Source organism: Dermacentor silvarum, chromosome 5, assembly GCF_013339745.2.
Source record: "Dermacentor silvarum isolate Dsil-2018 chromosome 5, BIME_Dsil_1.4, whole genome shotgun sequence".
Classification (NCBI taxonomy): domain Eukaryota; kingdom Metazoa; phylum Arthropoda; class Arachnida; order Ixodida; family Ixodidae; genus Dermacentor; species Dermacentor silvarum.
This window is the reverse complement of record NC_051158.1, coordinates 128,007,422-128,079,510: the sequence shown is the minus strand read 5'-3', so window position 1 is coordinate 128,079,510 and position 72,089 is coordinate 128,007,422. Positions and strand designations below refer to the sequence as shown.

The following is a 72,089-nucleotide window of genomic DNA, read 5'->3' as shown; positions in this document are numbered from 1 at the left end:
GAAAGTACGCCCAACTCTTTCGAGGCTATTAACACCCAGCTCGCAAACGTCACCCTTCTTGTTCACCCAACACCTGATGCTCCGCTCTGTCTCATGACCGACACGTCAGATGTCGCAGTTGGAGCCGCATTACAACAGTGCGTTGACGCATCGCGGCAACCGCTAGCTTTCCCATCACGCAAGCTCTCCTCCACCGAGGAGGAACGCTGCGAGCGCGGAGCGAGCGCACGCGCCTCACATCGGTTCCGGCAATTTCCCTCTGGTTTACCGAAAATTCGAAGGGACCCCATGACATTTTGCATCTACTTGACGGACAACATCACCCGGTGCCTGAAGATACCGCTCTGGACCAGGTGCACCAGTTTTTGGGCATTTTAGACCCATTTTTGGCTTCGCCACTTCACCCAACTGGCCCTAACACCCCGGAGTCGGTCTCCATCGTTCTCCGCGGCCGCCCTGGCGGCCTCTGCTTGGCGCGGGTACGATCCCGAGATGGTGACATGGTCAGAAATCGTCCCAGAAGCCCAGTCTTCGCTTGAAACTTCCCCTCCGAAGGAGGGGATAGTGGATGAAGGCCTTTTTTTTCATTGGTGGCACTTCGTAAACGCCACCAACGCCCGAACACCTCGGCGGTCAACGGACTCTCCATGAGTGCCGGTGTTTCTGTGCCTCCGAATACTGCAAGGTCCAACTCTCAGCTCTCGCAAGCAGCGGTATCGAAGAAATGGTGGCCCACCGCTATGCCTCGACTCCGCAAAGATTTCACGATCGTCATCAAGCCCAGAGTGACGATCTCCCTGAAGACGGCCCTGCAGAACGGTGAGCTTGGTGCTTTGCTCTTTGCCTATGTAAATCCAGCTTTGGCGGACATTCTTAGTGTCTGGCCCATCTGGGACCAGAATATCGTCATTGCCACCACTAAAGACGTCAATGCGACGAACACGCTCGCTCGTGAATTTACACTCAATGCTTCCAAAGGCCCCATACCGGTGGGCGGACACGCCAAAGTCAACGGTGAAGTCTGCAGGGGGACTATTATGGTCTATGAGCAGGCAACTTCTACCACCCTGAAATATAAGGTCCAGTGGCGCGGAGGAGAGGTAGCCTTCATCCGCAAGCTGGGGAAGTCGACGATTGCCCTGCTCACCTTCGCGGGACACAGAGTACAGCGTTACGTGCACTATAACAGTGACGACTGTTCGTCACTGTAACGTCACTGTTGATGTTACCAAAGTCACCAAGTGAAAGTCAACGGTGTAGTCTGTAGGGGCATTATTATGGTTCATGAGCAGGACACTTCTACCACCCTGAAATCTAAGTTCCAGTGGCGCGGAGGATAGATAGCCTTCATCCGCAAGCTGGGGAAGTCGACGATTGCCCTGCTTACCTTCACCTTCGCGGGACACCTCCGCGCTACGTACACTATAACAGTGACGACTGTTCGTCACTGTTACATCACTGTTGATGTCACCACAGTCACCACCTGACGACAGTGGTGACTCTGGTGCACGAATATCAAATATAAGCGGACTATTCCCCTGTGTTGCCGATGTGGCTCCATCGGTCACCGTCCGGACTTATGCCCGAATCCTCAAGACAGTCGCTGTGGACACTGCAGCGAAACAGCCATAGTCTTCGAAGATGGCAACATGGCGCCCCACGAGTGCACTCCTTCCTGCATCGTGCGCGGTGACGGTCATGTTACGGGCTCGCAAGGCTGCAAAGCCAAATTCCGACGGCTGCAACAACCGGGCAATCCGACCGGTCAACGAGCCCAACCTCGGACTGTAATGCCCTCGGGTCCTGTCACCACTCCAAAAGCTCCCACGCCTAGCAACAAGATAACGAAAGGCACAAACGGACCAGTGCAACCAGCGGGCACCTTGCCTGGACGTGCCCCCAAGTCTCCTCGGTCAACTAACCCGACAGCGTCACGGGATCCAGATGGGGATTTCCCGGCTCTCCAGGGCCCTCCGTGTGGCGCACCAAAGAATACGTCTCAGCCCAAGGTAGGCAGCCGAGACGGGCCTCCTCCTCCCCCCCGCACCCCCGTACCTTATCCCCCAGCAAAGCTTCATCCTCATCCACCCCTTAATTCTGACGTGACGGACCTCTGCCGCGAGCTCGAGACTCTCCAGACACAAAATGCTGAACTTCACGCCAAAATTCACGCGCTAGAAACGGCTCGGTCCTCCCCGCCCTCTGCCCAGGCAGCTTCGGAACCGATGCAAGTGGTGCCTCTAGCTCTGACGTGCGTTCCACCGCCCTCAAAAACGCCCTTGCCAAGTTGACGACTCAAATATCAAATTTTGGCCAAATCCAAGACAGCCTTCTCAAGGCAGTCACAGCCACGGTTACGGCCGCCGTGACGGCCAACATTAAGACATCGCTAGAGTCAAGCTCCCGGCTTCTACGCCGAATGGGACCCCTCAAAGACGCGACCCGCCCATAAAAATTGACCCGACCCATCGATCTAACCGAACTCTCGGAGGAGTTCCGAGAGTTCCCGCTGCAGGTGACCGAACCTGGGCCGGCTCTTCAAGGCAATCTCCCTTCAAATCAACATGGCTGCGTCCCCTCCCAACCAACCCCCTAGAGGGCGGTGCCCCCTGCAAAGGCAGCAAGCTATCTCACTTATACAGTGGAATTGTCGGGGTTTCAAAGAGAGGACGAAACGCGCCCACGTAAGGGCAATCTTCCAGATTGTCAATCATAAGATAGACAATCTGGAATACCCCGCCGCAGTGCTTGCGCTGCAAGAAACCTGGACTGTGGTTAAGCTATCGGGCTTTAACGCTTTTCAGCGAGACCCGTCCACCTGTCTCATAGTCTATAAAGGCTACACAGCGCAGGAGGTTTATCTCGACCTAAATTTGGAATATTCGTACGTGATGGTCTCTGTCCTTCCCCTGCGGCGAACAGATAGCCTCGTACACATACTTAATATATACAGCCCCCCTAAACTAAAAAACGCCACTTTTTCTAACACCTTTAGCGCAGCACTAAGGATCGCGGGTCGCAATCCCCTGATGATAGTCGGCGATTTTAACGCACCCTGTCCCATGTGGGGCTATCGCAAAGAAGAGCCGCGTGGTCGTAAGTTGGCGGGACTTATATGTACGCTGGACATCACTCTTCTAACGGACCCGGTCCATCCAACACGTGTAGGGAATTCCGTCACTCGGGACACCTGTCCCGACCCCACCCTCACGAAACACACTCGACACGCAGACTGGATCAACACTGAGGCCACCCTCGGTAGCGACCACTGCATACTGAACACTGTTATTTACACTCGAACCTTACAGCGCGCCCTTGCACAAGCGAAAGTTCCCGACTGGAATGCTTTCCGCCAGGCCCTGCCCGTACCTTCTCTCTTGGAACAAGACTACTCTACTTGGGCACACGGACTCGTGCAAACATTCCGTTCACACGAAAAGCAGATACAGCTTACCGAACGTGCACCGGACGTGGATAAACACCTGATACACCTCTGGGAAGCTCGCCACAGCCTAACCAAATGATGGCGGCGGCAGAAACACAATCGTAAACTTCGCGCTCGCTTCTCTGACCTTACTCAGCAAGCAGCCGGGAAGGCTGCCCAGCTCGCCGACATTAACTGGGCGGATAGATGTGACAGCGCAGCAAGACAGATGTCGAGCCGCAACACTTGGCGGCTTTTCAGGAGTCTCATAGACCGTAGACAAACACGATCAGAAACCCAGAAACATCTCACTCGCGCACTACACAACTTTCAAGGGAACACGGAGCAGCTAGCAAACGCTTTGTGCTCGCAATGCCTCAATCAGGCTCCATACCGGCGACGGAGGGTTTATTCGTGTGCAGTCCGCGATAATCCGAAATGAATCAGCCTTTCCAGCTTCACGACTTTCGCGCGGCTATCGCACAAATGCGCCGAGGGACGGCGACTGGGAGGGATACACACTAAGAAAAAAAAAAGAGTATCCCTTACTCCTTTCGCGGAGTCTGGGCTCGCCACATTTATGACACACTTTGGGGGAGACACCCGAACACTCTTTTGCCAGAGAGTCCAAAGACTATCTGTGATGTATACAAGGTTGGTAACTTAATTCCTCACGCGATAGTCATATACACTCTTTTCTAGTAGTCTCCTGGACCCTTTCAAGAGGGCTGCAAGACTACTGCTGAGGGAGTCTTGATGTTTCTCGATGAGTCAGACGACTGAAGATAAAGGGTCACATGACTACTGTTGAGGGAGTCTGTTGACTATTTTAGATGAGTCAGATGAGTCAAGATAAAGGGTCACATGACCACTGCTGAAGGAGTCAGGTAACTATTCTTGATGAGTCTCATGACTCCATTAGTGTGTGTCGCGTTACGCATGGTGCAGGACTCTTGCAAAATAACTAAATAAGTAAAATAACTAATCCAGTTAAGTCATTCGACTCGTGGCTGGCAGTGTCGAGCCGCTTTTCAAAATGAGTCAAAAACTTTTGCTGACAGTGCAAAGTTACTATTATGAAAAAACAACATAGAGAAATAACGAATCCATAGCTAATCTGCTAAGAAGCATGTGGCAGGTTAGCAACAAAAAGCGAATATTTCACCACTTTGTTATTGTCTTCTGGAAGTGTCAAGTGTATCAGTCAGCAGCGAATCGCCATGTACACAAGAAAGTTCTCTTTACTGGAATGAACTGGAATCAATGGCCAACCAAGCAAAAGTTTTAAAGAAACACCCAATATGCATCTTGCAGCTCCATGTGTATGACATACATGCATGTGTATGACATGCAACTCCAAGCCATAATGACACCCCAAAATCATATGTCACTCCTGAAGAAGTTCAATTCACCCCAACACAAGTAATAAAGTTATATGTCAATAGCTTCTTAAGCTAAACCAATCTGACATCAATGCGTGGAGTCTGGTTATGCGTCATTTCCAAGAGGCCTGGCTCGAGTGTGTGGCACAGCTTGGTTAAAATTTCTCGGCAACCTGAAAAACAGACGCCCAAATCTATAAACACCCAAACATTCTTCACCATAGGACAAATCTGAGGCTTACCATCTACAAATAGCAGATAATGAAAGCAGACACAGGTCACCAGACTGAAGGTAAATAAATGTGCAAAAAGTATAAACACATGTGAGGAACTACTTATAGGATGGAATGCTTGTCATTTTGTCTTGTGTGGGTCAATAATTGCACCATAACGTAATGTCAAGTGTACATTACTTGGCCCTCCGTATGCCCAATTTCTGTATCAAGGCATGCCAACTGTCCCAACCTGGCGCTTGACCATTTGGGATTTCCTTTTGAAAAATTGGGGGCCCTTCAATATAAGACTAATGATCATTTCATGAAATATTTCTAGGTGAAACATTTTTTACTGGCGTAAGTTCTATGTGAGTTTTGTGCTAAGGCACCAAAAGGCATAGCCAAGATACCAGTTGCTTTAATATGAGAGCAGAACAAATTTTTCTGAGGAGAATAATGAGATCTTACACCTAAAATTATATTCGTTGAGCATTGGCCATGGTTCAGCTTTTTATGGGGCGTTAAAAATGGGCGAAATGGCTCATTTTTATTTTCAGAGAAATGGCTTCAAGCAAAAGCTGTAAACTAATGTGACCCAAGTGCTCGGGACATGTACTGTGTACAAAAAATAGTTTCAGAAGTATATATCTCATGCAGAAGTGCACAAAGATGAGGATGAACTTGCAGAACACTCAGTTTTTGCGTATTTTTATCAGCACGTTTAACAATGAGGCGGTCCCAGTAAAAATATGCCAAATATAACATATGAGAGCACACTGTATTGCTTGCAAATTGGTAAAGCTCTATCAACATAGTTTTTGTGTTAAGCAAGAAAAAAATGTATAACTGGTCTCCACTAGTATCAAATGTGCATCGTGGTTCGTCTACTCCACAGAGCCTTTTGGTGGCAAAACAAATTGTGTGCACTTGAGCATTGCTGCACCAATAGTGGTGCGTCTAAACTACTTGCAAGTTAATTCATTGCCGAGTGGCTACAAGCTGCTTTAGTCAAGAGGACGGTGCTGGATTACCTGTATTTACCTGCATCTTGCAGTCTGCCATCGGCCTGCTTTGCATCATCACTAAGGCTGCCAACTCTCTAGTGGACGCAGTCGGGACAGGGTGATGGCAGAAGGCAGGAGCAGGAGCCGGCAAGTTGTACCTGCAACAAATTTGCACAAATGTTCGAAGTTCTACCATGTCGTAATTTACAAAAATGCTGCAGTTGTCTGTGTGACATAGTTACCAATACAAATAAAGGTAAACACTTAGGTCCTATAACACAACTAGAACCCCGACAAAACGAAGCAGCTGTCATGTATATAAAAATGCCAGCAAAGACAAAAAAGAGTGTGCAACCCGAACCTGTGCTCACGCCATGAAGTGATGTGCCTGTCAACTGCAAGCCTGCCATATTGAAATGTCATTGTATATTTTTCGTAACAGACGTATAGTTCAACGTCTGTTGACATAAGTAATCATCAAGGTACTTGAATTAATGTATGTTTATGGTCATTAATGCAATAAAGTGCAAGCTGCGAATGAAGTTGGTCAACCGGGTAGTGAAGAATAACAATGTGCTTCTCAAAATCTTATTCTTTTTTTTTGTCTGTGTCTTGGCTGTAGCATTAGAATACAGGAAAACTTTCACATTCTTGACATTTAACCCTGCTATTTTTTTCCCATAATGCATAATACTTCAGCAAGAGCAATAAGGGTTCCTTTTAACGGTAAATAGTGGTAGAACAAGGAATGTCACTGGAGCCAACGCGTCGACAAGAGGACTTGTCTCCTCGAAACATTGGGTCCAGCAAGGCTCCTTGTTCAATGACTCATCATTTGAAGTCTCCGTCTTCCTGTATGTGTACATGTCCTTCCAATGTTGTGTTTAAAAAATGTATTAACAGAAAATTAGTAAACGTACCTGACGAGAAATTTGGGCTTGTTGGTAGATAACGACAGAGTAACTGCGGAACATTGAGACACCGACAAAGGAGGCTTGTGTGTCTTGTCTCCTCAAGCCATGTCTCATTCTTGAGCGATTACTGTATCTCTATGTCAACATATTAACGTTTGCACAATAATACTAAAATGGATAAGGCAGGAATGAGAATAAAAATTTACAACAAATAGCATCACACTGCTAAGGAGAAATGCTAAAGTTCCTGCTGCGATGTCTGACTCATAACGTGCTGGATAAGATGGCTACTTCCTGTGGCTGTTGCCGCTTCTTCAATACCTAAAATAAAATACATTTCAAAATTACAAAAATATGCAGGAAAAAGCAGCAGAGTAGGAGATAGCAAAACATTGTTTCTACAAGAAAGTAAGCTAATCTGATGCATGAAAGACAAAATTTTTAAAATCAATTTAGTAGCATAATACACCACACCTTATTATATTTCATTCAACGCTGTCAGAGTTTCTTGGTACAAGAAAAAAATGTAGTTCTGCGTGGAAGCAGTAAAATAATGCCCAGAATTCCACTTTTACAGCGTTTAAGCCAACTACAGCTGTATTTACTTGGTAAATACAGTGGCCTAGTGGTAGAACGCCCGCCTCGGCTGCGGGAGGCTGTGGGTTCGATTCCCACCGCCGCCGGGCACCCACTGGTTCAAAAGGGTACAAGCGTACCCCGGCCTGGCGTTCGGCTTCCTTCAGGGGTGATACGCTTGGGAAAGGAGCCTGCGCCCTGAATTCCCGTCGAAACCAACGTGAGCACGGAAAAAAAGTGGTGTCTGGGCCGCTCCCATGGCGGTCATTTCCCATGTGGCGCCCCAAGCACCTATTGAGGTGAGGGCACCTTCGGGTGGAGGTCAAACACCCCTTTCCAAGCGTTCAGGTCCCATAATGGCCGAGCACCAGGCCGGGAGCGCGCTTGTACCCATTTTACCGGTAGGTACCCGGCGGCAGCACTTGCCTCCCACAGACGCGGCGGATGCTCGTCTACAAGGCGGTCTGTGGTTGGACAAGAGGCGCCCAGAGACAACAGCTGAAATCTCTATTGGGCCCTCTTTCGAGATGTGGACCCCCACGACAGCCGAGCACCAGGCCAGGGGACATCTCTACCCATTAGAAAAACCAGTGGGTTCCCGGCGGCACCGGGATTCGAACTCGGTACCTCCCCCGCATACGAGGCGGATGCTCTACCGCTAGGTCATCGCTGCGGAAAGAGGAAGGGGCAGAGGATAAAGAAGCGTCGGTGACGAATGCAGAAACGGCACACTCATCGATAGAAGCAATGTGGCCTAGAGTCATGCCGCCTGGGATGAGCTGCGTGCACCAGCTAAAGTTCAGTATGGGTAGAGACGTCTGATTAACTGCAACCCTAATAAGGGTGTGCGGAAGAGCGCTGTTTTCGGCAAATAAGACGTCAACGATCGGGGTCAAGATGGAATCGCCATCGGGAATGGGCGAACACGACCGCAAAATCACATATATAACGGCTTGAGGAGGTAGATGAACGTAATCCACTGAGCACAAGCGCGGTTGGCGTGTAGTAGGGTCATGGTAGCGCGGTAGGTCTAGCTGAAACAAGCCGGTTCCACAGTCAATAACGGCAGAATGGGCAGACAGAAAATCCATACCGAGGATGAGGTCATGGGAGCATTTCTCGAGCAAAGCAAGTAGTACGCTTGTGGATCGGTCAGCAACACTTATTCGAGCGGAGCACATCCCTAACGGGAAACATTCCGCCATCGGCGACACGAATGAGCGGTACTGTGGGTGGTGTTAGGACCTTCTTAAAGCGGTGACGAAGCTCCGAATTCATCACTGAAATCTGAGCCCCAGTGTCAACTAGAGCGACATGTGCGTCATCCAGTTTAACGTGTATCAGGTTTCGTCTGGTCTGAAGTGTGGTCAGAGGATTGGGCAGGCGGATCACCGATGCAGCATCACCTCTGGGAGCTGCATCGTCTAGTTTTCCGAGGGAGTCGTTCAATCGGCGACGTATGGCGGCGGAATAGGGGCGAGCGAGATGATTGGGGACGCGACAACGGCGAACGGGACTGGTGACCACGTGGGGATGCCGAACGACGATACGGCATGGGGGTAGCGTCTTCAGCGGTTGTTTGGGGATGCTCGTGGTAGGGCTGAAATCGGCCATGATCCATGTCGGGGTGACGGTTGTTTCCATAGGCGGCCTGATACCAATACCACCGGCTGTTACAATGGTGGGCCACGTGTCCAATACGACGGCAGTTAAAGCAAATGGGACGGTCATCAGCAGTCCTCCATTTGGCTTGGTTGCGAGTACGGAAAGGCGGCTTTTGACCTTGGGTGTGCGAAAGTGAGGGACGGCGGTCGATCGGCTGCGAAGGAGCTGGGGCGCACACAGAGTCCAGGCCAGCATTGGAGAGCTCCTGATGAACGATAGCTTCGACTAGTGGCACCATCTGGGAGCTATGATCACAAGTACGGCCGCACGTAGAAGCAGGAGACGCCGCGTCAAGTTCACGTCGGATGAACTTTTCACCTGTTCCACGGTGAGCGGCGCCGACGGCTCAGGTACGTCTTGGCAGGACCATGTTGCTGCCGTGTTCGGAAGTCGAGCAAAATTATTGGCAATGCGTAGACTTTTGGTGGCCTCAAAGCGCTTGCACTCTTGGATGATGGCATCGAAGGTGTCGCAGTCTTTGCACATTATCAGGTTGAAGGCATCATCTGCTATGCCCTTTAACAAATGGCCTACTTCCTCAGACTCCGTCATGGCGTCGTCGGCTTTGCGGGAAAGGGCAAGCACATCCTGTATATAAGTCAGGTATGACTCTGTCACTGTCTGCGCACGAGATGCCAGCTCCTTCTTTGCTGCTGCCTTTCTACCTGTGCCCCGCAGGGTCGTCTGCGCAAGCAGACGTTTGGTGTGTTGCGACACCACGTACCCGAGCACATGAGGGTCAGACCCTCCCGCGTGTAATAGTGCGCGGCTTAGCCGTGTCCGGGGAAAAGGGGATCCTGGGAGTTGAGCCGAAGCCGGGTGTTCTTTATGGCCCCTCGGCAGAGGCAACACACTCCTTTGGCCTCTCATTCCCGTAGACGGCACCCCCGGACTGACCCACCCGGGGGAAATCGGTGGTCGCCTTTTCCTATCCCCCTCTCCAACATTTTGCTTTCCTGTCTCCTTTCTTTTACTATCCTATCATCTCCTCTCTTCTGTAACTTCTACATTTTCGTAGGTGGCTTGGGTTAACCTTGTGTATGGGCCCTCTCTTGAGTATATTATATTGGATTATAGCAGCAATGCACGGCTGGCGTCTGCAGCCTCACACGTTAAGTGTTGCAGCGTCCCCTAGTTGGGCTCCGTGGTGGGTGGCCGCCATTGCCGCCGAAATAAACGAAAATAACATGGGAACGCCTGCATTTCCCCGTTTACTTGATCGTCACCCTCACAAGAGGGGACGCACCGAAGAACTAATAAGCCTATTCAAACCGAGAGAAATCTTTCACCGTTTCCAAGTTGTTCACAGCGAAAAAACAGAAAAACCAGCTAGAACCGTATCACTTTTTCTAGTCGCAAAAGGCCTGACTGAAGCCCTTGGCCCTGGTTATAAGGTTACCAAAATGGCGAGCGGGGACCTCGTCCTTGAGATCCGCGATAAAGAACAGCAGAGTAAAATAAACAAGCTTGTGGCATTTGGCGACGTGCCTGCTACCGTTTCACCGCATCGGTCTATGAACACAGCACGTGGAGTAGTGTCTGATGCATTTCTCATCGACTTGTCCGAAACCGAACTATTGGAAGGCTGGAAAGAACAAAATGTAACAAACGTACAGCGCATCATTATCAGAAGAGACAATAAAGAAATTCCCACAAAACACATCATCCTGTCCTTTGCAACTTGCGATCTGCGACAAACCATAGAAACCGGATACACAAAGATAGCTGTCAGGCCATACATACCTAATCCCCGAAGATGTTTCCAATGTCAACGATTTGGCCACGGCTCGCAGAGCTGCCGCGGTAGACTCACATGTGCGAAATGTGGAGTGCAAGGTCATGCCTCAGACAACTGTGAAGCGACACCTCACTGTGTAAACAGTGATGGTGAGCATCCAGCTTACTCCCGGTCTTGTCCGAACTGGAAAGAAGAAAAATAAATTATCACTCTCAAAGTCCGTGAAAACATATCGTTTAAGGAAGCACGCAAAATGTGCTCACCATTCCACACGACCACTTACGCTGATGCGGCGCGTCAAGGGGCAGCGTCGCAGCGCCTATTGCCACCTGCCCAGCCCGCGCGCAGTGAGCTGTCGCTTGTGGCTCCTGCCCCCAGGGTGGAAGTAGCGAAGTCTACTCCACCCAACCAGCAAACAGGCCCGGTTACCCTAGGGTTGCCGGCACCACAACAGCCCTCGGTAGCAGCCTGCGCTACGCGTAGCGCACCCGCAAGCCCGCCAGCAGCTCCCACGGTGGGTGCAGTCAAGGCTGCCTCACCCTCACGGGCCCCTGCTGGCGCTGGCAACAGCCGGCGCAGCTCAGGCCCAAAGGCAGCCCCATCGACCTCCGGGCTGATGGGCGCAAATGTCTCGTCCTTCGCGGCGAGACTTTCTCGTGAAACTTCTCGCTCGCAAGAGCGCGTGTCTGGCGCCTCACAAGAGGCAATGGACACCACACCCATTCTGACGGCGCACCAAGCGCCTAAGGAGTGGCAAGGTTCGCTCGACCGCTTCAGAAAGGACAAATCCCGCGTTACAGGGCCTGGAAAGAGCTCTGTAATCTAAGGCAACACTTCCTTTTTTAGTACACACAGCACCCATTTACTTTCAGTATGGATACACAAATCATACAATGGAACATCAGAGGCCTTCTTAGGAACCTCGATGATGTACAAGAACTTCTCCACGAACACAATCCAAAAGTGCTGTGTGTACACGAAACTCACTTAAAATCGGAACATGCGAACTGTCTCCGACAGTATGTTACGTTTCGTAAAGACCGCGATGATGCTCTTGCATCCTCAGGCGGTGTTGCCGTTATAATTCACAAAAGCATAGCGTGTCAACGTGTAAAGCTGCAAACGCCACTTGAAGCAGTGGCCGTTCGACTTGTTCTCCTAAACAAACTCGTCACCATTTGCTCGCTTTACATACCCCTACATTACCACTTACACAAACATGAATTTCAGTCCTTTATAGATGAATTGCCAGAACCTTATCTTGTTCTTGGCGATTTTAATGCACACAGCAGTCTGTGGGGCGACTCTCGTATCGATGCGCGAGGTCGTCATGTTGATCAATTTCTTTTCTCCTCTGGTGCGTGTCTGCTAAACAGAAAAGACCCTACATATTATTGTCTTGCAAACAAAACTTTTTCTTCTATAGATCTCAGCATAGCTTCTCCATCCTTATTACCTGAACTTGAATGGGAAGTTATAAAAAACCCTTACGGGAGCGACCATTTCCCAATAGCGCTGAGAGCAACAAGACAATACGAATCTCCACCACACGCTCCCCGGTGGAAGGTCGACGCAGCGGACTGGAAGAAATTCCAAACACTTACCAGTACGATCTCGTGGACTGACATGTCTTCGCTCGGAATTGATGGTGCCGTCGAGTATTTCTCTAACTTTATGATTGATGCAGCTTCTAAGTGCATCCCCTAAACAAGTGGTCTTTCTAGCAAACGCCGCGTTCCGTGGTGGAATGAGCAATGCTGGAACGCGCGTAGGCAGCAGAACAAAGCATGGAGGCAGCTACGCGATTCTCCTACTGCTGAAAACCTTGTCAATTTCAAGAAAACCTAGTCCCAAGGAAGGAGAACACGCAGACAAGCCAGGAGAGACAGCTGGCAAATATTCTTATCAAGTATCAACTCATACACGGATGAAGCCAAGGTTTGGAACAGGGTAAATAGAATAAGAGGACGACAAACACATCCGCCTCCTCTGATACACATGCAGGGAGACAGCCTGGAGGACCAAGCGAACCACCTGGGTGCACATTTTGAACATGTGTCCAGTTCATCGCACTATTCTCCAGCATTTACAAGATACAGAGCAGCAATAGAAAAACAAAAACTAAACCGAAAGGGCACTGGGAACAAGCCATACAACCTAGCTTTCTCGCTAGGAGAGCTGCATGCATCACTCACCTGTTGCAACCAATCTGCCCCAGGCTCTGACAGCATACTATACGCGATGTTGAAAAACCTGTCCTCTGAAACGAAGAAAACCCTTCTTTGTCTGTATAATGCTATATGGACATCCGGCGAGATCCCCTCTGCCTGGAAAGAGGCCATAGTGATCCCTATCCTAAAGCAAGGCAAGGATCCATCGTCCGTATCCAGCTATCGGCCAATAGCTCTAACAAGCTGCATCTGCAAAGTCTTCGAGAAGATGTTAAACCGCCGTCTGATACATTTCCTAGAATCAAGCAAGCTGCTTGACCCATACCAGTGTGGGTTTCGCGATGGCCGATCCACCACTGACCATCTGATACGCATAGAGGCTCAGATTATTGAAGCCTTTGTCCACAAGCAATTCTTCCTGTCTGTTTTCCTCGATATGGAAAAAGCATACGACACCACGTGGCGGTTCGGAATACTGAGAGACCTCGCACACTTTGGAATACGTGGCAATATGCTGAATATCATTGAAAGTTATCTGTCGAACCGCAGATTCCGTGTTCGTGTATGTAATGCCCTATCAAGATCATATATGCAGGAAACTGGAATACCACAGGGTGGTGTGCTTAGTTGCACCCTCTTTATCATAAAAATGAACTCTCTGCGTCTGTACATCCCACGCAACATATTTTATTTAGTATATGTCGACGATGTACAGATAGGGTTTACATCATGTAACCTTGCAATCTGTGAGCGGCAGGTTCAGCTTGGTCTGAACAAACTATGTAAGTGGGCAGACGAGAACGGGTTTAGGTTTAACACACAAAAGTCCACATGCGTCTTCTTCTCCAGAAAGAGAGGTCTGCACCCTGATCCCAACATTGAGATGCAGGGCGTGGGTCTACCTGTAAAAACTGAACACAAATTCCTAGGCGTAGTTCTGGACGCGAAGTTAACATTTGTCCCACACCTAAAGTATCTAAGAAACAAGTCCATGACGAGAATGAGCATCTTGAAAGTGTTGTCTCGCACTATGTGGAGTAGTGACATAAGATGTCTATTAAATCTCTATAAGAGCCTAATTCGATCACGTATAGACTACGGTTCCATTATATAGCACTCCGCGACTCCGAGCGCCTTGAAGATGTTGGACCCTGTCCACCATCTGGGCATCCGCCTTTCTACGGGTGCATTCAGAACAAGCCCCGTAGAAAGCCTATGTGCAGAATCAAATGAATGGTCGCTCCATCTGCAGAGAACGTACTTGTCCTTTGTGTATTTCCTAAAAGTAAATTCAAGCAATACACACCCAACTTACACAACTATAAATGATCTATCCAGTGCCCAAACCTTTCAGAACCGCCCTAGCGTAAGAAAGCCCTACGCACTGCGAGTAAGAAGTCTTGCCGAAGAAATGGATGTCGCTCCACGAACACGATGTCATGCCCCCTCCTGTACAGCTGCCGCCATGGCAGTGGCAGCTGATTGACTGTGATCTGTCCTTCGTTGATGTTACAAAGCAAGCGCCGGTCGTGCATATCCGTATGCATTTCCTCGAATTGCAGCACAAATACTCTTGTCCGGAATATTTTACTGACTCCTCAAAGTCACACACTGGCGTGTCTTACGCGGCGGTCGGTCCATCTTTTTCAGCTGCCGGAGTTCTACACCCAAACACAACCATCTTTACAGCGGAGGCCTACGCCATCCTCGCGGTGGTTAAACACATCAAACGGTTAGACATACCCAAGGCAATAATCTATACTGACTCTTTAAGCGTGTTGAGATCTTTAAAAGCTCTAAGTAGGCACAGAAACCCAGTAATTATAGCTCTTTATTCCAACATTTGCACCGCGTATCCATCCAAGCAACAAATTGTGCTGTGCTGGGTACCAGGGCACCGCGAGATCGAAGGGAATGATTTGGCCGACAAGCTAGCCACATCTGCTCATACAGACGCTGCCACTTCGCCCATAGCCGTCCCTGTAATGGACCTAAAGACATTTATCAAGAAAAAGGTCAGGGCCTACTGGCAGCTTCTGTGGGACAGAGAAATTAACAACAAATTACATACTATCAAGCCTCATCTCGTTCATTGGCCACCAAAATCGAAAACACGCCACACACACAGGTTACACTTTGCAGACTCAGGATAGGACACACTTACAGTACACACGCATACTTATTGTCCGGTGGCGATCCGCCTATCTGTGATGACTGTGGTGAGCTACTCAGTGTACTCCATGTCCTCCTGCAGTGCCGTGAACTGGAGCCTCAGAGGAAAAAACATTTTCCATTATCATTACTACAGAATCTACCATTGCATCCTTGTATGTTTTTGGGCAATGAACCTATTTTTAAATATCAATCCATTATCGCGTTTTTAAAAGATATACAGAACTTCAATGTTATATATCAAGGTGACTTGTAGCACGGCCTCTCTGGAGAGGCCGCTGCTGCGGTATTTTATTAAAGAAAGCACGTGCTTCTTGGTCTCTGTCCACAAAGGCCTTCGGTAGGCGTCGTGCTAGTCTATATGTTTAGTTTTAGCACCATGACCACTTCTCATCTATTCACCACTCACAGATCATTCCACACGTCACTGCCATAATTATATTCTATATAAGCATTACGCTTCTATACCGCGATTTGTTCTTAGGCCCCTTTACAGCCACATCGCATCCTATCATCGGAGCTCACTGACCATGGTAAACATATCTTTCATTGTCTTGGCGCTCTTTGGCCACATTTGGCTCTTGCGCCACGAAACACCAAATATCATCATCATCATCATTTCTACCTGTGGACTTGCCGAACAGGGAACGCATCTTTTCCTTGCATGCATCCCAGCTCCCAATTTCTTCTTCATTATTCTGAAACCACACCTTCGCGATTGCCTTCAGATAAAATAATATGTTTGCCAGCATGATCGTCTCATCCCAGTGATTATTCTTGCACGCTCGTACAGCGGTATCCGGTCCTCGATGTCAACGTTGTCAGTCCCGCAGAATGTGCCTGGGTCATTTAGCTGAGCCAGGACGACCGTTGTCGTGGCAGCTGCCTCGGTGGGCGCAGACACCTTTTCCGCCATCGTGGATAAAGCCAAGCGTCAGCCGCTGCGGAGCTCCGTTGTGCCGTGAGGGTACCCCGCACCTCCTTCAAAATGCCACGGGGATGAAAGTAGTAAAAAGGGATGGGAAAATTTTATTTGAAGCTAAACATTTCGACAGAATTACCTGTCTGGTTGGAAAAATTGATTAAGATTTAGAGATTGACTCCAACCAAATAAGGAAATTTACTAGCCCGACGTTTCGGAACCAATTCGGCTCCTTCTTCAGGGGGTATTCTTCGGAGGTGGCGGTGTGCCGCTTTTTAAAGGTCCGTCGTAACAAAGGAGAGGAAGGGGGAGAGAGCGTAAGGTGCGGAGACACTTGGCAGGGCACCTGTTCTAGACAGACAAAATAGGTGGTGGGGGTGGGGTGGGTGGGGGTGGAGGGGGGTTTCGGCGTCGCTGGTCGGCTGTGTTGACCGTTGCTGGGCGCCCTTTAGTCGCGGGAATGCGTTGACGAGGGACAGGGGGGGGGGGGGGGGGACGGGTTGTTTAGGTGTTGCTGACCTAGATGGGGGGGGGGGGGGTCCTTTCTTCCCTTCGTCGCGTCTGCAAGGCCATGAACATACAAAGAAGGAGAAGAAGAATGCCCTTCAGGCGGTTTATATTACCCGCCGTGTTCTGAATGTGCCAAGACTCGAGTAGTAGCCTTTTTCGCCAGTTTGTCTCTGTTTGAAGGATTGGGGTTTCTTGGAAAGAAATTTTGTGGTCGGCGTCTTCAGAAAGTTCGGCGACGGCGCTGCGTATTCGGTTGAATGTTCTGACGTCGTTTTCATGTTGTCTGATTCTTTTTAGATTTTTGGTTTCCCCGATGTACGACGCCGGACAGTCGGTACAGTTGATTTTATAGACGACGCCTTGAGCTTTTTCTTTTGGTGGACGGTCTTTTGGTTTAGGAATGAGGATATTCAAAGTGTTCATCGGTTTATGCGCGACTTGGAGGCCTTCTTGTTTCAGTATTCGGCTGAGAGCTTCGCTGGTACCTTTGACGTATGGGATGGACACTCGTTTCTGTGGTCGAGGGGGAGTCAACGGTTGGAGGTCTCGTAATTTGTTTTTTCTTTTTTGTTGTCGGGTTGTTTTTCGAATGAATTCCGTTGTATAGCCGTTCCTTTTGAGTTCGTTGAGAACCGTTCTCCTTTCTTTCTTTTGATCTGATTACAATGTGCAATAAGTTTCGACTCTTTTCAATAAAGAATTTACGACCGATGCCTTGTGGTTTGCCGGATGGTTGGATGCGAAGTGTAGGTAGCGGCCTGTGTGGGTTGGTTTTCGGTAGACTGAGAATTTTAGATTGCCGTTGGTTCGTGTAATTTGTGCATCTAGGAATGGTAACGATCCGTTTTCTTCGCGCTCCGATGTGAACTGTATATCCGGGTCTATGGAATTTAAATGGCTCTGCAGGTTTTCGACTTGCGACTCCTTCACGATACAGAAGCAATCATCCATGTACCTGAGGAAAACTTTTGGCTTCGGGGAAAAGTACTCGGAGCTCTGTCTTCAATATTTTCCATAGTTAGGTTAGCCATGGTGACGGAAATTGAGGCACCCATGGCAGTTCCTTTCACCTGCTTGTAGTAGCTGCCTCGGAAGGTGAAGTAGGTATTTGATAGGCATAGCTCGAGAAGGCGGCAGATCTTGTCTACACTCAAGGGGGTTCTCTCGTCGAGTGGGTTGTCGCGTTCCAGGGCATCTCTTGTTGTGGAAATAGCTAACTGAATGGGTACTCTGGTGAACAAAGAGATCACATCAAAAGACACCAGGCATTCATCATCTTCGAGGCGTACATTTGATGTGAGCTTGATGAAGTTTTCGGGGTTGTGCAGGTGGGATGCTGTCCTTCCGGTGAGTGGTGATATAATCTGGTGCAAGTATGTGGATAGGGATCGAAGTGGGGAGCATGAAAAGTCTACGATTGGCCGTAAGGGGATTCCGGGTTTATGGAGTTTTGGCAAGCCGTAAAAGGCTGGTGCGGACACGTTCCTGCACATTAATTTTAGATAAAGATTTCGAGAATTTGGGTGGTTTCGGAAAATTTCGACCAGCGTCTTATTCAGTACTGATTGGGTCCTTGTGGTGGGGTCCTTTTTTAATTTTTCGTAGTCTTGGCTGTTAAGGAGGGTGGACGGCTTTTCCTCGTAGTCCTGCATGTTTAACACGACGGTTGAGTTGCCCTTGTCCGCTGGTAGAATTAAAATGTCCCCATCTTCCCTCAGTAATCGCAGCGCTCTTATTTCGTCAGACCACAAGTTTCATTCTCTTTGGCGGTTGTTATTGCACCTTATTATGCCTATTGCTTTTATTCTGAACAGTCCCCGCACTTTAGGGTCCAGCTGCTGGATGCCGCTCTCGAGGGCGGCGACAATCTTGGGCAGGGATGGTTATCTGTGGTGACGTTGAATTTATGACCTTTTTCCAGGACTGAAGTCTCTTCTGTTGTGAGTTTTCTCGATGATAAATTTGTTACTGTGTGCCTGTCCAACACTCCTGGTTTTCCGGTTTGCTTGATTAAAGAAGAGAGTTTTTTTCTTCTGCGTTTCGCGGTGTTTCTTTTCCTCTGAGGACGCTATGGTCTTCGCAAACGAATCAATTGATTCGTTTGCGAAGACCATTGCGTCCTCCATAAACTCCATACACGGAATCCCTCCATAAAACTCCAAAAACCCGGAATCCCCTTACGGCTAATCGTAGACTTTTCATGCTCCCCACTTCGACCACTATGCACATACTTGCACCAGATTATATCACCACTCACCGGAAGGACAGCATCCCACGTGCGCAAACCCGAAAACTTCATCAAGCTCATATCGAATGTACGCCTCGAAGATGATGAATGCCTGGTCTCTTTTGATGGGATCTCTTTGTTTGCCAGAGTACCCATTCAGTTAGCTATATCCGCAACAAGGGATGCCCTGGAACGCGACGACACACTCGACGAGAGAACCCCTTTGGGTGTAGACGAGATCTGCCGCCTTCTCAAATACCTACTGCCTATCAAATACCTACTTCACCTTCCGAGGCAGGTACTACAAGCAGTTGAAAGGAACAGCCATGGGGGCCTCAATTTCCGTCACCATGGCTAACCTAACTATAGAAAATATCGAAGACAGAACTCTGAGTACTTTTTCCCCGAAGCCAAAAGTTTTCCTCAGGTACATGGATGATTGCTTCTGTATCGTGAAGGAGTCGCAAGTCGAAAACCTGCAGAGCCATTTAAATTCCATAGAACCGGATATACAGTTCACATCGGAGCGCTAACAAAACGGATCGTCACCATTCCTAGATGTACAAGTTACACGAACCAACGGCAATATAAAATTCTCAGTCTAACGAAAACCAACCCACACAGGCCGCTACCTACACTTCGCATCCAACCATCCGGCAAACCACAAGGCATCGGTCGTAAATTCTTTATTGAAAAAAGTCGAAACTCATTGCACATTGGAATCAGATCAAAAGAAATAAAGGAGAACGGTTCTCAACGAACTCAAAAGAAACGGCTATACAACGGAATTCATTCGGAAAACAACCCGACAACAAAAAAGAAAAAACAAACTACGAGACCTCCAACCGTTGACTCCCCCTCGACCACAGAAACGAATGTCCATCCCATACGTCAAAGGTACCAGCGAAGCTCTCAGCCGAATATTGAAAAAAGAAGGCCTCAAAGTCGCGCATAAACCGATGAACACTTTGAATATCCTCATTCCTAAAGCAAAGGACCGTCCACCAAAAGAAAAAGCTCAAGGCGTCGTCTATAAAATCAGCTGTGCCGACTATCCGGCGTCGTACATCGGGAAACCAAAAATCTAAAAGAAAGAATCAGACAACATGAAAACGACGTCAGAACATTCAACCGAATACGCAGCGCCGTCGACGAACACTCCGAAGACGCCGACCACAAGATTTCTTTCCAAGAAACCCAAATCCTTCAAACAGAGACAAACTGGCGAAAAAGGCTACTACTCGAGTCTTGGCGCATTCAGAACACGGCGTGTAATATAAACCGCTTGAAGGGCATTCTTCCTTCTTTGTATGTTCATGGCCTTGCAGACACGACGAAGGCAAGAAAGGACCCCCCGCTCTAGGTCAGCAATACCAAAACAACTCGTCCACCTCCCCTGTCCCTCGTCAACGCAGTCCCGCGACTAAAGGGCGCCCAGCATCGGTCAACCCAGCCGACCAGCGACGCCGAAGCCCCCCTCCACCCCCACCCAACCACCCCCACCACCTATTTTGTCTGTCTAGAACAGGTGCCCTGCCAAGTGTCTCCACACCTTACGCTCTCTCCCCCTTCCTCTCCTTTGTTATGACGGACCTTTTAAAAGCGGCTCACCGCCACCTCCGAAGAATACCCCCTGAAGAAGGAGCCGAATTCGTTCCGGAACGTCGGCTAGTAAATTTCCTTATTTGGTTGGAGTCAATCTCTAAGTCCTAAAGAAAATTTTATTTACATGATATATACAGAGAGATATGGCTGCAGGCAAGATAGCAGAACAACAACACGAGCGCTGTCCAGATCGTCGTCTTCATCGTCTTTTTGGCGCATTCTTCCATGCTCGGCAAAGCGCGTAACAATATGTTTATTAAATTGTCCACGAACACTACCCTGGGGAACACCAGAAGTGGCAGGAAGGATAGTCGAAGAACTGTTATCAACAACAACGAATTGGGCATGGTTAGAAAGATAAGCGCGAATCCAATTTACGAGATGTGACGGAATGTTGAGATGTTTTTCTATTAGCTTTGCGTGCGATGAAAGATCAAATGCTTTCCTGAAGTCCAAAATATGATGTCTGTTGGCCCTGATTTGTTGGCAGTACTAGCAAGACTATCAATGATAGTAATTATTGGGGTTACAGTGGAGAGACCCTCTCGAAAACCACGCTGCATAGGTGTTAGAATGGCTCTATCATCGAGAAACTTACTGATTTCAGTAGCATTCATGTGTTCTAATAGTTTGCAACAAGATGAGGTTATTGACATGGGGTGGTAGTTTGCTACTAGTGATGCATCACATTTACTTAGCATTGGAAGAAAACGAGCAGAACGCCTGTCGTTAGGAAGCATAGCCGACGAAAGGGATGTACGAAAGACAATAACAAGAAAGCGAGATAGCATTTCGGCGTACCTGTGAAGAAACCCGTACGGTAGGTTATCAGGTCCTGGGGACGATGTTGTTTTTATATTCAGAAGCATAGAAAAGACACAATAGAAAGAAGTAAAACCAAAGTCATCATCGTGTGCTACGCCACTCACACCAGGGGAAACGAGCGAGCGCGAAATAACACTGATAAAATAAGCATTGATCAGCGATATCTTGTTTAGCGGCGACCGAATTTCCTCATGCGTAAGATAGTCAACTGATTTACTTTATTTTCTTAGATAGCCCCAACACTTGCAAGGAGCAGTTCCGATGATGTTAGGCAGGGTGAACTAGAAACAACGAAGTTTAGCAGCGCCGGGGGACAGCCTCATTTAAGTTTTCTTGGTAGGGTCCTACTATGCCACGCGTCATCCAGGGAGTATCTCTTAATGTTTTCTTGGTTTTATATGGAATAAAGTTGTCGATACATGGCATACATATATTCATGTCCTCCAAAGCCGCTACGCGGAAAGTCAAGATAATCCAGTATGCTATCATCCCTGGCGCGAGGGAAATCCATTACAGTAACATTTTTACAATGAGTAAATTTAAGAGGATTAAGGAATCAAGAAAAAGCCAGAAGTTCATGATCAGAAATGCCATGTTCGACAGGAACTGAGAAATAATCAAAAGTATGGCTAATAAATACAAGGTCACGTATTGAGGCAGAAGCAGTGCTAATTTGTGTTCGCTATGCAACCACTTGCTGCAAGTTGTGCATAAAGATGATGTTACACAAGTGCTCATTATTTGCATTAACATCACCACTAGAAGTACCGCGAATACAGTCAATTCCCGGCAGATTGAAATCGCCTATTAAAAAATTTGTCCTGTACAAAAGACGCCATGTGATCACCCAGTTCATGAAGAAACTACGGAGCGGAATCGGGAGCTCGGTAAACAGCAAATAGCAAAACATTTTGCATTACGGCAAAAAATGTTTTGGAAATTGTTTCACGATTAGCAGCTTGACGTAGGAGAACTGCAGAGATATCTTGTCATACAAAATAGCAACACCACCGCCTCTAGTAGATCTATCACGACGGAAAGCACGGTAATTGCAGCCACGTTTCTGTGATGACGACAACGTGTGGGTTATGCGAAAGAATAATCGGGTCAAGTTGATTAGTCTTGTTAATAACACTGCGTGCAGTGATACTTAAAATTCGGAATTCGGAAGAAGTCAGTCCGTTTTTGAAGTACTGCGATAGTCATGCATTTTAATCCTTGAGTTCGTGGCATCGTTCAATCTAAAGTATTCATTCTAGACCCGTAGTTTTGTGTCTATCGAACAAACATTTTTCAACTTATTTTTTCTCAGTCTTCGCTCTATCCTAAAGCAGTTTACGTTTTCTGAGGGTTTTATGTGAATACTAGGGTTGTACAGAAACTCTGGTCCCTTTTAGTTTGTGGGCGTTTTTAAAAAATTGCACGTTTTCATTTTTTATTGAAGTCCTGAAAAAATATAATAACCTGTTTTTGATTACCTGTCTTCCCTTAACAGTGGATTTGTCCAATCGAGCTGCAATTTACGTTTAGCATATGATAAAATATGTTCTTGTACAAATCTGTTTCAGCGGCGTCCTCCCGAAGGGCAAAAATTTTGAAATTAGAACTCCTACTCCTATCTTCCACTTCCGCTATTTTGGTTTCTAAAGATTGAACGGTTTGTTCGAGATCATCTACACAAGCGACACGTTTTTCCTGAAACAGCGAAACGATTGCCCCAATCAGTAAAAAGTTGTTTTCATATTCTACTGCAGTGTTCTAAGCATCGCCATATCTTCAAACAACGTGGTTTGTCCTGCCAGTTTTTCTTGCAGCAATCTTTCGATATCGGGGCCTGGATTTGTTTTAACATCACCGCACTGCAAAAGTATACACATGCAGCCAAACATGTGTTCATATTTGGCTGTGCGCGCTGACACTATGGTTGTAGTACTGATGTTTATTTAAAGATGGAAAGCAGCAGATAAACAGCAGCCTAGCAGCAGCGAACAGCCCCAGCTCTCGCAAATCACTGTACGCGTCGTCGTCTCCGAGCTGCTATCGGAAACACGAGACGCGTCTGCTTCATTACATTGGCCCCGGGTGTGAAACGGAGCCATCCTGGCTACTCAGGGAGCAGACAAGAGGAGGGGTTCAAAATAAGGCTTCCGCCGGCTAACACGCACTATCTCGAGACCTCGACAACGAAGGTGCGGCGATGATGTAACGCTACAGTTCACAGGAAAGGAGGCGTTGATGATCCGGTACGGACCATGGTACCGCGCAACATCTCCACCAAATGTAATGATGTTTAATTAAGGATGCGAAGCAGCAGATAAACAGCAGCCTAGCAGCAGCGAACAGTCCGAGCTCTCGAAAATCAAAGCACGCGCCGTCGTCGTCGTCTCCGAGCTGCTATCGGAAACACGAGGTGCGTCTGCTTCATTACATTGTTAATTCACTTACTGTGCGAATGTCTGCCAGTTTATACAGCCGACAAAACTACTATCCTTACTTCGTATAGGTGTGTGTATTTTTTTTCATCATAATTGATGCTTCGCCTTTCGGGCACAACTGAAACATTTTCTCGCCCCAGCATCACAGCATCGCGGAAACTCATTCCCGAAACATGCCTGAAATTGGGCAAGGGCACATTTGGCTTGCCAGAGAAGCAAAATGCAATGTCACACGAGAAACTCAATTGAAGAATTTCTAATACCAAACGATCGTTTACTCATAGTGTACATAGATATCGACGGACCGCTTCCTCCCTCTAAGGGATACCGCTACCTCATCACAATCATTGACAGCTTCACCAGGTACCCAGAAGCAACAACAATCAGCGCTATGATAGCTGAAACCATAGCTAAAGCTTTTATAAAAACGTGGATGCCGTGAGTGCGAGTTCTCAAGGAAGTGGCTACTGTACGATGCAGACAATTCGAATCTGCATTCTTCCATAATCGATCCCGTATATTAGAAGTCAACCAACAGCGCACAACAGCCTACCATCCATAATCAAATTGTCTAGTGGAGCGTTTTCACAAGCAGCTGAAAACAGCCCTAATTGCCCATTGTAACATCGAGCACTGTATTGAGACCTCACCTCTAGTCATCCTGGGTATACGAAGTGCCTTTAAAGAAAACCTTCAGTGTGCTGCAGCAGAGCCAGTTTATGGAACTTCAATACGACTGCCTGCTGAGTTCATCTGCCAAAGGCCCAACTAGTTTACCAAGCTGGCTACTCCATCTTATCTAAAACGGTGACAAGACGTTTTCAAGGCAATCCATCCAGTGGTGCCGCGGCACAAAGGAACAAGGAAGAAAGGCTTCCCGGAAGCCCCAGTGCCAGCTTGTAGATATTTTAGATCCTCTGGCTTTTCTTGAGACCCCGGTGCGGGGTACCCTAGGTGACTCTGATGATTATCAAGGCTATAGTCTGAGCGTGCCCTGCTGATTTAGGCCGTGCTTTTTGTTGGCCACCCTTCGTAATGGGTGCATGACCAATAGCTGTCTCTTGGAGCTTTTCAGCGGTGGCGATACCACCACCGCCCTTCTTGAAAGTGAGGTCCAGGATTCCGAGTACGTCCTCTTGGGGTATAGTGGCTCCATTCTTGGTTAATGTTTGGTCTTTTGTCTGGTAGGCTGGTCACCCCCTCGTCCTCGTTTTCAGGATTAGAAGCTCCACCATTTCCCTGGCGCCCGAGATATCTTAGCCGTGTAGTATAGCACTCGGTCTTGTCGACGGCTTCTTGGTGGACGTCTTGTACGCCCGGCGATCGCGGGCACGCCCACACGATCAGGTCATCCGTGTATATGGTGCAGTGAATTCTCCCGATATTCCCAACGATGTTCGGTAGTCCCCTCATCGCTATATTGAACAGCAGCGGTGAGATCACCAACCCCAAGGTGACCAAACCTTGGGGGTTGGTGATCCGCGGTATTTGGATATTTCTGGTCTTGAAGCTCACAAGGCCTGTGGCCAGTGTTTGACCCATCAGGAAGTCCCGGACATAATTGTATGTCCGTCGTCCGCAGTTGGTAAGTTGTAGGCTTCTTGCGCCACTCCGAGGGAGATGTTGTTGAATGTCCCCTTAAAGTATAAAGCCAGGGCGGAAGTCCTGTGGCGGGTGCTGAGGCCGTCCATAACTTTGAAGCGTGCTACTACGTGCCACACTGATCAGACCAAAAACACGACGACGACATCCCCAGCACGCTGAGGCTGCGCGAGCAGTGGAATCGGTGGTTGCAAGATCGAAGACCAGCGGCGCTTGGTCCCACTCCCACCTCTTTGAGCGGACTCTGATAAAATATAATTTGTGGACAGGAGGCACCAACGCCGGTCTGGTTTATTCCTCGTCCACTTCTTTCAGCTATAGTAAATCTCGTAGGCGGAGAGGTGTGGCCGGAAACCGAACATAGTGTTCCGAGGTGCACCCCTTCTTCCAGGTAGGCAGAGAAACGATCGTGGACCATTTTCTCGTGGAGTGTCCGCGCGCACGAAGTGAGGGAGATTGGGCGCAGGTTCTTTAGCATAATGGACTTGCCGAGTTCCGGAATCATCGTTACGTCCACGTTCATTTATGCGGCTGGCATACTGTTGCTCTCTCAGGCTATTTGAGGTAATTTATCAAGCTTTCCGTTGTCCCTTCGTCTAGGTTACGCAGGGTCTTGGTAATTTTGTCCAGACCGGGTGTCGTGTTTCTTGTGAGGTTTCTCAATGCTGCTAAGACTACTGGAGCTTAATTGAACTTAGCACTTTCCTGTTAGCTTATGCTTTATGTCATTATACTTATCCACGCTTGCATCCTGTCCTACACTGGATGAAACACCAGTTGCGCAGGTAGATAAACACGCATTTAACCACCGAGAAGAACGTTTACGCGACGCTTCTGTAAGAGACAAGGGTTGAACTTCCTTTTGACCACTGTATTGTAAAGATTTAGCGAACGGGTGCGTCCATTCATCTGTTTTCTGTTGTTGAGTGATTAAACCTTTGGTGTTTCATTCATGCCGTAGCAAGGATACTTACCGGTTCATTTGCCGGTATTTAGCGGTTCACTACACAGAGGTTGGTGCTCTAGCCTTGAAATTGATTTTGTGAAAGCACTTTGAAGGGTGCGGCGCTATGCATCGCCAACCCTTCACAAACGGGCGACCCTTACCGCGTCACTGGACATTTGTTCAACGCCTATGCAATATCAGCTACCTATGGCACCGACTAGATTTCAATGCCACTGGCTCGGGTTTGGGTGTGGGTGGATTGTGTACTGAGAAGCCCGTAAAGGTCCGTGAGCATTGCGGCTCAAGCGATCGTTCACTTTATCGCTATTGATCAAGGAGAGCAAGGACCGCCATGCAGACAGTTGACTGATTTTGCGTCTGTAACCTTAGATGATTACTCGCAGTAAAAAAAATATAAACGAAGAAAGCATTGGTCGAGTAATTTGAATGAAGTAATCGTCCTGACAGCGTATGTTTAACTCCGACACAAGAGGTGCATAATCTTCACATGTAGATAGCTATGTTTCGCATATCTCTGTGCATACGTCGGTCATCACCGTTCTTACCTGTATAAGCACCATTTATCGTTTTCGCGCACGTGACATGCACGTGACACTGTACATCCTGATTTGCTGCCCGAACTTCAGCACAGATTGTGAGTGGTGTAATGCAGAACGAAAAAAAGTATATGATTTTATTGTTGCCAACTTCACCCTCAATGAAGAAACGAAACATAAACTTGCATGCAGTTCAAGATGAAGGTAAACATAATTGCACACATTGCCGCTAGATGGATTGGTTTTATTGAATGTGGTTTGACTAAACCTGCGCTTATAATATCTTTTAAGATGTGTGTTATGGGTTATTATATTTTGTGTATTCATTCAGTTATCTTATTCAGGTACACTGACGGCCCGAAGGAACCACAGAAATGAGTGTAGAAATTGAAAACAAAGTGCAGTTAGTTATATCCAAAAAGAAATTACGCGGCATTCTGCAAGGCCATCTTGAACTGTAGAGCATCGCTTACGGCGACAATGGCAGCGGGAAGGTGGCTGTGTACGACGGTTCTTCCCAGGACAAAGGAATCGTTAAAGACATCGGTGGGACAAGATGGTGAACTTACTTTGTAATAGTGACTGCTTCCAGCTTATATGCACCAAGAGGGAGCAAAAAGCGTCTTTCAAATGAATTCTAATGATACATTTGAAGAAAAAAATTTCGACGAGCGACTTTACCACAACTCAAAAGACAGGCAAGCTTATAGGTTTCTTCTTTGTCGTGACGCTGTTCGGACGACTTAGGATGATTTATACAGATGAGTGTAGAAATTATAGCACTCAAGTCAACTTTTTGTGGAGCGGCAGACCGCCTTAGTATCACCCTACAACTTCTGCAGTATTGCTAATGTTAACTAGCGCAGCCGTGACAAAAAAACTCCACTGCGTACCATGCGCTATGACACAGCTGTGAAGCAGCTTTATAACGTAATTTTGCATTAGAAGTATTTTGTAATGACATTAAAATTAATTAATTATGACATTAGGAAGGGGCATATCTAGATGACATTAAAATGCCCTACTGAGATGTACCGCTTTCTATGTTCTGCGCGTCCTTATTTCTTTAGTTGTGACAAAGAAGTTCCCAATTTTAGGTTAGAGGCCTGGCGGCAACAATCGACATCTGCCTATGTATTTGATGTTTCAAAGAAGTGACTGGCCCGCGTATAAACAAAGCGTCAGTTTCTGGGTGACGGCACAAACTATCTTTGCTAGGGGAGAAAACCTTTATTTTCGCTTCTATACGGCAAGTAATTTAGAATGCTGTGAGTTAGCCGACAATTGCTTATTTGTGCAAGCTTGCCGGTCATGCATCACGAGGCTTTCGCCTTCTGGTTTAGACACGTAATTTTCTTCGTAGCTATATTCTGCAATCTGAAAAATAAGAAGGTCTGAGGTTAGTGGGGGTGATTCAATGAACACGTAATTAGAGATTTGTTACTCACATGAGGTTCCTCTTTCGAAGCAAAGCTCCTGATCTTCTGCCAAATTCGCACTAAGACGTCATTGGACAATTTTTTCTCCGTTTTATGCTTCATTTCACCTGTACCATAAAGGAAATATAAACACCAGTATGTATGCATATATATATATATATATATATATATATATCCTGGAAAGAAACTGGCACATAGCAGGCAAGAAACGCATGATATTGGTTCATCCTTTTCTTGTTTTTTCACTCTTCAGCACTTCAACCATTGTTCTTTACTAAGTAATTTGCGGGCACAATTACTTTTTTTTTGGCCTGCACTTAATATGACGGCAGCTAACAAATTGGAGGACGCTAAAGCTTTGGCTTTAAGAGTGGAACGCGATAGAGTTACCGGGAGCCGTTCGCTTCGCATGCATTTTTTCTTTATGCGTAGGCTTTACTGCAACCCATAACTAGGGAAGCCAGCTGACACCGATCCCCTTCAAGTTTGCTTCATGTTTACACACAAATACATTGCTGGGAAGGCATTTTTACAGGGAGAATATAGGCCGTCGTATATCAAAATGTGGAGGCCTTCGGAGTTTTTCTAATTATTTTATCAATTGTTTGCTGCTGCCCCGAGGAGGCGAGCGCCATCTGGATGGGGCTTTCGCAAGTAACCTACCCAAGCGCGCCGCTGTTGTTATGGTAGAAATGCTGGAAAATGGGTTTGTATTTAGGTTTCCTTGTAACAGAATTATGATTTCTCGTACATTCACATTACAATCCGACGCTATCATGTCTGCAGGTCGTAGTTAAGTCGTATTTTACGATTTTCTTGACGGATTTTACTCTGAGAAATTACATTTTTGTTAACTAACGCCTTGCGCCACGTGGAGGGCCTGTATGATCGGGGTGGTTCGGGGTGAATTTCTCCGCCACTGACGCTGGCGCCGGGTTTTCTGCGACACGGGGCCCTTAGCGCTCTCGCGTTAAAAATACTTTTGTGACGTCCTGCGCTGCAGATAGTCTATAGACGAAGTAAGTGAGCTCCGATGGCAGGTGCACACACAGCACTGCTCCATATTTGTTGTTTTAAATGGTGTAGCTAACAGCTTCGGAAGCTACTACATTACCTTATATACCTCGACAAACCGTCCTCAAGACACTTTCGAGTTCCTTATAGCTCATGTTTGGAATACCTGGCGAATATCACGCCACTATTTCAGTGCTTCGTTTATTTCTTCAATATTTCACATGCACTGAATTGAAAGTAACGCGAGCTCACTATATGAATGGTAAGCTCAGTGCAATTTTGGCGCCTTCATGTTTGTTGCTTACATCCTGCCTATACCAAGCGTTTCATGAAATGCGTTCGACATTGCCTAAAAAAAGCTAGAATATATAAATAAATCATTACATCTCGATTGCTTTTATCTCAGGGATATAATACTGAAAATCATTTGATGGAGTAATAAGTCAATTAATTATGCAAATACAAATTCCGCTCATAACGAAAAAGAAGAAGAAAGCCTCGCGACTGATTTAAATGAAGACTTGAAGCGTACAATCCAAGGAGCTCATAATTATTTGCAGAATGGCAATACACTTGACGCAGCTAATATTTACAGCGTAATAATTGCGTGCCAGATTCACGCAGAAAAACGAAACAGAACGGACGAAGAGCGCAACTGTGGCGCCCTTAACAGATGCCCATCAGTGACGTCACCGTTTGCGCCTCACTTCAAGCGAGCGTTCGTTCTTCTTAAGCTGCAACCTCGCTGTTTTCACGCCTTCCGGGCGGGGAGGTAAAGTCAGTCACATCACTCATGGGCGAATGAAACAATTTTTTTTCGATATTTGACTGTTGTGTTCGAATAACTTAAACGAATGAGTTCTGCCGTTTTATGTGCCAGAACCACAGATTTGATTATGGGGCACGTAGCAGTGGGGAACTCCGGATTAATTTTGACCCCCAGGGAATGTTTAACTGGACACGGTACACGAGCGTTGTTCCGTTATGGACATCACACCCTCCTACACTATCGTCAAGAATTCATAATACCGAACGCACTGTTTCACGGATCATTCCGGGGGCCTCAAGGTTGCAGTTCAACGACGCACCCCAGCACAAGAAAATCGAAAGAAAGAAATAAAAGTTCAAAACTTTTGTTACCTGTGACCACACTTGTAAATACTGCAATCACGATAGTTCCGATGAAAGCGAAGAAACTGCTCCAGAAGTGTGACACGTGAAATATCAAAAAAGTTTCTTCTGATCTGTATAAAAAACAACAAAAGAAAAATGTCTAAGATGAACGTTTGCCTTTCTGAATGCTCTAAATTTCATTTTTACTGACAGCTGCGACTTGGCAAATGCATTATTGACAGCATTAGGACAGTGCTTTAGCTCGGGAGCGCAGCATACTTATATCAACGTATGTTGTAGGCGGATGAGCAATTAAATTACATGACCGCCATAGTATCTTGACTGCGAAATATGGTTCCCTTATTGCAGAAAAGAACTGGAACTATTCCATTGAGTCTACGAAAACGCATAACTTACGGCAGTTTTTACAAGAATTTCTGGAAATATGTAAAAAAACTAACTTGCTAAGGCCAAGCTTCGATGCAATGCAGCTGCCTCAGTTCTCTAAACTGGTGGCAACTTATTTAATGATGGTGCATAGTGATAAACGATGGCCGCATTATTTTATATGTTACGCAAAATGGGCCTATTTGCCACTCACCCTGACACACTGAAAAACTATCGCCATGATTCATAGTGGCATCACCTAATTAATGAATATCCATTTCAGAGGTTCGGAGAAGTATGGGTCGCAAAAATGTTATCTTGATTTTTTATGGGAGATTGAGTGTTGTAAACTTGATACTTTTTTCTTAAAGTAACTTATTGTCAGCTCTTGTTTAAAAAATAAATAAATTTATGACTGAAACAAAAAATGAAACACTCAATGTGCTGCGTGTAATATAAAATTAATTTTATCATCCATCCTTGGTTCAGTGGATGCCGAGAAAGACCTTCTCTCCGCCCGGTACATATTTTAATTGAACGTCCCGAGCTAAATTACCCTCATTAGGCTCAGACAATACAATCTATTATTTTGATGCTAAAATTAATCTCTTGAATCTTATGGGGGGCACACTGTTCGAGAAAAAGAATAGTATATGCCTACAGTGCAGACCCCTATTAACGCACAGCCTGAGGGAACTTCTGCATATATTGCCACATATAGAGAGCACAACGAAATATCCTATAGTTTGTCATAAATGAGTGAACTTTAGCGCAGCTGTTTTGAAACAGCGTTGCGTTTCTCTTGGCAACTTCTGCATTTTCGCTTCTCCATTATTTTGCATGTTATTCAAGCAGACGGAGCCACAATATGCCCACGTTTCCCTCGCCTAGTCTTAGTACTTGATCATTTGCTGCCAAATAGTGTACTTGGCCTGGAGGAAATTAACTAACGCTTTATTTAGTTAAGTATCCGACCAAGGGTTGACGTTCTAGTTTACTTACTCAAGGTTTGGCACTGTGGAGGTAATGTCAAGTGGTGAAAATGCACTGCTTTGGTTTCCAGGGCAGTAGTTAAGAGATACTGGAAGTCTTGCAGCTCTTGTTCCTGTTTTGATAGTCTCAGCCATGTGCCAGAGTTGGTAGCCAAGCATCAAGAGTGTCGCTACACCAGCGCCCTGCATTTTCATCATTACAAATATATACAATTGGGCAATGGTACAGGGGCCTTGAAACTGCCTCTGTAAATTAAGCCAGAAAATGCATGTCCCATCTTGCTATACCTCACAGTATTTCCAGTGTCTCACAGTAGATTCCCGTTAAGATCTGTACCGTCTTACCAGATGTTCGTGGTAACCGACGGGGCCAACCAAAATAAAAGTCTATATTTGTATTCGGACGTAAATGTCAGATGAATCAGAGAAAAAGTCAAAGCCATATAACAAACCGGTAAATGTAAAAGACAAAAAATCGGTAGAACCGATCCCACGATGTCTGTTGATGCTAATCCGTTTAGAATTAAATAAATATAGGACAAAAAGTATTGCCACCGCCGAAACGAGTTATCTATGAGGCGTGTACTGCAGCGGCTACTTCGCCTTCGTGCTTCCTTGAGAACACTCGGCGCCATCTGTCGGCGCCGCCACGAAGCCTGCGGATGTGATCTTTGTTTTCATTTTAGAGCGGAACACACCTACTGGCACATAGCCAGTCACCCATGTTGGCACCAACGAGGTTCATTGAAGAGCGGTACCTACCGAGTCCTGCATCTACATTGTGCGATGTTGGCAGGAAGTAGTTCCGTTGAACAGCATCACTTATGTACACATTGCCACATACTCTGCCACTCAAGTTGTTAGCACGGTTTAATCCGAACCTTGTTCCCTAAGCACAGTAGCATGACGCTCGAACCATTCGACCTTGGTCTACACAGTGGGCCAGGTTGGCGGAAAAACGATAGGATACAGACATAGATAGATACCTCCCATAAACTTTGTGAAGCACCCAACGAATGTTAAGTATAAAAAAGTTACTACAGTTGGCGTGATTGTAAGCATTGATTTGCGCAGTGTTTTGTTCAATACATTTTGGGCTAGTTCTGGTGAGCGAATCATGCGGAATTTCACTTGCCTTCTACAAGAACGCTTCATTACCATTTCTCATTGAAAGATACGTTGTCTTATCAGCTTCGTCATCTCCGTTATACTGCATGACTATTAAATATAGGAATTTCTAGCAGGAGCTACCTTTGTCTTTTTTCCCTACTTTGTGAGTGCTGCTTTTGCTGGACGTAGACTCCTAGCTGGTGCATTGCCGACTACACAACTTCGTCAACTCGGTATGTGCCAGTGGGTATGTGCTCCTTCCTGACCAATCCCCAACTACGGGTATGTGGCACCGTGTGCGTTCGCGAATATACACGCAGGAAAAGGGGCAAAAAACGAAGCAGTCGACTGCAGAAAAGTGAAGGAAGGGCATCAGAATCGCCGTGTGGGGAGAAAGTGAACCAATTGAGCGCAAGGTTGCATTTTATATGAGGTCGAGGCTCTCTAAAATTTCCGGGCACATCAACAACAACAAAAACGTTACTCCGCTCATCACCCATATGTGGGGTCAGACATTATTTTGCAAGGGTGGATTCTGCCTGCCCACGCAGCACTGCTCTAGCAATAGCTAAATATCAAATAACAAGGGCAGTGAGTAAAGCTCAGGTGTTCGGAATTTGGATTTCTAAGTAGCGCCGCCTGAATTCCAGTTTTGAGGGTACTAGCCTGGTTCGCACTGCTGCCGCGTACACGTACCTGCCCGTGATACACTGCAGAGTAGCCTTCGTAGCCTCACTCTGTTTCATCAGTTGTGCTGGCAGTCGCTGCACAAGTGTGGCTTGAACCAGGGGCGCTATAACGTAAAATGATTCCAAACTGTTTTGATTACAATTTCTGCAATTAGTCTCCACGATTGGTCAACGCATTTTCGGGCCACTCCCAACTTCGCCTGTCTATCACGCCACATCACGAAAACTTCGATAGCTCCCCATCTGATATGACGTGTACTGACTGGTTATGCAAGATTAAACCGCACAAATGAAAAATAATCATTCTTCATTCGACGCCTTTTCACCATTAGCCCTCTGCTATTGGTCCAATGTTTTCTGGTTACGCCCATTTCACCTGTCTGTTACGCGACCGCGTGGTGAGTTTTCGCGACAAAACCGCCAAAACTCACCACGTTAAAGTGACGTGCACGCGAAAAATGCATTATTATGCCGAACAAAACTGAAAATTTTTCTGAATAGCCACAGACTGCACCGTTCCGAAAGGAATGGCTGCCCGCCGATCGCTCAGGCGAACACTACTCGAACCTGCCGGCGCGCATGATAAACCTTATTGCGTGGCAGTAAAACGTTATCGACCCTTTCGGCATGCATACGATATCGCTCTGCCTACTCTTCCTTGCTGAGGATCCGTTTTAGCGGCATTCTAATCCTTCCGTTGGACGCCACTGCGATTTTCGACCAGCCACCGCAAGCTAAGTAAGGCGAAGAGGACCAGACGGAGAAGCCCGCACCACCCTCTTCATGCGGTTATCTATTTTCACTGTGCTGGCTCGGCCCCATCAAAACCCTCTCCACTAGAGCGTGCTCCTCGCCTCTTGTCAGCCAATTAGATAAGAAAAACCGCTGAGTGTAGAGAATGTTATTGGTTTTGAAAGCGAACAAAGGTGGCCTCCTATAAACGAGGAGAGTGTTTGATTGGGTTGTTCAGACAACGCTGTGGGTCACCGCCCGATGCTTGCGTCGGTGGTTACGTAAATTTGACGTCAGAAGTTTGGAATCAATACAGTTTGGAATCATATTACGTTATATCACCCCAGTTCCCGTTCAAGGCTTTCTTTTGTATACTGGTCAACGTGGCATGAAATGAATCCTCGGTCATTGTTTAGCATACCCGATATTTTTTCTTGTATACGAGTTCACACAAATCACAGATATCCACAAAAACAATGATCACACTCACTGGGAGCGTGTTTAGCAGGATCTTCTTCCCATATGGCGTTCGGATATTTGAAGAGAAGAGAAATAGTGTCCATAGGAAGGCTGGGTATACGCTCATAAATTCATTATAGCATATGCTGTCGCAAGTTCTAATGGGGCTTCGGGTGCAGTGCTATGCGGGAGTGCACATTAGGCAGGTAATTATTGCGTAATCTACAGACTGCTCCTAATTGGAAGTAGATAGGGTTCGACTATGATTTCAAGAATGCTCATACTACCTTATAAAAATAGACACTGTGAGTTCTACAGAGTGGAATGAAGATCCAGCGCAAATCCTGGAATCTGTGTGAGCCAAGCTCTAGTTAAGCAGGTAATTTAACGTTATCCAGGTGCGTTGCGTACAGTTGCGATTATTTTGCTCCTATGGGACATGTATTGTGATGGAATGTTCATGTTCATGCACCAGAAAGGTCACAGCTTTATCTTCTCTTAATGATATGTGTTCTTGTTTTGCATCATCTATAAGCCGTGCCGAAATGCAAGTGCCAGTTCATATATGTGGAGGCAGCATTATCACGACATTGTCCGATGCTTGCCGAAGGCAACATCGTCATTATAGATGTATACGCTAAGTAATATGAAGTTCCCAAATGAGGCAATGAGCTTAGTTCATTCTTATCACGTAAGGGGCCACTGATGTTGCGTCGCCCGGACGCCTAATTGCATGGCACTTTTCTCATTTCACGCATTTCAAGTAAAGCGCAGAAAAAGAATTCATGGGGCAGGAACATTCCCATGGGGATGGATTACCAGCGAATCTGTTTAGAGTGCATACATTATGAACTCCTACATTTTTTTTTACACGGCACAACACTACGCCGACAAAAGCAAACTACGCCGACTACGCCGCGGTATCCGCACCTCCTATGCATCTGCCGACACCGCTCCTCCAGCCGCATCGGCACCACAGACACGCGTCAAGCTATAACCACAAAAGCGCAGGCATCGTGCACAAGCGCCATCGCCACACCCCTACCATTCTCCATCGCTGCAGGTGCATCGCCAGTATTTCCCCCCTCTCCCCCTACCCTTCTCCCTTCTTTTCCACGCGCCGTCATATGGACGTAGGCCGCCCAGGGTACCCGCCTTGGGAACGCATGCGGGGGATGCTTACGGAGGCTAGAAGGAAATAGCTTATCTGGAAAAAAAAATTGTGCAAGACACTGAGCGCTGAAAACAGCTAAAGGAGATGTTCCATGACCCATTAACAGCTGTGCCATTTGAAACCGCGTTCTTAAAGAGAAAAAAAAAAAAGATATCTTCAATACTTTTCTTTAATGAGCCAGAGAATTTGTGCACAAAAGTTTGCCCTGGTGGCGTACAGGACTGATGAACTAAAATTGGAAAGCTAATAGTAGTATAACGCACAGCTGTTTTTAGTAGCGTGCTAAGCCTTATCTGGGACACTCTGTATTAGCAGCTTCGTAGGCGGCACGCAATATTCTTCTAAAAGTAACACGCCTACGTTCCTTCATATGCCACTTCTGTTTCATACCAGGGGAATACTTATGATTCCATCGCGGGAAAGTAACGCTGCCATAATAAGTACACAAAATGATGGCAAAAATATGTTTACCATGCATAAACATCGTTTTATGCTGTACAAGAGACATGGTTGTATGTTTTCATCAATAAAAATATAAAAAAAAACACCCAAGTCTTTATTGTTTTGTGGCCTCTAGTAAGCACGCGTGCCGTTGTTTACCACTTCAGAAATCGCTGTTCAGAGCCCTACAATTATTTAGTACTGTAACAATGAACAATAGGACAAATAGCTAGTACTGTCAAGCAGCAAATCTTAACAACCTGCCCTTTCTAACCTTGCTATGGTCGCTTTCTAAGGCTGAATTTATATGGGCCTACGACTTTTGCAACATGGGGACCAGTAGACGTAGATAATGTGACCTCCCTAAGGACATTGGACAATGCAAGTAATATGACGTAGCGTACCTAATGCAAATCAAGATTGAAAAATATAAGGTTGCTTACGTACCTTGCAATGAACAAAAGGAAACAACACAGCCAAGATGCACAATCCGACAAACGGCGCCGTGCATGCTGTGTTCACCAATAAAAGTATCTGCGAAGAATGAGATAAGCAGTGTGAATTGGCAGCACATGGTGCTGAGGAATATCACGCTGAAGATTAAAACAGAGAATATAACCAGAATACGGCGATTTCACACCGCAGGCCTGCACGTGGATCACATGACGTCGTGCCGTTGCAGAGTGAGCCCATCGTATCACGGGCCAAGGAAACGAGCTATGAGAAAGGTCGCAACCGACGACCTTCCCGGTTCGGTTATTACATCATATCGCTTAGCCGGCTTTCAGGCCGAGTAATGTAATTCAAGGTGCAACAGAGAACTAGGGTCACTGTAGCAGTGGCGCACCGACGGGGGGGGGGGGGGTATTCGGGGGTTGGAACCCCCCCCCCCTGAGGCCGCTTAACCCCCCCTTTTGTTTAACCCCTTTTCTTTCCTTACGCATTTGAGTACTGCAATTAAGATGTACGACGCGCAATCGTCTGCACACTCGCAAAAAGCGCATTTTTTTTACTATTTCCCGTGAAGAAATCCAAATTAGTGCTGTTTAGATGGTATTGGCAAACTGTCAACCCCCCCCCCCCCCCCCCTGGCAGAGATCCTGGGTGCGCTACTGCACTGTAGTCTGTTTTACGCTAACAGAGTTTAAAAAACAAACGACGGTAGCCTGTAGCAGAACTCTGCTCCAGAACTGCAATAGTCGAAAAGGGGGACATCAGTTGCGTGTGAAGTCAAAGTAAACAATCAAATAAATATAACGAACTGATCATTAACTGTTACGTTTGTTAGTTTACGGTGCGTGTTTCGCAAAGCGTATCGACTTTGCTCGTTAGCAAAGGCGTTAGCAAAGTTATGCCCTGCAGTTTCGTAGTTCGTAGGGCATATCCAGCTGGACCGAATTCTTAGGCGGATTCGAGATATATGTTCCCAACATTGTGCAAAATGTAAATTCGCGTTTAAGTAGTTTTTCTGTTTCACAGTATAAAAAAAGTCGTATTGTTTCAAAAGTTAGTGGAACGTTACTAGATTGACTACTACAGCTGAGTTTATTTGCGCTTTTCTAGGAAACAATGCTAATTACAAATTTTACTTTATTTGGTAGCGCCTTGGGAACTTAGTGACTATATATATATATATATATATATATATTGCGAGATAGCTGTTCAACCTCGACGGTTTATTATGCTCACAATATATATATATATATATGCTACGTAAATGGCCACATCTGTCCAAAATAGCAGTTAAAAATCTTATCAATTTTTTGTTCATTTGTCAAATATATATTGACTTTTTTGCATGTAATATATGCTTTGAGTAATCTAGCTCAGAAAGGTGATTTTTGTGCGAGGTCTGTCCCAAAAGTTCACTCAGTGAGTCAGAAAACAAAGGGGAAGATTGTAGTAGCTGTGCTAAGCTCGCTGTCTCCAGTCTAACGGACCACGTTGACATGTAATAGTACCGAGCTATTGTATGACAAAGCAGACTTTTACGAGGGCACAAATTTGTAGTGATCCTAGAGGAACAGACAGCGAAGAGGACAAAGAGGTGGAAGAAGAAGAGAAGGAAGACATGGAGCACCGTAATGGCAGCTGACTAGTGTAATTAAAGTCTTGAAGGCTTTTACCGTGTGTTGGAACTTTATATTTGGCGCAGCCGACAACAGCAACCAGATGTGGGTTACATTCTACCTCGCAAGACGGGACGGCCGCCCCCTCGTCACGGGCTATGCTTTGGAAGGTGAGAACTTCGTTGCGGTGCCGGAAGAACTAACTTCACCTGGCCTACTCGAAACCATCAGCAACAAAGCCAAGGCCTCGATCAGCGACGTCACCGAAAGAGGTACCGTGAAAATTGACATGGAATTCGCGGAACTTGAATCTATGAGGAAACAAATCGCAAATAAGTGTGACGCTCAAGGCGACACAGATCGAAACGCTCGGCCGCCTCTCCAAGGCATACTGAGTGCGATGGCACAATTAACGCAAACGCAAATGCAGCAAATGAAACAACAGCAAGCAATTTTGAATATACTTGCCACTGGCGCGACACGCCGAGAGACAGTTAAGCCGGAAATGTTTGATGGTAGCACGGATGGTGCCGTTTCCTGGATGGATTTTTTTCAGTACGCGTGCGAGCTGAACCACTGGTTAAGTGACTCCGATCGGATACTTCACATGCGCCCGTACCTATGTAGCAACGCCAAAAAGTGGTATGATTTGCGCGTCACAGAACATATGAAAGAATCATGGGACACGTGGAAAAAAAGCTTTATTCGGGCATTTCAAATGAACCCAGTCCATTTGTGGGACCAAGCAATTTTTTACAAGCAGAGAGACGGCAATTAGCTGGACTATTATTTTGAGAAGAGGCGCCTACTGCGAATGGCGGATCCCACGCTTCCAGATTCCTCTGTCGTGCCACTAGTGATATACGGGATGACAAAAGATTGCCAGTGACAAGTCCAGGTTAAACACCGTCCACTTCCGAGGAGCTTCTCTACTGCTTAAAATATGTGTCGTTCGAGCCCCGGCCTCGCGAGATGCAACATAAATCGAACAGGGAATGGAAACAGAACAGAAGAGAAGATTATTCTGCCAACAGGAGTTATCACAACCCTAGTCATGGGGACTCCGCTGGGAAGATACTCGGAAAATCTACGAATGTCAGGACGTCTGAGACGCAGGAGACAATATTTCTTGTGAAATCGAACATTTTGTTTGTCCCAATGATCGTGAATAATATCGAGATGCCCGCGGTCATTGATACAGGTGCCTCGGTCATTCTCATTAATGAGAAAAGAGTTGACAAAAATGAAATCTTTGCCGGGAGTTCAAGGCTATGACGGCAACTGTCGAGAGCTAAAAAAATGGACGGATGCAAAAGTGAAATTCAGAGATCTAGAGCTCACCGTGAGAAGCCTTGTCATGTCAGGAGTGGAGTTCGATTTTTTTTTATCAAGGCCTGACATGAAACTATTCAAGATGAATATTCTGTGGAACGACATTATCACCACCGAGCATTCCAACCTCATTCAGACGCAAGATAGGTCAGTCACAAGTTGCCACGATGTTTCGCTGAAATTCCCAGAACTTCTGTGTGTCGGCACCTATCCCCCCGCAATGACTGCAATCGAAGTGCCGTTCCATCTTCGAGACAAAAGTGTTGTGAGGAAGAATGCCTATGGGTTAAGCCACGAAAAAAAAGTATGGCTTAAACAGGAGCTACAAGGAATTTTGGATTCTGGTATCATCAGACCTTCGACCTCTCCGTTTGCCTCACCCATTACCATAGTGCCAAAAGACGACGGATCCTATCGCTTGTGCACCGATTACCGGCTTATCAACCGGCAAACAGATTTGTTCCCATTCCCGATGCCACGAATCGACGAAATAATTGACGAGACCGGTGGGTGTCAATGGTTTTCCAGGATAGACCTATGTAAAGGCTATTGGCAAGTACCACTCAAAGAGGAAACTAAGATGTTCACTGCGTTTATTACACCTTTCGACATCTACGAATATAACCGGCTGCCATTTGGGTGGAAAAACTCAGGCGCTTGGTTACAGAAAATGATGAACTCTGTTCTCCAAGAATTTATTGGCAAATTTTGTAGTGTGTATGTCGACGACATACTCGTCTATTCAAGAACAAGAGATGACCACATTAGTCATCTATCAATGGTTCTAGATGCATTGAGCAGGGCACAGCTTAAGATCAACGTCAGAAAGAGTGAATTCTTCTCCCAGAGGGTTGTTTTTCTTGGCAGGGTATTTGATGGGCAGACAAAAAGTACCAAAGAAGAAAGTGTCCAGCGCATCAAGAGTCTCGTCAAGCCCTTTGATCTGCACTCTCTTCGAGTATTTTAGGCCTTGCCGGGCATTACCGGGCCTTCATAAAGGATTATGCAACAAAGACAAAATGTCTCACTGCCCTTACCCAAAAAGAGGTGCCATTTGTGTGGTCTGAAGACTACGAGCGGTGTTACGCAGAACTTGTTGAAGTTATTTCTTCAGACCCTGTCCTGACGCTCCCAGACTTTAACCTGCCATTTGAACTGTACACTGATGCCTCTCATTATGGGACAGGAGCCGTTGTTTATCAAAGACATGTCAACAAGCCTGTTGCGAAACAACTGCAAGTGATAGGATATTTTTCTTACACGTTTACCAAGGCCCAAGCAAACTATGCTACAACGGAAAAGGAAGCATTGGCTGTAGTTATGGCGCTCAAGTATTTTAGAAGTTATCTGGAAGGAAGAAGCTTCAAATTGTTTACAGATAATCAAGCCCTGACTCACCTTTTGCAACTCACTCAGCCAAAAGGTACAGTGGCAAGATGGGTGAGTGAAATTCAGCAGTACACTTTCGAGGTAGCGCATCGCCCTGGACAAAAGCATCAGGACGTAGATGCTCTGTCTAGACTTCATGTACCAAGAGAAGTTACCCATGAAGAAGTGAATATTGTTACGGGAAGAAAATATATGTATTTACAATATATACAGAGGGTTGTAGCTCTGTGGCCAGGGTGACACCATCTACCGAGCTCCGAGACACTTCAGCCTCTTCTTCCCCAACCAACGTCATTTTGTCCACAGCAGTACAAACTCGTACGTGACATGAACCCCCCAGCGGCAGAAGCATCGCCTCGATGCTTCTTAGGGTGTCGAATCAGCGTGCGAGTTATAGGGCTTTAGTCGCGAAACGTGCACGATATCAGTTCCTGGGGTGGTAGAAGACTTTGAATGCACAGGTGAGATCTCATATGTGAGGCTGGTGACTTGGCGAAGAACTCGGTATGGCCCGACGTATCGTGGCAGCAGTTTTTCGCAAAGGCCGACGCGACGGGAGGGTACCCAAAGCAGAACAAGGGACCCAGGGCTGAAATGAGCGTCCCGACGATGACTGTCGTAACGGTGCTTTTGGATAGTCTGAGATGCCAGAAGACGGTCACGGGCAATACGACGTGTTGCGGCCGCGCGAACAATGGCGTCGTGAGCATAGAACGTGGTAGTGGTGGCGTCAGAAGGGAGCAGTGAGTCAAGAGGCAGGAGATGGTGACGGCCATATAGTAGATAGAACGGGGAATAACCAGTAATATCGTGACGCGACGAATTGTATGCAAACGTCACGAAAGGTAAGGTGCAGTCCCAATTCCGGTGATCATCACACACGTACATGGAGAGCATGTCGTTAAGTGTACGGTTGAGACGCTCGGTAAGTCCGTTTGTCTGTGGGTGGTAAGCCGTCGTGAACTTGTGGGACATGGAGCAAGAACGAAGAAGGTCATCGACAACCTTAGAAAGAAAACAGGGGCCTCTATCGGTGAGTAGCTGACGTGGGGCACCATGATGTAGGATGACTTCATGGAGGAGAAAATCAGCCACATCAGTTGCGCAGCTTGTAGGGAGGGCCCGCGTTATGGCATAACGCGTGGTATAGTCTGTCGCAACAGCCACCCACTTGTTGCCCGAGGATGAGGTAGGAAATGGGCCAAGGAGGTCCAGGCCGACGCGGAAAAATGGCTCACTGGGGATATCTATAGGCTGAAGGTGGCCAGCGGGAGACAATGGAGGCTTCTTGCGGCGTTGGCAAAGTTCGCAGGCAGCGACGTAGCTTCGAACAGAGCGATATAGAACAGGCCAGAAAAATCGTCTGCGCACACGGTCATATGTACGGGAGACACCCAAATGACCAGCGGTAGGCGCATTGTGTAACTGCGACAGAACAGAGGACAAAGAGGTGGAAGAAGAAGAGAAGGAAGACATGGAGCACCATAATGGCAGCTGACTAGTGTAATTAAAGTCTTGAAGGCTTTTACCGTGTGTTGGAACTTTATAAAATTATACAACTCTTTCTATATTAGTTGAAATCTAGATAGCCGAACCGACAGAAGAAAGGATTGATATCTAATTCCTGGTGAAATTTGGCACATATTCGACAGAAATTTCCTAATTGCACCGAAAGGCATATAAAAAGGATGTCCTTAATGGAAGAACTGTATCCAATTAAGTAAACTGATTGTGGAAAGGCTGTGAAGACCGCAAAGACGACGCTGATCAGCACGACCCTGCACCTCGTCTATTTTTGCAAAGTGCTTAAACTATCGAAGACTACAAAACGTCTGAGTGTGTGCACCGTGTAAAAATGGAAAGGTTCCAACTGCGCTGCTTCTTTTATTCTTCTAGACTCCAGCTCTTCCACAGAGGAAAAGATCGCTCGTGTGCGTTCTTTTATGCTCTATGACTGCTAGAATCATATTAGAAGCACTGAATTGGGGCAAGTTCTGCGTTCAAAGTATTTTACCAGGAAATTTGGAAATTAAATCATTCGCGGCACGATGGTGCCCAATCTCCTGACTCCTGAGCAATAGTTCAAACGAAAAGAATGTTGGATTGAATGATCACCTTTAGAGAACAGCGAATAAATCTTTCAATGGTTTGTCACCAGTGACACGACTAGAATTTACTTATACGACATGAAGCTGAAGTCAGAGAGCAAGGACTGAAAAAGAAAGATCAGGTAAGGCCAAAAAGCGCGGAAGATGAAAGCGAAAGTGAACTTCATGTTTATGGTGTTCCTTGAGTGCTATGGAGTTGTGCACAGTGAATTTGAACTTGAGGGCCAAGCTCCCCCGTGCAGCTCTCTGCATTTACAGGTCTTGAAGGGTTTGATCTCGTCGAAGCATGCGACCAAATTTGTCGAAAATTTGACGCTGTGTTCTGCGCCACAATAATGCCCTTACGCTCAGAGCATTCATAGTGTGTGTGCTTTTCGCAAGCACTTCCACGTCTCCATGTTGGCTGGATTAAGCATTCTGTGAGTTTTTGTTTGAGTTCCCCAAATGCTACTCGGGCTCCAGCAGCATTATTTTGTAGATGCGGCGTCAATTAAAAATGAAATCTCATTGGTTCTGAAGCGCTTAAGAGAAGAGAACGTCCAAGGGAGCATCAAGCCACAGAATAAGTGCTTGAATTGCTTTGGTGTGTCCAATAGGGAGTATTTTGAAAGTAAAATATATTAGTTTTGAAAAACAATGTGTCTGGTATACTATACCTACGTGTCATAAGAGTGTGCCGCTTTCTCCTGACATATCACTCCACTGAAGGAATGTGTCAGTTACAGAAGTAAGAGCAGCGATGTAGGCATGGTCTCAAAGGTTGAGTTAGTTATCTTGGACGCAAGAAATGCCGACGCGTATGTCTTTCGTTAGTTCTATGCCTAACCTTTCAATTCGCGAATCTGAAAAATTACTTAGATTCAAAGATCATTGATAATCATACGACAGTAACCAATCGTTTCTAAATACGACAGTAGAAACGGCTCTAAAGGCACCTGTTCAAAGAACCCGCAAGATTAAAGAGACACCCATAACACTGAAGAAGAAAATATCAAAATAAAAATATAAATCAGTGATGTAGACAAAGCCAGGCATTGAAAACTGTACAGGAAACAAGATTTCAATCAATTATTGCCCACGGGCCACAGCGGATGGGTACTCTGGCCAGAAATTTAAGGCGCTAAAATTTGAAGGACCATGTAAAGTTTCGAGCCAGTAAATCTTCATTTCAACTTAACACAGAAACATGAGCGTCCAGTCATAACAACTGCCAAACCTGCACCACTGAACAGTTTGCCTGCCATTCATGGACGCCGATTTCTGGCTAAACTGCTAAAGGCATCCAAATCAGATGGTTTGAGTAAGCCAACCGATTCACAATTTTCTTCTAGTTCTAGAAGTTCTAGATACCACTGCCGAATGCTTACAAAATAAACTGAGTTTCGCAAAATTCGAGTCTTCTTTCTGATGTATTGATGGTGCAATTAGGCGCAAATGAAATGATTGCGCAGTTGCCTCATTGTCGTCAGGCCTGAATACAAGTTCTCTCCAAAGAATGCACTGTGACGGAGCGGCATAGCGGGCGTCAAAAACGTCGTGGTCCAACGGTGCGGCATATAGTTTTGAGATAGCGACAGGCCGATTAACGTACCCAAGTGTGTGCGTGTCCGTCCGTGTGGTGCAGTCTGGGGGCACGACCTTGGACAGCGGGAGGGGAATCTACCGTTCTCTCGCCCCTGATTGAAAGGAGCACGGCCAAGGCTTTTCGGGAGGAGTCACGTTTCAAGTTTATTTGATTCATGAAATAATTAGGTGAATTCTGCATACCTGCAGTTTCCCGACATAGGGAACTAGGGAACGGAGAGGCTATTTAGGCGCAGGTTTTGGGCCCTGGTAGTCAATCTAGAAGCTGAACCTATGAGCTCCTGAGAAACCGTCGAAGGACTAGAGCCGTCCAGTATCACCTGGGCCGCCTAGGCGCGTCGGAACTATAACTAGTTCACATACGAGAGGACAAACCAACGTCTGCCACGAAGCTCGCGGTATTTCGCCTTAGGTTAGCTCAACCTGCTTGAGGGAAGCCGTGAGATCTAGACTCCCGTGAAACCCAGCCAAGCAATCGCATCCACCTCAACAAGATCGGCTCGCCAGCATTCCTCGGGAAAGCTTTGCGCGCCGAATTCACGGTTTATGGACTTGCTGTTGCTGCCCGGCCACGCGTATTACATCGTTTGTTTTTATTTTGAATTTTGTTTTAGTGAACTACTGTTAAGTGTATTCTTGTATATTTGAGCCGCGCCGTTTCATGTGTATATCCACTGTTAATTGGTCGTCATATTTATTTGTCATCATCATTGTACTATATTAAGTTTAGGTGTGATAAGTCTGTCTTGTGTCTTTTTTATTATTTTATTTTATTATTTTCGTGCATATTTATCTGTCGATAAATAACTTGTTTTTGTTTACTCCCGACTCTGACTCTTTCACTGTGTTCGCTCGAATACGGAACGACCTACCGGCTTGTATACCCCGTCGATCGACTTCACGCCGAGGACGATCGGGTGACGGCCATTACAGGCACATCCGGACCAAAATTTAGCATGAGATTTTGCCTTCAGTTGTGTCCATCTCTGGTGTTTCCTGTTATGAACATTTACCACATTATATAAATTACGTATTGAAGAAGTTGTGGGTGAACGTTGGTAAAAAAACAAAAACAGGCGTTCCTTCGATGTTTTTATGGACATAATTAGGCGTTGAAAACGTACTGTGGTTTTTGAATGGGCGTTTAATATAGGTGACATAGCACAGCATTGCGAATGCCTCGAAGACAAGTTACCGTATAGAGCATTTGTCGATCGATGCATCATATAGGTCAGGAATATCAGTTTTGACAGCTCTTATCTTTCCACACATTTCGTCATTTCAACTTAAAACAGTAACATGGGCATCTAGTCAAAACAACTTCCAAACCTGCACCACTGAACAGCTTGCCTGCCATTCACGGACGCTGATTTATGGCTGAACTGCAAAAGGCATTCTCATCAGATGGTTTGAGTAAGCCAACCTATTCAAAATTTTCTGTGGCTGTACATAGACAGCGCGCACGCACAAATGAGCACCGTGCTGTATTGAGGCTCCATGTATGCATATTCGCGGAAGCTTTAGTTCTGTATTCATTCAAGCAGTCGCTGAGCCACTGCTTTGCAGGCGCTCCAATAAACCCCGTAATTTAGGGACTTCAAAAGTGTCAACCATTTCAAGGGAATTTATTATGTATGTCCTCCTATTTCTATATTCCTAATCTCTGCACATTTTATCTAATCTCGCTTCATCATCATCATCATCATCATCATCATCAGCCAATATTTTATGTCTACTGTAGGACGAAGGCACTGTGATCTCCAATTACCCCTGTCTTGCGCTAGCGTATTTCAACTTGCGCCTGCAAATTTCCTAACTTGACCCCATCTGGTTTTCTGCCGACCACGACTGCGCTTCCCTTCTCGTGGTATCCATTCTATAAGCCTAATGGTCCATCGGTTATCCATCCTGCGCATTACATGGCATCTCCAGCTCCATTTCTTTCGCTTAATGTCAAATAGAATTTCGGCTATCCCCGTCTGTTCTCTGATCCACACCGCCCTCTTATTGTCTCTTAACGTTAGTCCTACGAAATTTCGTTCCATTACGCTTTGTGCAGTCATTAACTTGTTCTCGAGCTTCTTTGTTAACCTCCATGTTCCTGCCCCATATGTTAGCACCGGTAGAATGCAATGATTGTACACTTTTCTTTTCAACGACAGTGGCAAGCTCCCAGTCAGGATTTGGCAATGCCTACCGTATGCACTCCAACCTAATTTTATTCTTCTGTGAATTTCTTTCTTATGATCAGGGTCACCTATGAGTAATTGACCTAAATAAACGTACTCCTTTACAGACTCTAGAGGCTGATTGGCGATCCTGAATTCTCGTTCCCCAGTCAGCCTATTGAACATTACCTTTGTCTTCAGCCTATTCATCTTCAACCCAATTCTTACACTTTCTCGGTTAAGCTACTCAATCATTTGCTGTAATTTATCTCCATTGTTGCTGAATACGACAATGTCACTTGCAAACCGAAGTTTGCTGAGATATTCGCCGTCGATCCTCACTCCTAAGCCTTCCCAGTCTAAGAGCTTGAATACTTCTTCTAATTGCGACACTCCGACATTTAATGTAGCTTCATACAAGCTGCTAAAGCGTATTCGTCTTTCTCCGTTGGGTGTGTGATTGTGAAATGTGAAACAGAACGCGAGTTAATTTTGTTAACAGCGTGAAGGCACACGTCAGAGCAGGAATAAAGCGTCATGTTAAAAGCAGCGATAGTAATTGCAACAGGCTTAAAGGTGGCAACATTAGCGAAATGGCGTATCATCTACCACACTATTTAAAATCACTTCTGAAGCGTTGTATTTAATTGCAGAGTTGCTTCTTGTTTTTTTACTTCTTTAACGGCATTCTACGTTCCATTGCTATGTGTCGCTGCGATATCTGGAAAACGAAGTATTTACTTACCCTAGTTAAGGATCCCATGTGTATAACCAGTGAGCTATACGCTGTCATTATCAAACCTAGAATAAGAGCTGTAAAAATGTGCAATGAATTACCATAAGCAGCTTTGACAAGTACATTAAAATTACAGCAGTAAATTCCAATGCAATGCGCAAATTATCATAGGCACGAGAATGTCTTATTCAACCAAAAAGACTGAACAGTAATTACATCTTGGCGTTACTTGAATTTATGAATATATGTTGATCCCACAAATTATGTCTCCGAGAAATAATGATCTTGTTATATTTTATCACGACGAGATAATATGTGCGATAGGTAGACGGGTTTTGTGAGAAAGCCAGTAACCCGCTTTATTGATCCTTTTCTCGCCTATCCCGTGGGCGCTCTCAAGTTTGATCACGTGGTGACGCGTCCATTGCTTGCCTCAGCTGCCTCCGAGCAGCAAACCTCCGTTTCGACGGATATCGTCGACTGTGACTGTGTGGACGACACGAATCTTTGGCCACAGCTATAGAGGACATGTAAATGCTTTCAGAGCTCATTACGCCTTGTCCAAACAGCGCGAGCAGAGTATACGATACTTGTGCTGAATGCGGGGCTAGAAGTGTATTCCAAGCTCTCCAAACTTTCCGATTATGAATTAAATCAGGATCAGTGCGCTCTTCGTTCTTTATTTGGTAAACTTTTTAAAGCAGCGGCATGTCACGTTTCTGACACAGTAAAGTTCCTCGGTGCGGCCACTACGTGATTTTTAGCCTGATCGTTCGAGGGCGTGCTGTGTTGGGATAGATTTGTTCCTGATGCGCACAAAGCTTGGAATGCAAATGGTTTGTACTTTGTGGTAGTTTGAAGCAAGGACGTATTATCGCTAGTCCCTCGATTACTCTGTGGGCCGTCGCTGTCACTCATGCTCCGGCACATTGATTCAAGAGTGCGCTCATTCAATTGTTATTGATACGTGGGCGATAGAGTGGGCGTAAGTTTGCCTGTGAGTAGGGGTGGAAGTGCGTACATAACGTGCGTCAAACTTACTATGCCAATAAATGGCGCTACCTCCGTTTGTACGGAGTGGAACACTCTCTTAAGTGCCGATATTCCGGGGTTGAAGTCCTATCTTTGAAGATTAGCAATACCTCGCTGGCGGATGAATATTTTCTTTTTATCCTTGAGGAAAGCCGTGCATCGCGAAGGGCCGGCAACACAGGCAGTACTTACATAGCAGAGGCGACACAGATCAATTCCATTCCTTAATATGCGAGTCACCATTATTGCAGCTCACTACCACACACGTCTTGGGTCTATCGTTAAACATTTTTCTGCATGAACTGGGCACAGTGCGTTAGCGAACACCCAATTGCATTTCCGACAGCTCATCGCACAGTAGCAGGGCAAAAGCAGTAATCGTTTCGTATTCGTGCGCATTCGCTGAGGCAATGTATGGCGTGCCGCCGAAAGCCTCATCTCGTTCCTATACAGCATGCTTATCTGCGAAAGGGGTCAATAAAAAAGCAATGAAAGCATTAAAACATTTACGTAGAATATCCTCAGGGAGTTATCTGAATGATAAGTAAGCGTTTGGTAGTAACGACGTAGTGTTGAGCGCTCAGCTGTTCATACTAGCACTGCTCATCGGCTGCGGTCGTCTTGGCGCCATCACGGTAAATGCGACAGCGCTGAGGTGACACGAACTACTGCAGAAGCGACCCAACGTGAACTTATGAGGCAAGCAACTACTGCAAGTGGCGGCGTCAGGTGCGCTGATGACGGTCTGATCTGAAGTCACGGCTGCTCCATATTTCTGGCTTTATAAAGGTGTGCCTACAGCTTGCTTGATTGCACACGTCACGTGGTCACAGAGACGCGCTCGCGCTAGTGCTCACGCGTTCGTCATGGTCTTCTTCCACAGCTGACGAAATCTACAGTGGTCTCTATCTGCAGTGGCACGGAGGCATACTAGTCAATTTTCTTATGTGACATCACCTGATGGGCTCCACAGCCCAACTGCGTGCGTGGGCACTACATGCAGGAGGGAGGCCGTCGATTGCCCTCTCCTACTCGATTAAGCTTACGAAACCGCTTCAGTCAGGAACGTTGTACAACAGACGATGGCTCTTCTTATCGTGCAAATTTTTACGTAACTTTGAAATGTCGCGTTTCGACACAATAAAATTTCACGGACGATTGGGAATTTTGAGACCCGCTGTTTAGGTGTTTTGGGTTCGCGTCATATTGTGGCAAATAATTCGCATTCTGAACGATAGGGTCGTCTCGGCGGCGGCGCTGAACCTCTGATCGGGCAGCTTGTTCAGCAGCAACGGCGCACCAATCATTCCCACCGGTTGTGTCGCTCATTGTTCAGAAAGAAAGCGTGATCACGGGAACGCATAACTCGCGCGAGCGCATTCTCTAGCGGTGGCGGCGCAGGCAGAGTAGCGCATGCGTAGAGTGGGTCCGAGGCATAAGCCAGCGCTTTGCTTTCGCGCTCGCCGCATGTCTGGTCACCGCCGGCGCTCTGCTTGCCATCTCACCCTTTCGCCATATCCTCCTCCTCCGCGCTCTTCACGGTTCCGCTGCACCCTCCTCCGCTTTCCTCCTCGCGCTCTCTTTGCTGTCACCGACTTTCATCTCCCGCTACGCTCCACGTTCGCTTCCATTCTTTGCTGTGCTCGTTCGCTCGGTTACGAGGTCCAACGCCGAAGCTCGCCGCAAGAACGGGAGCCCAAGAGCTGCGCTCTAAAATTTATTATTACCCTTAAACTTTTGCGCAAGTTATTTGCAATTCGGTCAGGTGGCTCAATATAAGAGCTCCGCTTGTATGACGTATATACAGGGTGTTTTTTTTAGCTGGACCAAATTTTTAAAATTAGAAAAATATATATCTTGTTCACGTTATCTTTACCATTCGAGTGCACCGATTTGCGGCCTCTAGATACAGAGTAATTTACGCACTTAGGTGCGTAATTAGCAAAGTTATGTTAATTAACTTTCTAATTATCAACAATATGTGACTACAGCAAATGAGTACTTTGGGGCCCGTCCTCGACACTACCTATCCCAACGATCAAACTTTCAATAGCAGAGTTCATGTGAGAGCTAAGCGACTAATTAGTTCCCCCTGGCAGGCTCCTTCAACCGAAACTGACCGCAAAAAGAGCGTCGTTGTCGTCGATGTCGCCGCCCCCTGCCTTTCGTCACGTCTCCGACGTCACCACTGGTTCGGCCCGCGAGCAGCTTGCGTTATCTCCTTGCTATCTGCGGCGTTCGCCGTCCACGCTACAGACTGATATGACGCCACGCCTGTAGTATCTAAAAGCCCAAAGAGCGGGGTTCGCGCTACAGCGTAACTTGGCGCCCGACGGAATGACGAAGTAAATTTGGCGGCCCGCCGGCATTGAAGCGTTAGGCCAACATCGCAAACAGCAAGGAGATAACGCAAGCTGCTCGTTGGGCCGGACCAGCGGTGACGTCGGCGACGTGACGAAAGGCTGGGGGGCGGCGACATCGACGACACAGACGCTCTTTTTGCGGCCAGTTTCAGTTTCAAGCAGCCTGCCAAGGGGAACTAATTGTTCACGTAGCTCCCACATGAACTCCGCTATTAAAAATTTGATCGTTGGGCTAGGTAGTGTCGAGGACGGGCCCCAAAGTACTCATTTGCTATAGCCACCTATTGTTGATAATTAGAAAGTTAATTAGTGTAACTTCGCTAATTACGAACGTAAGTGCGGAAATTGCTCTGTATCTAGAGGCCGCCAATAAGTAAACTCGAATGGTAAACATAACGAGACCAAGATTTACATTTTTCTAATTTAAAAAATTTGGTGCAGCTAAAAAAAAAACACCCTGTATTATACGCATGAATACAAGTATATCCTTGTTCGCTATAAAGTAATCTTTAAATGCGTAACACCTTCTATGCCTCCTAACCAATCCTCCGTCCGTCAGTCTAACGTGACGGATGGAGATGTTTCCTCGTTGCATAGGCTATAAATTCGCTATAAAGAAAGAAATGTTAAAAAAAGAGTAAATTCTAATGGAACAACGTTGGCGGTGGTGAGTTTAGAACCTACGACCCCACGCTCACTCAGAAGCCGATTGTCTTATCCACCGACCTTGCAGAAGGTGAATATATCTGAACCATGTGAATATGTTGTACTCGCGGCGCAAAACAAGTTTCAAAAGAGAATAGTCCCTACGAAGGCTTTCATGAATGATTTAATGATGATCGAATGAAAGCCATCTTTTGGAGCATTGTAGACCTGAGTAAAATTGTGAATTTGCGAAATTTAAATGCAAACACGCCACTTCCCATGCGTTTCGGTGATCGCGTGATGCGCCGTCCGTTCTCGTGTTCCTTCACCGACCGAAATGACACCGATCTCAGAGGGCTTATGCGCTGCGCATCGCGCAACATATATACATATCGAGTAAATGAATTGATAAGGATGACAAGGAGTGATGAGGGGTTATGTGGGTCTCATCACGGTTGATAATGGATCAAAGCAGATGGCTAAGGCACGAAAGAACGATAAGCACTTATGATGTTCAGAACAATTCTTATAAGGTCGTTAATGACCGATAAGTCTTGATAATGCTAAGATGAAATGCTATAAAGTTCGTACGGACCGATAAAGGTTTATAAGGGTCAGATCATGCCGTAGATGTGGACAAAGACATATTAAGGTTGATAAGGATTTGATCAATTATGATAAGATTGATAAAACCCGCAAAGGGTCAGATCGAGTCCAATAAGGTAAATAGCAGCCGATAAGGGTTGATGTGAGAGGATGCAGTGCGATAATATTGATAACGTGTGATAAGGGTTGATAACTGTTCATACTGGTTGCATCAAGTTTTATAAGATGATGTCCTCGGCTGTATGAAGATAAGAAGTGGCACAATACTGACGCATACTTAGACAACTCCAGTGGAGTTTCTGCGTATACTTTTTTTCATCAGCATTGAGATTTCCGGAAACTACGAGGCAACACCAGCGAAAAGCCGGGCAAATTTCCAGTCTTTTACATATTGGCTAACCAAAAGGATTCCAGGGAACCACGACGTGAGCACTGTCGAAGATAACTGCTTACGTAGTGTGGCCACGAATTCAACAGCGACCTGTACGACTTTCGCCCGTCCTCTCTCAAAGGCCTTCTATCGAAATGTATTTGCATTTTACACCACTTCACCGAATGTTTCTTTTTTTAGGAGCGAAGCTCCTTAGGCTCTCATGATGTCCGTTGTCGCCGTCGTCGTCGTAGCTCCCCGTCGCGCACGCAGCGCGCATACGACAGCGCACAGGTGTTGCGCTGCGCCGGCACTGCTCCGCAATCCCCTCTCCCAGCAAGCGCACGACGTCATGCGCAGAACCGTTCGCAGAGCACACGCAGCGCGCATACCGACCGCGCGCAGGTGTTGCGCCGGCGCCGCGCCGCTGTCGCTACACTTAGCACTGCAATATGGAGGAGCGCGAACGTAAGCGCAAACGTCGTGACTCTGATCCTACACTTCGAGAACGAGACGCGGCAGCCCAACAGGAGTGCCGCAAAGCTAACCCCGAGCTACGAGCACGAGAAGCAGCAGCACGCCGGCAACGGCAGCAAGACCCCGAAGCCAAAGCTCGGGCAGCAGCCGTAATCGTCCAAGGAGCTTCGCTCCATCATCAGCATTAACTTCGTGGATCGGCTTCCATTTTTTTCAGATTAGAACGAATTCGCAAATGTGCAAGCTATGAACATTGTTTGCGACGTATTCGCGGGACGTTAGTTTCCTATCGCGATATTATGAAGAATAATTTTAAGGGAGACACCAGCTGACGTATCCGGACGGTTGCTACCATCAAATAGAGCGTATTATTCGAGTTCAGCGGTTCGAATGATTTTTAGGCTAAAGCTTGAAATGTACATGTCGACTTCAAGAAAAGAAAAGAAATGATGTTCTTTTTTCAATATTGCAATATAGTACCTGCAATGAGGCATGCTCTTTTATTTGTTGCAAATATCGTTACATGGTACCTCCAACCACCCATAAAAAGCGATCATGGTACTGAACGTAAGATATACGTGATTGAAACACTACATAACCTCACGCCCAACCGAGAGACATATTCCACACTTCATTGCGCTTCTTATCCAAGTGGCCTCGAAACAATTTCCAACTAATCTGAGAATGGTTTCACCAATAGAAGGACGTCGTCTTACGAATACCATGCCGCGAAAAATGGTTCGAATCCTTCAAATGTAAGGGGAGTTATCGCAATGATACCTGCATTTCACCCTGTTTTCTCTTCGTCTCTAGCGCTCTGGAAACTTACACAGCAGAGAAAGCAACATAGCAAATCCCCGGCCAAAAGTAGAGTGTCGCATTGGCGCGAGGGCTTGTCGCGAAACACTGTGGCGGCCACGGGAGACTGCGATACGCAGCATGCCTCTTCCATATCGGCGTCCACGGGCAGTTGACGCAGCCACGCTCAGTGTAAATATGAACTGATTTTCTGCATTCTTGAGTTGGCAGACATACATATTGTTTTACATCTTGTACAGAAGAAATCCCACGCTGCCATTTGACACCCTCCTTCCCGTCCTTCTCGACTCGTCGTCAGAATACGCCCGTGACGCCATCTTCAGAGCTGTAGAGGCACGTCAGATTGCACGCCTGCGCCTTACCGCTTCGCAGGACGAGCAACGAGTGTTTTATGATGCCCGCCACCGCGATGCCCCCTTCAACCCTGGTGATAGGGTCCTTCTTTGGACACCGTCGCGACGAGTTGGCCTTTGCGAAAAGTTCATTTCGCCTTACTCTGGCCAGTAACGGGCCTTGCGCCAAGTGACCGACGTCACATATGGGGTCACGCCTCTCGATTCGAGCACGTCTCGACCTTCCACCCATGTAGCACACGCCACCCGCCTCAAGCGATACAACTCGGGCGATCAAGCCAGCACCGTCACGGCGCCTTCGGCGTCGGAGTTCGCGTTACCAAGCGCTTCTCGAGACGAAGCTGAGGACAGTACGGAAGACGACGACGCTCCCTGATGGCGCGCGGATTGGTGTTGCCATCTTGTATGTTTTGTATGCCAGTAACCACATTGTAAATATCCCTATAAATATATTTTAAACCTATTTTCAGGTAACAATATTTTAACAGCGGAGCTGTTCTTGGTCGACCCTGTGCCATCGTGATGCTTGGCGTCAGGCTGGTCACGTGACCTGGGAGCGAGAGGGGCGTGAGTGAGATAGGCAGCTGCGCCGCGTCTAGAAGGGGGCGAGTGAGTCAGGAAGTGAATGATTGTTTGCGAAAAGTAAGTCACTGAGAGGGTCGGTTAGGTGTAAACAATAGAAGTCAGTCCTTGCTCCACATTTTTCTTCGATAATGGCCAAGACTGCTTATACTCCCGAAGAAGAAGCCGCCCGACGTGAGCGCCAGCGTGACATTGCTCAGGTCATGAGGAACGCGCTAGTAACGCCGTCGCACGGGTCCCATCCGCCACAAGTACCGGAGTTTGGGCCAGCCAAGCGACCGAGAATGTACAACTTCGCTGTTCGACCATCTTCACGGAGTCGAAGGGGCAGCCATTTTTTTTCATCTATTTATTTTAAAATTTTCAATTACAAAATCAGCCAATAACGTTGCAGGCCCAGCTGCTTTGGATGACGCCACAGGACGTCATTGTGGAAGATGGAGCAAGTGGTTTTTCGCTGTTTTTACACGAGATTTTAAATTCGTTGCTGCACGCAGTGTATTTGCATTTGTCTGACTCACATGTTCAAAGCAGCCTATGCGGCAACCTTTTCTTACTATGCTGAAATAGTGTTTCAGGGCCTCTTTATGAATTAAAATATGAATAGCTCTTGATTGGTAACCACTGACAACGTGTATTAAAATTATTGTTAACGAAATAAGTTACCCTGCGGGATATCCATGTTAGGTACAAAGACAAAAAGAGGTCTATACTTAACCGGTGCTGCGTGTAATCATCAAGACGTGCTCGTCTGCTCTTTTGTATCCGTGAGCGATGACGTCGACGTAGAGGATCGCTGCTTGTGAATTTATCGCTGATGATATTGTGCTGCATGGGAGGAAACAATTTTTTGTCAGGACTTGCATCTGCTGAAAGCTATTCACATCAAACTGCTGTATTTCGTTTAATTTGTGCGAACCCTCATGAACAATCAGTAAAATGCTTGCAAAATGTTGAAAGAAGAATGGGAACCGAGGGCCTCGATTTTGTTAATGATAACCACATAAAGCCAACAGACGACGAAGCTAAGGAAAGCATCGGTGGTGGCGCTGGCTAACACTCCTAGGGCTAGATCTAGTAAAAACCTAAATACCCAAGTTAGTGGACGAATTGATGGCCGTCGCCGTTGCACAATTGGTATTGCAACGCACGCGTAAGGCGGAGGTTGCGGGTTCGGCTCCCGCCGGCCACAGGTTATCTTTTCGTCCACTTTTATTTCCCTTTTCCTTAATATTTTCTGCATTCCACTTTCAAATACACTTAATTTCCCCTATGCTTTCATTGGCTTCGTTGTCTGTTGGCTTTATTTGGTTATGATTTGCAAATTGTTGGAAACATGTAATTTTCACCACATTACTAATTCTTAAAAATATGTGACACCATGGTAAGATAAACAAACAGAGCGACGGCGAAGCAAGACGAAAGCTTCGCGCCGCTTTCGTGATTCGGAATCGTGACTTCTCGGTTGTCAGCGAGGAATTTCAGACCTTCACCTCTGAATCAGTAGTTCCAGATCCGGCTACTAGGATTATATTGCGCAGCTTGTTACGTATACTGAGAAGCAGTTAAACTCAACAACTTGCAGCTTGCTTCGCAGGTAGCAAAGGCTTGGCGTTACAAGCAGTGGAACACTATACACAACACTGAAGATACTTATTTCATTGTGTGGCCACTGATATTGCTGAAGTAAAATATAAGATAGGTAAACACTTGGCGCAGGCAATGCCAGAGCAGTAGTAGTCGACACAACCATGACAGTTTGCCAACAAGTTGTAAATGTCAACTGGTGGTTTCTTCTCGGCCGTCGCAACAGCTAGTCATTTGTTTTCTAAAACAAGACAAGCCACACTTTCTTTCTTGTGGTGCACTGTTTTTATTTTTGACGCACTCTAATCAGGGTTATAATACGCGACAACCTTTTATTCCACGCCTCATGCTGTCAGTAAGCAACCCGTGTTCCTCCTTTGACTGTTGGCCTCCTTGATGTTACACGGGACGATCTGGAGTTTATGGTAAGCACTATCACTTCCTCTGACTATGGCTTCTGTGATCATGGAAAGGATGTGCCCGAATACTTGGCGCGTTGTATGTAGAACGTATGAAATCGGCTCAGAAAGACGCATGAAAAAATAATTTGACATGCACGTGTACCAAGTAAAAAAAGCGATTCTCTGTGAGAAGTGACAGCGCTGTGCTTCTTTTGATTCAGCTGAGCGAACGCCGTGTGGCCGAATTGAGGAGCTCTGGCAGGGAGGAGCCGATGAGAATAAAATTGGAGCAAAAGAGGCGTCCTGGCCGACGGCCGGCTGTCAGTCTCTTTACGATATGTATGTGTTTCCTTCATTAGGATTATTCCATGGGCCAAGAGGGCAATATTAACTACATACGGGGGAAAACGCAAAGATGTAACGATAGTGTCATAAAGTACCAATCGCACGTGTTAGTCAAATCTCGAAAGGCGCAATTATAATAGGTTGCCTTGGCGTAGTGTTATGAGTGAACAATTCAGCATAATGAGTACGTATCATAACGATGTCGCGGATAAAAGAAGTGCCTTGAAAACGGCGGCGCGTGACTGAATCTCTCTGATGTTCTTAGTGTAATTCTTTCTTTGAGAATAGTATGTGGGAGGTCTCCAGTACTTCGGCGGCGTGTTTATAATGTACCCCAAGATAAACAAGTTTTCAGGGTGGTAACACTCTCGTTGCATGACAGAAACAGGGCAACAGCGGATGGAGTACTGAAAGAATGCATGAATGAACACAACCACGGAAAAAGGGAAGCTCTCTTAGACTCGTTCACTCCTTGTTTCTATCCTCCGTCCGCTGTGTCGCTATCTTTAAAAAACATTACCAACGAGCCGGGTCTCACGCTTAACGACGGCATGAATTAGTTGCAAGACGTGCGACACAACTTTCAACTGCTTCTAACTTGTTAATGAATAAACGTTAGTGTAGGTATTTCATGTAATCATCAGCCTATTTTTATGTTCATTGCTGGCCGAAGGCATCGCCCAGCGAATTGTAATTGCCCGTCTTGCGCTAGCTGGTTCCCACTCGCCCCTGCAAATTTCATAATTCCATCATCCCAGCTAATTTTCTGCAGTCCTCGACTACGCTTCCCTTCACTTGACCTCCCTCAGTTACACTGACAACAAGTTGCAAAAAAATGGTTGACGACCTTAACCAAGAAAGTGTAATAAGAGTGGGCTTAAGAATAATATGTAGAAGACAAAAGTAGTCTTCAATATCCTGGCAAGAAAAAAAAGTCGCAGTTTCGCCCAAAATGCGAAGCATCGATTGCGATAGCAAATAAGTAGAGATGTATAGGAAGCAAGGAGAGTAGTTTATTGGCCCTCTTAAGTTGTAAGCATTTGCTTACTAACTAAATAGACAAGCACGACGTCACGTGCGCACAGGTAAACATGAACACATCTCCCTCGATGACCGCGGAAACTCACTGTGAAAATGCCGGAGTGAGAAAGTGCGCCAGCAGCAGCGGGCAAATTAACCTTCATGCTGTCTCTTGCCTTGCTTCAACGCGAACTAAACGTCGAAAGCACAGCGCATACGAAGTTACCGGCACTAAAGCCCCTATATGTAAAAAGTAGCGTCACGCTTTGAAGAATGCCGCCGCCTCCTCGCACACCCTGTCCGAGGCCGACGCCGCGTCGGTATTGGCCTAATGGCATCACGTTGACCGTCGAACCCCCGGGCGCTGGCTGCGCTTGTTTACGATCACGCTCCATCGCCACTTTCGCCCGAGAAGCTTCTACCGACTGGCGAGGAGCACAACGATAGCGGCGAATACAACAGTCAGCGATTGTCGAATCTGATCAGCGGCGAAAGATAAACAAGTGCACGTGTTTCAAACGGTGTAGGCGGCGCAACGGTCGAAAGAGGAGCGCGAAAGAGAGCAGAAACGAAGAGGAGGGAAGGCGGACGAGGAGAGTGTCGCTACTTTATATATATATATATATATATATATATATATATATATATATATATATATATATATATAGGGGTTTTAACCGGCACTCGGCGCATCCACTTTCTCCCCATGGCAGATAGCTTTGAAGATGAGGCCCGCACTGGCACACACTTCGCCCACATCACACATTGCTTTCTAGATACGGCGGCCGCGCGGCCGCGCTATCGGCAGCAGCCGACCGAGCACAACACACACACACCCTCCCTCTCGGTCACCTCACCCCCGTGCTTTGCGCGCGAAAGAAGACCGCGCTGTTGGCCTGCCTTCCTCCCTTACGCTTTCACTCGCACACACAGCGATCGGCGCGCACCCACAGAAAGGCCCGGTCGGCTCGGGAGAGCTCCAACTTCGGTAAAGGTACGTCCACACTAGCGACAAAAACGCGCGCGACACGCCGCGCGCGGCAAGATTCACGAAAAGCGGCAGCAACGCGCGGCAAACGCTCGAATGGGTGCGAGACCCATTTTTTGCGGCAGCCGCAAAACGAGCACCAATCAGAGGCGAGCTGCGCAGTTGTGGCGCCACCTGCCGAATCATAATCATAATGCATGGGCTCTAAGATCGAACAGTGACGCGCACGTCGTAAAATCTCAGAGGCCATGTCCAGTCAAGGGGGCTGTTTTTGTTAAGCCTTCCCACGCCGCCACCGAGACGTCGACGAAGAATTCGCCTCTCGATGGAGTCGTTTTTGGAAACCGTTCGCGGATATGCGTGCCTCTATGACAAATCGAACGTCGATTTTAAGGACAAGGAGCTGCGTGCCAACCGCTGGCACATGCGGGAAAGCAGAGTGTGCGCCTGGCTCTCAGTGTCCCTGTACCGCGATATAGGGCGCACCCAAAACTTTCTCGTCCGCTTTCTGGCACGTCGACGTTGCACAAGTAAAGAACAAATAAGTATTATAGTGTTCACAGTCACCAGTAGCTCCGCGTCCGTATCCGATATGGCTGAACGTGGCCGGCAGTGGCGCAAAGAAACACAGACACTTCCAATGGAACACGAAACCGGCGGAACGGAGAGCACGTTGTCAGGAGAAGTATCGAATGGAACGAGACAACGCGGCACTCCACGCGCCGTTGCCGCGTGCCGCAAAACGCGAGTGTAGACTTGCCCGCGCGAGTTTGCCGCGCGGGAGCTTGCCGCGTGCGGCGTGTCGCGCGCGTTTTTGTCGCTAGTGTGGACGTACCTTAAAGGACTGTGCGGAGAGCCAGATGCGACTCGCGCGTCGGTATGCTTAGCTCCGAGGGCGTCAGAGATAACGTGCCGTGCACCGTCAAAAATAAACACAAAGTTAGTGTGTGGCACGTCAGGGGCATCTGCCTCTTTGGCTAGGACATCAGCCAGCTCGTTTCCGCGAATACCGACGTGGAAAGGAACCTACTGGAGAACGAGGTCACATCCCATTTGTTGCGCGTTTGCAAACTTCATGGAAAGTCGTTGCTCTATGAGAGGGCCTCATTCTCCTTTCATGGGCGTTTGTAAAGCCGCACGGGAGTCGGTAAGTATGGCAACAGCTGGAAGGACGTGTTCAAGTAGAAGGTCGGCAGCCAGGTCGAGTGACGTGAGTTCGGCCAGAGTTGAAGATCAACTGCAGCGGAGGCGGCACACTTTTGGAATTGACGGCTCTGGGATAGTACAGGCTGCTGCTGCGGAACCGTCCTTGAGAACCGAGCAGTCCGTAAAGATTTGAACACGGTCGGAGGTTCTTTCCTCAAATGTGTCGGCGACTTCTTGCAGAATAGAGCAAGCGGGGGTGTTCCGCTTGCTCCTAACCCCGCGAATCGTGCTATGAAGGACGGGCGGGCGGTGAAGGTGGAGAGTGGCGGGAAGCCAGCCACAGTCAGGGGCGACTTTTACGAAGGAGTGAAAGTCTGCTGCGCACCGTCCTATACCGAAGTGGGTGAAAGAGTGCAGCCGCGAAACAAGTTTGTATCCTTGTCGGGTGCGTTGGAGACGCTCAACGTGGTTAAGATCGTCCCATTTTGCTTTGAGGGAGAGGGGGAAGTACTTGGTTTCCGCAAGCGGGGCCTATTTGCGACGTGCGTGGGAGGCTGTAGAGCTGTCGAATGACTTCTCTGTGATGGGTGTCGAGAGTTTCCCATTAGGTGGGTTTCATGAGCGCCAAAGGGAGACCGTAGAGGCATCTTGAGGTGGCAACGGCATTGTACACCCTAAGGGCCAGTTGCGGTGAACACCTGCGGCCTCGAGCGAGGAAGGAGCGCGCGGCATTTTGTAACTTTAGGTGAGCCCTTGCGAAGAGCAGCTATGGCTCGTTTCCAGCTATGTATGCGGTCAATGAGGACGCCCAAGTTGCGATCTCTAGCTGACCATGAGAGAAGTACACCTCGCAGACTGAGGGAAGGATTTTGGTAGCGCCCAAGGAAGTGGGGATGTATGAGAAGGGCCTCAGTGTTGCTTGGCGGTAGGTTAAGTCCTATGCCGGTGAGGTAAGAGTCGACATCGTGGATGGCGCATTGGATGGTTTGACGGACTTGCTTCCAACTTGAAGTGGGTCTGCACGCGAGGACAGACAATTCATCCTCATAAACTGCAAGGCGGACATCAAAGGGGAGGGCACGAGAGATAAAGTCAATGATGCGCGCAAGTACGAGATTAAAAAAATCACGCGTGGCTATGCTACCGGAGCTGGGGAAAGCCTAGCAAAGTAATAGCAAACCACACACTCAGTTCCTGGCGCTCAGGATTTCTTCGCGAAGTTCTGCGTAGTATGGCGATGAATTCAACCGACCACGTTCAAAAGCCTCCCGTTCTTCATTTCTTCGCCTAGGCGAACTCTCGGCTTCCCTCAATCTAAACTCGGGATGTTCTCTTCTGCGGCACTTGGTTTCAACTTCCCTAGCTCTCGCTTCGGTCTTTCGGAAGCAACTAGTGTCCAGGTGCCTGGTGGAAACCTGCCGAGTCGCCGCCAGAGGCATCGTTGCAGTCACGGACACCAGGCGCGTTCGGCGCGAACGCGGGGAAACAAAACCGACGTCGTCAGCAGCTCTACGCGTCCCACTACCACATTCCTTCACCACTCCTCTCCACCCCGCATCTGCTATGAGAGAGATTGTCGTTGTGAAGAGAAAGAGGGGCGCGATGGTATATTTATAATCTGCTTTCACTCTCTCTCAGCTCTCCCCCAGCTCCACGAAGCTATTGCACAGCTGGTATGGGGTATGGAGTTTTGTGTTTACGCCATGAAATTTTCCGACCAACGAGAGGTATACAGCTTCGCTTTGAAAAAAAAGGACTGAGTACGGTGCCTTGAGGGACGTCAACAGAAACGGAGCGAGGTAAACTCGTACAGCCTCCGACGCGCACGAAAAAGAGCGGCTGTCGCGGAAAGCGGACACTTAGGCAAGGAGGCGGTCACACAAACAGATGGCACGGAGTGCGTCCATAATGGCGACATGCGACAGAGTGTCAAAGGTGCTTTGCGAGCTTGAGAGGGTTCTTGCTTGGACGGGACATTCTCCGTGGCAGATGTTTGGTTGATGTCTTCTGCGAGGACTGAGGAAGCGAGGTGCGTGGGTATGCGTACCGTGAGCAGAGCAGGCAGTAAAAGATGCCGCTTGGCTGCTTTTGGTAGCTTGCCAGGATTAAGTCTGAGCATAACCAGACTGTGAGAAGACATACTCAATGAGAAGGCGGATTGGCCCGAGTACACAGCTGGGCTTGCGTGTTTGATTGCGCTTGTGAGCCGTTTGTGGGGAAGCGAAGAAGCATGCGCTTTTTGCGACAAAAAGGGCCCGGCGCTTGGAGCAGTTTGTTTTAAATGCGAAGCGTTTCTTGGCGAACATTTACCACTTTGACCGTATCTATCTATCTATCTATCTATCTATCTATCTATCTATCTATCTATCTATCTATCTATCTATCTAGCCGCCTACGACTTTGTGCTCTCACGGTTGTTTCGTTAACTTGGTATGGACCAAAATTGGCACAGTGTATGATGAACATAAATTTAGGTCATGACACGCATGCCATGACACTGGAATGGGTTTGGACGTGGGTACTAAGCGAATGAAACACTCAAGCATGGTGGTGGAAGTCATGGTTATGAGCATCACTCAGCAAAAAAGACAATGGCTCAGCGAAAAAAGATGAACACTCAAAAGCCACTGAAATGAACCGGGTTCGGACGTGGGTACTAAGGGAATGACACACTAAAGCATGATGGTAGAAGTCATAGTCATGAACATGACTCAGCCAAAATGACAATGACTCAGCGAAAAAATATTAAGACTCAAAATCTACTGATATTGGTTGTGACGTGGGTACTAAGTGAAGGAAACACTAAAGGATGATGCTAGAACTGTCATGAGCATGACTCAGCAAAAATGACGCCTCAGCGAGAAAAGATTGACACTAAATAAACTGAATGGGTTCGGACGTGGGTACTAAGTGAAGGAAACACTGAAGCATCATAGTAGAAGTCACAGTCGTGAGCGTGTCTCAGCAAAAATGACAATGACTCAGCAAAAAAGATTAACACTAACAAACCAATGGAAGGGGTTCGGATATGGTACTAAGTGGTTGATGGTACTTAAGATAAGGATTTCGCTTTAAGGTATCTTATGCGTAACTAAAGGGACTCCTGAGGACGCATGACATGAATCTCATCACATCCGTGTCATCTAGGTTATGAAACAGCCGCCTACGTCTTGGCGCTCGCATGGTCGTTTCGTTAACTTGGTAGACTCCCCGTACATTGCTTCGCATAACATTGATTCCCGCAGGGCGTGGGATCTGCCGTTTTTTGCTCGTAATGTAAATTAGAATATCAGCTGTCCCCGTTCGGTTTCCGCTCTCTTCCTGTCTCTTAATGTTACACCTAATACAGGATTTGGCAATGCCTGCCATATGCACTCCAACCCATTTTTATTCTGTAAGTTTCCTTCTCATGATCAGGGCCTCCTACGAGTACTTGACTTCGATAAACGTACTCCTGTAAAGACTCTCGAGGCTGAATGTCGATCCTGAATTGTTGTTCCCTTGCCAGGCTATCGAACATTATCGCTGTATTCTGCACATTAATCTTCAATCCAACTCATACACTTTCTCGGTGAAGGTCCTCAATCATTTGCTGTAATAAGTGCCAATTGTTGCTGAATAGGACCATGTCATCTGCAAACCGAAGGTTGGTGAGATATTCGGAGTTGATTCTAACTCCTAAGCATCCCTAGTCTAAGAGATTGAATACTTCTTTCAAGCATGCAGTGAATAGCATCGGATAGATTGTGTCTCCTTGCCTGATCCCTTTCTTTGTAGGTAAGTTTCTACTTTCCTTGGGGAAAACTAAGGTAGCTGCGGAATCTTTGTAGATATTTCCCAATATATTGTCACGTAGTAATGACGCTGAAGTAAACAGTCGTAAAACTGTGTATGCCGAAACTGGTTGTTGATTGGGCGAACCTGTGCCCACAAAAGCAAGCTACACTCAAAGCACAATGATAGCGGCGAACACAGTCGGCGATCGTCGAAAATCTGATCAGCGGCGAAACGCGTCGGCTTTTATACCTGAGTCATCGAAGGTTCGAGATTAATCCCTGATGCCCGCTGGTCTTCCAGAAAGTTCTAGACAATTCGCCTCGGTCATACAATCAGATAACATAAGCGTCGGTGAAAACAGGCAACGGAAAGAAGCATCGATAACGTTCCAGAAACTTCCTATACAGGCGCGTCCTGCGCCGAGCGATAGCATTTCTTAGCCGGTGGAAAGCGGCCACCGGTGAAAGAAAAACATGTATACGTGTCAATATTCACGTATGCCTGGTGTAATCCTTGATTAGGCAATGCCTCCATGACTGCAGGCATCTTTACTGAATCAAATGCGCTTTCCTAATTTATGAAATCCATATAGAGACGTTCACAAAATTCCGGAGATTTCTCTATTACCTGATAAATGACACGAATTTATTCCACTGTAGAATAACCCTTGGTGAAGCCAGCCTGTTGTCTTGGTTGATTGAACTCTAGCGTTGCCCTGATTTTATTGAAAAAATACTTTATACAAAACTGAAAGCAAGCTAATAGGCCCATAACTGTTCAAATTGTTAACGTCACCCTTTTCATGGGTTAGTATAATGTTGGGATACTTCCATCTCTCTGGTAAACTTGAAGTCGTTAGCCATTGCGTATAGAGGGGCGCAAGGTTTTAAAGCATATCTCCTCCATGTTTCACTTATACGACTGCCAATCGATCTTCTCCTGCCGCTTTTCCTTAGGTGATGTCTGGCAAGGCCATTCTGACTTTATCGCTAGTTTCAAGAGGAGCCCCTCCTTCCTATACATCACTACTTTATACAATACTTTATTCAAGGTAGCGTGAATTCTCGGGCTACTGCAGTGTATAGGTCATTACAGAATTATTCTGCTGCTTTTACTATATCATCAAAATCGCTTATGACCCTACCCTGGTTATCTTTCAGCACATACGTCTTGCCTTGTCTTGTGCCAAGTTTTCTTCCCACTGATTTCACCCTGTGGTCATTTTTTACTGCTTCCTCAATCTTTCCCACGTTATAATTTAGAACACCCTTTACTTTCTTCGTGTTGATCAGTTTTGACAGTTCAACGAATTCTATCTCATCTCTTGGGTTATATATCTTCGTGTTTTGTCCTATTGACATTAGCTTATTTGTTACTTGGGAGAGCTTACTTACTGGTTGCCTTGGTGCCTTACGTCCCCCTTCAATTTCAGCTTCTTACATCAGCATAATTACGGTTTCATGTCTTACCTCTGTTATCTTCATCTTCCTGTTATAAATCTGCTTATTTGTTTGCGAGTACCAGCCTGAATTCGCTTGCTTTTATTATTACTATATTGGCCTGTTTCCTCTTGACTAATTTTACTCTTGCTCCCTTTAAATTGAGAGAAATCCTAAACCTCACTAACCTATGGTCAGTGCACTTAACCCTACCTAACACTTCTACATCCTACACTATGCTGGGATCGGCAGAGAACATAAAAATATATTTCATCTCTTGTTTTTCTATTAGAGCTTTTGCAGGCCGAATTCCTGTTACAGCGCTCGCTGGAGAAGTTATTCCTTATTTGGAGTCTATTCCTTTCCGCGAATTCTACAAACATATCTCTTCTAGTGTTCCTAGAGCCGATGACGTAGTTGCCAATTGCTTCTTCTCCAGCTTGCTTTTTCCGCACTTTTGCATTGAAGTCGCCAATGACAACAGTATACTAGATATTACCTGTTGTTATTGCAAAATCCACAGCTTCACAAACCATTTCCATTTCTTCATCATGATGACCTGAGGTTGGAGGGTAGGCTTGTGCTAGCTTTAATCGATATTTCCCATATAGCTTGATTGGGAAGTCCGCTACCCTCACATTAATGATATAGGATTTATCGATGTTGTCCGCTATGTCCTTATGGATCAGAAATCCTACTTCGTACTCTCTCTTAGCTGGAAGACATCAGTACCAGAGAACACGGCCAGGAACATGGCAATAATCCATGCAATGTCTGATGATTCCTCAAAGAGTCTTCATAAGCTAGCCTCACTCGATATGGTTCGCGTGTTAAACCTTCCCGCGTTCTGTCTCCAGTGGTTGCCTGTCCGGATCCAGACATCTTTAGCACCCTCTGCGGCGTCGCAGGACTGACCACTGCCTTGGTCAAGTGCTGCGCAGCCGCTGAGTATTGAAGTTCATGGGATAACTGCAAGTGCCCTGAGGGATGTACGGATCGAATATTGGACCAGGTAGGCCAATTACTGTTCGGGTGCGAGAGTTTATTTGCTGAAGCTTAGTGGGCCTTTCTAATCTGGTTGCACCTGGACTAGCATAGCCCCATTGCCTCTCGACATTTTTTGCCACTGCCAGGGGCAACTCATAGTCTGAAAACGTAGCATACTGGACGAGGATTCCGATTTACGACCTTCAGGTTAGAAACCCAGTGTCCTACCTCGGCTCCCCGCCACCACATGAAGTTACATGTTGAAGAAATATTCCTAATCATGTAGAGATGTAACAACTGACAAAAGATTATGCTTAACTGCCCAGATACAAAAAAGGCCAAATGACAAAACAAAATCCTTTGAAATGTAGCCAAAGATAAGTCAAAGGATTTTTATCTCCTCTCACGGCAAAGCTAAAGACCAGGAAACACCCTGTAAAAAAATCACAGCATATCCACGAAGTGAATGATGATGAGTGGGCGAAGCACCGGGGGATCATTCGGGTAAACCACAGCTACGGACGAGAGATAAAGAGAGCGCGCGTCGGGAACGAGAGAGAAAGAGAGCGCGCGTCGGGAACGAACGCCCTTGTTCACCGCAGCGCACCTAGCTACGGACGAGAGAGAAAAACGCCGGAAGCGTTCTCCGGAAGCCGGAAGCTGGCTTCCGGAACCGTAAGCGGAACCTGAAGTGGAAACGGAAGCGGAAGTTGGCTTCCGGTTATACTATACATATACATAATATGTATATATGCGTATACAGACATACATAGCGGTCTCCATGCCAACCAGAGCTACGGACTTCTAGTGAACACTTCTTAAAACTACATGCGGCGTCTCTTTCACGTACGGACACACAACGCCATCTTTTGAGCAATTCATAAACTAGAGGTGGCTACATACTACTACTACTACTACAGAGGAGGGAACGACCCACACCCTAAGGAGCTTCGCCCCTAAAAACTGCGCATAGGTGTGACGTGTGAGGGACAAGTTATAAAGCGAAAAGCTTTCTTTGGCGCTTTCGGCCATTTGCAGCGTCGGTGGATTGCAGTTGGACCTTCACCGCCAACACGTCCATGCTAAATATATCAGATTAAAAAAAAGCTTTGGTGAGACCAGCGTTCTCACAAACCTATGAGCTCTCAATATGGCACTTTCAATGGCAGCACAAATATTTCGCCAAATTACAATAAGCAGCCAGGGTTATTCCGATAGTTACAAAAATAGGTCAATGGGCCACAATGCGATGGTTCGCTCCTTTTAACACCCGCTTGCGCGACATCGTTGTGCGTGTAAGTGATTAGCCGGGCCTCTTGGCACGTGCTGGCACGCAATAGCTATGAGGCGCCTGAAGGTTTTGAAGCTCTGGTGGAGCACTCGGAAAAGAACTGCCTTCCTCTTGACCGGAAGCCCTCTCAACCTGTTCCGGCTTTAGGAAAGGGTTCTGACACCACTACAAATTTACTGGTTAACGTTTGTGTTCGTTACACATTTAAGCGATGAAACATCACTCACTACCTGAATGTCCGCGCTGCAGAAATACACGCTTTCTGGCGCATTATTGGTTTAATAAAGCACATAGCTTTCTAGCAGCGTTCGCCTGGTCGCTTACATTGGAAATTGTGTCGATAATTTCTGCACAATTTTTTGAGAGACTACACGTTATTCTTGAATTTCGTGGTCAATTTCGCCAAGTCGTAGAAAAGAAAACATACCCCAGTCCACAGAAGTAAAGAATAAAAGCTACATCAACAAGTCACGGTGTTTTTCCTATGAAATAATCATTAGGAAAAGTACGAAAGTTGAGTTTAATTGTCCATAAATGTAGGAATAGAAGATTCTCAGACTGTGGAGCTTTGTACGCGAGGCCTCCAATATTATGACGTTCTTTGCAGGTTATCTTGCTCCTCAAACTTAGGTGCAGTCGCTGTGCCTTCTCAATAGATTCATTGTCCCTATCCGCTGCAATTATGAAATAGCATAGTCTGCTCTTTTATGTCCTTACCTTGTTCCAGCACTTACAACACCAGCCAGGAAGAGTCCTGCGAATCCGGGTATATTTACAAGTTCAGTATTGATGTAGTGTGGTATAATCTGAAAATTTAAAATGAGCATTAGGTTGAAATCGCGGCCTTAGCGTCTAAGATCATCAGTATTTCCTACATATTATATTGCTGCTATAGCACTAGGCAGGAAGTTTAAAAATCACAGCATTAGAAAATGTTATAGAAACCTGCAAGCCGGCTTTCTACAATACAACTCGCATTGAAAACCCGGCAAATGCGCGAGTGTTCTGATTAAATACCTGGCGAAATTTCCACAAATGTAAATGTCAAACTCTCGCAGTTGCGGCGTCATATCATCTCTAATAACGTTAAACACGAATGCAAAAATATATAATGCGATATAAAACGACACTCATTTCACATAATTCTAGCAATTTTCGGCTTTCAACGCACTGCGGTTTATATGTGACAATGCGGTTTATATGTGCGAAAACATTTTATGTAAAAAAACCTTCTATAAGCACTTCTGCATGTTTACTATAATATATACTAACGCTTCCACATACAACACTACAAACACGGCTTCTCTTGTGGGTAGACCTAAAGTTATTTATTACGTTAGCAGCCGCAATATATAACACCAATGCACCTCCGCTCAATTCTCTAGTCGTAACATTCTGAATTGCGGCTGATTGCTCCCAAGTTGGTGGTTGCTAATGGAACATTTGAGCGAGAGATATGCAAACAAAATGTTTTGTTTCCTTATAGTGTCGGCCGAGAGATGTGAGCGCTATGCTATGCTGTCTGCAGGAAATCTGAAAAGGCGCCTCTGTCATCTATGCAACCTCTCATCTATGTAACTTGCTTGCGTTTGACTCTTTTCTGTTAGATGTATTCGCTGTGGTTGGGTCGGAATTGCACCGTCGATAGAAAGGCATCGATGCAACGAGGACGATGCAAAGAAGGTCGGCTGTAGAGCAACCAAATTGCGTGGCGTGATGATCGCAGGGCGCTAACATTACATACCCGTATATGAGATTAGAAATTGTCCCGTGCAAACGTTCTTACCGCAAACTTGTGAGATAGATGTTGCATTTGCGACAACATAAACGTTTTGTCAGCTTTAGTTAATATTTCAGCGCTATTGCGGAGGTGAAAATAAGCAATGGCCGACAATGTAGAGGTAGTTCTCGGCTGTAATGGAATGGTCCTACCGTACCTGTGCGCAGCCGTGTCATAACTTGGTTACAGATTGGTTGAGAATAAACCCTTTTTTACAGCATAAGTTGTTATGGACTCATTCCAATAGCCGTTTCGGTTTCCGATGGTGTCCGCCACTGCCGCCGCCTCCGATATCCGTAAAATCTATCACTGGAAACGCGAAAAACAAGTACGCGGTGCCCGCCGGAATCAAACCCGAGCCTGCTGCGCGGGAGTCAGATGCTGTACCATTGATCCACCGAAGCACTTGCTATCAGCCAGCGGAAAAACGCCCTATAAACGCGCCCTAGCCTCCGCCACTATGGTGGCGCCATCTAGTTAAGGCGCCTGCTAACGCAGCCGCCCGTCATTAAAGTTGCATATGGCAGTTGCATGCTGCATGTAACTGGACCTGATTAACTCAAGCAGCCTAGGTGACTATTTGTCACCAGCCCGTTTTGAAGATTCCAATAATCAATCATCATAAACAACAACAACAACATACCGTGCCACCGTGAGTGTGTGTTACGTATTCTGGATACCTCTTCGGTACATGTTATGGCGCTCCTCGCAAGGTACGAGCCGCTGTTGAAGAAGCGAATCGCAGAGCTACAAGCGCGGCTACAACCAGGCATCATCGGGCTCGGCAGACTGCTTTACAGAGAGCATGACAAGCCGCAGCTCGCCATCGACGCCGGTCGGACAATCAGATCCTTCTCGTCAAAACAAGGCGAACAGACTGCCGCGAAGACCCCGTTGTGCCTGGTGCCAAAATTGGAGCTACTCTTGAGCCGCTCCACCTGCTTACGCAGTGACTGTGCTTCGTGTGCCGCGCAGGCGTATATACGCGATGGATCATAGAGAAAATTCGGATAGCGGATATTCTAGTTGACATTAACAGGAAGAAATGGAGCTGCGCAGGCCATGTAATGCGTAGGATGGTTAACCGGTGAACCATTAGAGTTACAGAATGGATACCAAGAGAAGGGAAGCGCAGTCAAGAACGGCAGAAAACTAGGTGGGGTGATGAAGTTAGGAATTTCGCAGGTGCAAATTGGAATCAGCTAGCGCAATTGGAGATCACAGAGTGAGGCCTTCGTTCTGCAGTGGACACAAATATAGGCTGCTGCTCCTGATGATGATGATTATGATGATGATGATGATATACGCGATAGAGCAAATTGTGATTTCAGTTGGCGGATGGTGTACTCCTTCCGTGGCTTTCCTTCGGTACCCGCTAAGCGCTTCGAGATAGGGCCGCGAAATCATATTAGAAGGATGAGGAGGAGGAGAGAAAGAGAAGGCAGGGATGTTAACCAGAAATGCGTCTGCTTGGCTACCCTTCTCTGGGGGACGGAAAAGAGGGAATAGAAAGATGAGATAGAGAGAGGAGGGGGTGGGGGAGGAAGGACACGGTGAGCTCGCGCACGCACGCGGAGGGCCTGAGCAATTCAAAGGCGTTCACATAGGCCAGTCGTCCTCAAGTAAGACAACAGTGCCTTCACAACTTTGTGGGCTGACGAGCGATGGGGACGGTCTTCAAGGAGCACCTGCACGGACAACGGTCGGTCGTCAAGTCGACGCAATGCGTTCGTTAAAGTTTGTCTTTCCGACTGCAATCGATCGCAGTGACACAATAAATGTTCCATGTTCTCTTCGCTGCCGCAGACGTCGCACGTGGCACTTTCGGTCATTCCAATCAAAGCACAGTACGCCTTCGTGAAAGCCACTCCCAACCACAGCCGGTATAGAAGCGATGCCTCACGTCGGTGAATCCCGGGTGGAGGTCGGAGTTGGAGCGAAGGGTTCAGTTCGTGTAGCCTCGTGCGCCTTATAATTGGGTTGTTCCACTCTGTTAAAGAGAGCTTGCGTGCCAGGTGACGAAGCTGCCTTCCAGCGTCTGTCCTGGAAAGAGGAATGGGAACGCTGTGTTGTTCTTGATGTGACTCTCGGGCAGCTTTGTCAGCAAGATCGTTTTCACTGATCCCGCAGTGGCCAGGTAGCTATTGGAAAATAACTTCATGGCCTTTCTGTTTGACGTCGTCGTGAAGTTTGACAATTTCATACGTTAGTTGTTCGTGAGCTCCACGTCGGAGAACTGCCGGCATACTTTGTAA

General features: G+C 46.7%; 2 protein-coding genes across 2 annotated transcripts; one reads left to right on the top strand and one right to left on the bottom strand.

Annotated features, from left to right (window-relative positions):
• Nucleotides 1–1,649: 1,649 nt before the first annotated feature.
• LOC119454412 (uncharacterized) lies at nt 1,650–2,291 on the top strand. Its single transcript, XM_037716357.1, has one exon. It carries the CDS (start codon nt 1,650–1,652, stop codon nt 2,289–2,291), a length of 642 nt encoding a protein of 213 aa, XP_037572285.1.
• A 27,454-nt stretch (nt 2,292–29,745) lies between these two features.
• LOC119454410 (uncharacterized) lies at nt 29,746–68,857 on the bottom strand. Its single transcript, XM_037716356.2, has 7 exons — nt 68,772–68,857; nt 55,792–55,901; nt 47,836–47,903; nt 36,888–36,974; nt 31,846–32,018; nt 30,484–30,587; nt 29,746–29,759 (listed from the first exon to the last, which is right to left on the bottom strand). Exons 2-7 carry the CDS (start codon nt 55,808–55,810, stop codon nt 29,746–29,748), a joined length of 465 nt encoding a protein of 154 aa, XP_037572284.2. The 5' UTR covers nt 55,811–55,901; nt 68,772–68,857.
• Nucleotides 68,858–72,089: the final 3,232 nt, after the last annotated feature.

What these genes read in the sequence shown, in the direction of transcription:
- LOC119454410 (XM_037716356.2), bottom strand. An exon ending in ACATGGGATCCTTAACTAGG is followed by an intron (nt 36,975 to 47,835) that starts GTAAGTAAATAC and finishes CATTCTTCGCAG; the next exon opens with ATACTTTTATTGGTGAACAC. An exon ending in TCCACAGTGCCAAACCTTGA is followed by an intron (nt 30,588 to 31,845) that starts GTAAGTAAACTA and finishes TTTTTTATACAG; the next exon opens with ATCAGAAGAAACTTTTTTGA.
- LOC119454412 (XM_037716357.1), top strand. Translation starts at nt 1,650, where the DNA reads ATGGCGCCCCACGAGTGCACTCCTTCCTGCATCGTGCGCGGTGACGGT.